The sequence below is a fragment of the Sinohyriopsis cumingii genome, unplaced genomic scaffold, assembly GCF_028554795.1.
Source record: "Sinohyriopsis cumingii isolate HCF-2022 unplaced genomic scaffold, ASM2855479v2 utg003077l, whole genome shotgun sequence".
Taxonomy (NCBI): domain Eukaryota; kingdom Metazoa; phylum Mollusca; class Bivalvia; order Unionida; family Unionidae; genus Sinohyriopsis; species Sinohyriopsis cumingii.
In genome coordinates, this window is record NW_028316389.1 from 32,356 (window position 1) to 104,444 (window position 72,089).

At 37.3% G+C, this 72,089-nt stretch overlaps 1 protein-coding gene across 1 annotated transcript; it reads left to right on the plus strand.

Moving 5' to 3' along the window:
* Nucleotides 1-43,885: 43,885 nt before the first annotated feature.
* On the plus strand, nucleotides 43,886-58,538 carry LOC149769889 (uncharacterized; the record flags this gene model as incomplete). Its single annotated transcript, XM_089949695.1, has 3 exons — nucleotides 43,886-44,133; nucleotides 56,465-56,995; nucleotides 58,432-58,538. Coding segments are annotated over exons 1-3 (876 nt in total), but the record flags the coding sequence as incomplete, so codon positions are not given.
* Between the last annotated feature and the right edge of the window lie 13,551 nt (nucleotides 58,539-72,089).

Consider the following 72,089-nt stretch of genomic DNA (forward strand, 5'->3'; position numbering starts at 1 on the left):
AAAACTCCACAAAGAGCAAACTTGTAACATCTAAAATTAAACAAACTAGATATTTTTATAACTGAAACGGAAAAGCCAAAGTTACAGGAATACAGACACAACTACGCTTGGGACTGCATTATCAGACAGAGCTGAATAACTGAAATGGTAAAAAGAAAACTTACAGGAATGCAGACACAACTATGCTTGGGACTGCATCCTGGCAGCCCCTTAGACAGACTCACAACTATACTTTGGACTGCATCCACCCTAAGGGCCCCTTTGACAGATTTGGCAGTCCTGATATGCCAAAATTTGCCAGTGGGCATACAGAAGGGTGCCGCAGTTACTACCATTTTTATAAGTTTTTGATATGACTCAGCCGCGTTTCGAACCCGCGACCTTCCACATCCGAGGCGAATGCTCTAACCACTAAACTGACCAGAGCTGTCCATAGATCGCTTGGCCGAGAGAGAGAGAGAGAGAGAGAGAGAGAGAGAGAGAGAGAGAGAGAGAGAGAGAAAGAGAGAGAGAGAGGGGAGAGATTTGTATGTTAACAGGTGTTATCTGTCCCTAACTGACATAGGAAAAAAGGTAAAGGCAGTTAATTATTTCAGAGATGTTTCGCACTGCAGACAACATTATTATTATTTGGTGACTTCTAACCCCCTTACCATATGGATATGACATGTCCGTTTATGTGGTCACGTGAGGTATGACCTTGGAGTTTCTAGTAAAGCGGTCACTCTTGATAAACCATACCTTATGTGTGTAACTTCAGCTTATGGGTTTATTTCGCTGTTACCTGTTAGAATCTTCATAAAACATATCTTTCTGTGCATGATTTCACCCTTTGAGTCGGTACATTACCTTAACAATGCACACAATTAGTCACTGCTGCAATACTGCGGTTTTAAACAGGGCAGCAGTTGTCTCTGCAGTGACTGGTGGGTGTGCATATAGCAACATGACGTTCCCCGGTTATGAATGTCCAGACGAATAAACAAAATATTCAGGAATCTGACATTTTGAGGGATTATAGAGATTTTGTAAGTAGCAATCTTCTTTATATGATATAACACTACAAATTCGTATAACCTATCTTCATAATTATTTGAAATAATACCTAGTCAATGTATTTTGCAGGCATAAGTCTAACAACGCAAATAGTATTCGAGCAAGCTGTTCACCGCCATTTTGTTTAACTGACATGACTGGCGGCAGTAACAGTCCAAAAAAGGGGGGAGAAATTAGAGTAATCTGTTGGTCTAGGTTGAGTTCAAACTTAGCACATACCCTGAAGTTGCTGATCTTTTTAGTAGTGACAAGTGTAGACAGTATTGATCAAAGAGTTCTACTGAACACATTTGTTGGATTGCCATTTTGTTAAGGGCCTAGCCCTTTGGAAATATAAGTAAGGTGTTTAGGTTTGCGTGTTTCTAATACAGATCGTTTATCTCAGAATCGCGGATTATATCCGTGTGTGCATGACATTTTTGTTTCTCGAAATGTATGGTAAATGTACTTAACACGTTTTTCGAATGAATGATGTAAACACCATATATAGCGTAACCAAACTCGATCAATAAATGCTGAAAACGAATACCGATAAGGTCATTTCGTGTTGTCAGAGATTCATCGTACTTTATTGATACAACGTCAGACTCCTGTGGCTTAACACGTAAACTGATATATTGGTCCTGGGATGTGGAAGTCTTGATTTCTGATAGTTGAGGGATTACAGGAGCCGTTGCTTGCCATATTTAAACAAACAATTAAAACAATTCGAATTAAATAGTTTACTTTTTTGCAATCAAATTTGTTGAATTTTTACTTAACATCGCTTTATGATTTGATTAGTCTAATACGTAATACAAACCATATTTCGGCTAGCCATACATACATGCTTGCATCCATACATTCATATATACATACATGCATACATACATGCATACATACATACATACATACATACATACATACATACTCCTGTGATGAGATGCAAGGGAGGAGGCAGATCAGACCATGTGGTAGGTCATCATGTCCATTAAGCGTACCACCCACCCACCGGCCCAATCAAAAACTCCGTTGTTTGTGTTAGGTGTCTGCTGAATAAATAGCACGTATTTTAGCTTTTCATATGCGGCATACAATATATATGAATGTGTTACTTAAGGCAGACTACAATGTACATTCAAGAGAATGACATATCGGAAACAATATCTTAACTTGCAACAAGCACTGACAAAGCCCCAAAATGATGTCCATTCATCTGGCCTATAGACAGCTTTTTTTTCAGTATGAAAGACTGAGCCACTGGTTCCCCAAATTGTCAGCTTAAATACATGTATGCATGAATGTATGTATGTATGTATGTAAAAGTAAGATGTGTATGGATATTAGATATGTCATACTATCTTAATTTCGGTAGAGATACTAGAGAGAGAGATGCTATTCTGAGAGACTCTTTAGTTATACTAGAGAAAGAGAATTAGAAGTCACAAACAATTACCATTTTTTCTTAGTTAACTCGTATGAGTTGTTGATCTTTCAAACTAATGTATGTTCAACATTCACAACGAGGTGAAGATCGAACTCTTGATTGATTGTTTGATTGATTATCAAGTAATTCAGATTCATGTATTATTTCCATTAAAGGCACTAACTAGTGTATGTTGTAAAATAAATGGTATTCAACATACACGACGAATTTAGACTAGGTTGATAAGATAGCTAATTAATTCAAGGTATCTGCAAGATGTAGTCCCCGTCTCACCTTACTTTTTCTGCAAGATTTAGTTCCCGTCTCACCTTACCCTCACGATGCAATCATTGCTAAAACAAAAGGGCACATAGAAAGGTTTTTCAAACGGTCCGTCTAATAACATATCAACAAAGTAGTCCTACAAAGTTAGGTTTAAAAGGCAGTCAAATAATATGTTCACAATGTAGTCGTAAAAGCATAAGTTTAAAAGGACAGTCGAATAACATGTCCAGAAATTATTCGTACTAAGATAAATTTAAAACGATTAAGATAGTTCATAATAATCTCACAATAATAAAATGGTGAATATTTGTAATGCATAATGCCTTAATATCTACATTTATACTAAGTCGCCATTTTTCCAAATAGCTGGAATATGTTGTAAAAGAAAGCTGGAGTAGGTAATAATGACCTATGGATAATTAAAAAAAAATTCTTTTTAATTATTTATTTCATTCACCATGAAAAATTAATTTTGTACGGTCTCACGTGGGATATCTGTTTTCCATATCACCTATTGGTTTCTCTGGCTTGTTTGGAAAAAAGAAAGGATAACACCGTTCCTCACATGTATGCAGAAAATATTGGCAAATATATATTTCCATTGGCAAATATATATTTCCATTAAAAGAAGCTGAGCGGCACCGTTTAAAATACAAACTTCTCATATATTCTAATAAAAAGTCAACTTTATTTCATGTGTGTAATGAAAAGACTCCAAATTCCAATGTAAGCTACATGTATACATAATGTACGTGTCGAACGAAGAGACTCCAATTTGCACTATAAACTACATGTATGGAATATGTACGTGTGTTTTGTGCGAGTAACTGCACTATTCAGCACATGATTGGCTTTACATGGCAGCCATTATATTTGGTGGAGGAAGAGCCTCGGGGAAAACAAAGGAGAGAAACACCGATCCACGAGAAACTAACAGCAATATTCTTCACATACTTAAGTTAGCCCATATGATGCTTGAGTACACGCGGACAGTGGCGAGACGTCATTGATCCATAACGGTTAGAGCCTTACACCACTCAGCTACTCGGACCCCATGCATGACAGATACCCCAAATTCCAATATAAGCTACGGCATACAACATGTATGTGTGTGACAAAGAGACTCCAAATTACAGTATAAACCATTTTTCGTTTTCATGAAGGCAGCCATCTTGTTTAGATGTGTGCTTAGGCCATGCACGATTTTCATAACTACAACATGTAGGGAAATTCCAGCCATGCTACATGAAAGTAGTGTCAAGGTTTGCCAGCATTCTCTCCATTATGCATTTTGCAATGCGAAAACTTCACCTTACAACTTTTACTCCGTCAGAAATACGAAATATCCACGGAGCACCTCCACAACCTTATTTGGTGTTGCAAGAGCTTTGAGAACCAACCAACCAACACAACTTACAATAATCGCTTCCAGGGTTTTGAACCAACCAAGCAGCTTAACACAAAATCTACTAATCACTTTAAACGGCTTTTAATGAAAGAACCAGAACAACTCATACTAATCACGTTCAACGGCTTTGAACCAATTTAACCAACCAGCACAACTTATTCTAACCACTTTCGACGGCTTTGGTCCAATCAAGTTATTTTTATGTCAAAAGGGACTTTTTATGCGGTTGATCATATAATGTTCAATTCATAAAACAGTAGCGCTTCCTACAATTCTAAAAACATATGAGCTTCTGTTATTTTTTTTTTTCAAGTTCACCTTTTGAGCCCCCCCCACCGGTCATATATACATTTATATATTGAACAATTCTGTATTCTCAAGAGGGCTGATCTACATCCATATATTTCCATGCACTTTGGTCTCAAATATCCTTTGAATGAACTTGCAAGGTAATTCTCTTCTCAAGTTAATCAGGCCAGCGGAAAGCATGTAAGAGCTTGGTCTACCTTTGATTTGACATTTTATTTTTAGTATGAAATTGTTGCAGTGAAGACCATGTCATAGGATCAATTGATGGATGGATCAATTGATGTACAGGTGCGTTGCCAGGCAGATGAATGTATCCATTTGTTGTTTTTGATACAGTAAAACAGACAGTATAAAAGTATTCTCCATACCATATTCGGATAACTAATGGCAAGGAGATTCACTAAGAGTTTGATCTTTAACCTGGCTGTGGAGTCCTTTACTGCAAATCTATGAACTACAGAGAAAATGTGCACCTTCCAAGTTTTAATAATCTTAATCCTGTTATTGCTTTCACGATTTTCAGAAAGAAAAAAATATTAGGAGGAAATTACAGCTATGTAGTCTGTTATGTAATGTTCCATAGTGACATTGACAACGTACATAAGGGTCCCATGCAGTCTGTTTTAAGTGTGCCATTGTGATATTGCAATCGTACCTAACGATACGTGGTAGTCTGTTTGAAGTGTTCCATACTGAAAGATAGATTGAACATACGGATTCTGTGTAGTCTATTTGAAGTGTGTCTAGATGATATTGAAATCATAGGGTCCAGTGTAGTCTCTTTGAAGTGTGGCGCAATGACATTGAAATCGAGTGTCATGTGTTGCCTATTTGAAGCGTGCCATAGTGACATTGAAATCGTAGGGTCACGTGTAGTCTATTTGAAGAGCATCACAGTGACATCGAAATCGAAGGATCATGTGTAGTCTGTTTGAAGTGTGTCATATTAACATTAAAATCGTAGGGTCCAGTGTAGTCGCTTTAAAGTTGTTGATTATAGGCATTCATATCGTATGCAAGGATCCAATGTAGTCTGCTTGAAGTGTAAATTAGTGACACTGAGATCATACGTAAAGTTCCTATGTCGGCTGCTTTAAGTGTACTAAAGTGACACTAGCATCGTACATAAGGGTCCATTGCATACAGACCCTTGCATCAACTTATTTATTTCAACAAAGAACCAGAAAATATAACGCGTTACACAAGTATTGCTTGTTACTTAAATAATAACAAATGTCACCTTTTACTCGGAGAGAACCTTGCTCCATATAAGTATATTATTACTGCATTTATTATTTCTACAAACTGCTTAGGCATATCCTGGTTAAGACCGACAAAATCATGACTAACAATATCAGTATGTTCGCGTAATGAGGCTATTCCCTTCTATGCCATTGAGTGGATTGCGTGTGACAATCGACATGACTAATAAGATCATCTTCAAGGAAGAACTAGCGACAGTTTCTGATCTAAGCAGCATTTGAAATGCGTTTTGATCTTGACTGGACAGATTCTCATCTAAACTTCCACGGGACGTGTCGGCGCTACACGAACATATTCATCATGTCAATGATGATTTTGCCTCTGACGATGCAATCCATGTTTTTACAACGTGGCAGACCTTAGCAGCCAGATGCACAATCATAACCCGACCAAGATATCGTGCCTCATCTTAAAAACCCTGGTCACGATATAGTCGATGACAAACATATGAACAATATACATGCATGAGGTAAGATTTCGTCATGTGAACACCAATTTCATGAAAATTCTATAAATATCAAAATAAAAAATGGTATCATTGAACTTATTGGCACCCAACTTTATATTTCCGGTAAAACACACAGATTATATTGTAGTGGTATTTACCCCGCGATCAGTGATGTCACCAAAAACAGTCCAGTGTTGGTTTGGATATTTTGTCACGATTCTCTTCCGGACAACGTCGACCAGTTTGTTCTACCGTTTGGCAAATGTTATCGAGATCAGCAGCTACACGAGCAAATGCGTACCGAACCACGTAAATATTTATGTGATATCGGTACTATCGTCCATGAATAAATTTGTGCCAATAGTACCCGATATTGATTTTACTGGATTAACAACTTTGAATTTTCCACAAACCCCCATCCGGTGAGTCAGTTGCACATTTAAGATATGTCACTGCGGTAAATCAGATGGCCTTGAATCGTATACAATGTGAACTAACGCTTGAAATGTGTATACTCACCTATGTTGTCTAACACCACGGATACTCGAGAACCGACTTTTGTCATACATCAGTCGGCGCTACCCATCTCGGCCCGTGCTATCATCACTGGCAAAACGTAGTTGTTATTCAATTTAGTCAGAGTCAGAGCGGGTTTCCCGTTTGAATCTTGACGAAGAATCGCGCGGTAATTGCTTCCCCCAGTATGAATCAGAGTTCAATACATCAGTGCAGTATTAAAGAAGCAGGCCAACTTCGCATGGTCAGCTTTGCCAACACGGTCATATTTTCCACAGATGAGGATGATCTACGTAAAATACGGCGGAAGTGATGCGCAGATGTTCACGTCGACCCGGTCAACGACGTTGTCTCGTTTTTGTTCCAAGAAAACCGCGCAGGCACATTTATATTTCATTCAAGAACTGTCTGACGTCGATCTGTTTGAATCTTTCATGGGGTCGGTGATTGCAGGAAAAAAAACTTCAGCGGACTTTAACAATGAGGTCACTGGATTTAGCAAGTGACTGTACACTGAGTGTGCACTGACTCATTCGTGCATTAATCCATCGATAAGGTTTGTAGCGACAAGTGACGATTAATTAATAACGATAATTGTAAAAAGAGTAGACGTAGAAATTTACACAAGACTCGACCATATTATTTTGAATACAACACAGAGAAAAAAGTCGGAATGGTATAAATACAATTAAGGCCAATCGTCTTATTGTTTAAAGAATTGATCCGAAATTGTCCCGATTGTGAAACAACCTAGCAGAAAGGCTATCGATGTTGTCAAGGAAAATGCACTGGCAACTGTCTGAGATCTGGTAGGAAAATAATTGAGATCAATCCGAAATAGGTTTGTGAAGCTTGTTTCGTCGTAATTAATATCTCCACGAACGCATCCACCTCCACATAAACCAGTTCCGCTCTTCAGCATGTCCACGAGTATCAGATAAATAATAAACGAAGTAGCTGATTCCCAGCTAACCAGTTAACTTGAGAGTTAATGTCAGCAGCAATACTACCCGTCGATTTATACTGCAGCGTGCGAAACAAGTGACGCGCCTTTACAGGCACAATCCATAGACAACATAACTGCAAATTGTGTCGCTGGTTGTGGTTAAAACCCGAGTTAGACAAACGAGCGCACAAGTACGAAAGAAAGGTTAAAACGTGTATCCGATCCCGCAAATGACATGGACGCGCCTGTGTTTAAAGATGAGACCAAGCGCGATTGTCAATATTATTCTTATGACGCATGTTTGGGTAAATAGAACTGCAAGTTCAAGACACTAGCAAATGAATTCTTACGCGGTACTTTTCATTAATCTCGATTGTTCACTCTTGGAAAACAGACTGAAATGGATATACGACCTCTGAAAGAAGGGGAATTCTTACAAATGGTGTGACGGCAAACTGCAGCGTGCGATAAATCAGTAACTGGAAAGAAGTCAAGGTGTGCCTGTACAATGTTGACGTCTCAACAACAATCCGTTGGAATACCAAACTACAGTGATGATTATTCTTGCAGTGTAGGTCCATTAATGATGTTCGCTATAGATACAAACTATATGCTAATAATCGTCAGTATCATCGTAGGATTCTTAAAAATGTTACTGATCATGGAACTACCCCGGTTCATCGACGCCAACGTGGAATTCAACTTGAAGTGTTGATTCACTGACAAGCAACATATTTACCATTACCGCGAAACGAACGTGAAATAGCGGGATCAACTGAATAGAGCTCCAACCAATTAAGCCACTAAGTACTTAAACGCTAAAAGCTATATGCAACGCTAACCACACTGGTTTCCACACACATACACCTCTTCCGTGTGCTATCATAAAGAAAGATCCATATTATTACTGGCACGCTCGCCTCTAATAAGATTTATTTTCATGCTGGCAGTATTAAATTTCTCTGTGGTCGAAATAGAGACTACGCATAACTGCGCCCATGGGCACCAACTTAGTTGCATTATATAATTTATTATCAGCACGCGTTTCTTATTTTTTTTCCCTACCAGATACGCCCGCGTGCCCGTGTAAATATTCCTGTACATCACAGCTGTGACCAAACTGCATTTTTGGCTAATATATTTTTGCGTGCGTTTGATTTATCTGGTGTGATTTTTTCTCACGCTGTGTCATTTTTTGTGTGCCCGTGTGTGATTTTTTCTCGCGAGTGGTCAAACATTTATTCTATCCGTGTATAATTATTTTTGTGCTATTATTTCCCGCATGGTTTGCATTTCTTTTCAGGTTTTATAACACATACATAGAGCCATGTTGACGACAACCCTAGATTGGCGTAAATACCAATTTTTGGAAGGTCCGCCCACTCCCCCTCCCATAGCTGATTGTATACAACTGTTGAAATGCCATTCATTTTGACAGGTTTAATATCTCAGAGACATATAGGAATAACATGGTGTGGAATAGACGTTTTATGTTTCCGCTAGTTTCAAATCACTTTACCACGACATAAAAGAGCGAAGATGCTTGTCTATATACCTCGAACTGGTTAATAAGAAAATTACGTTCGATAACAAATACATAAATAAATTTAAATCTTTTTATCCAGTTACATTTACTACTTTATAAACACAATAATTAGAAATTCTGAGGAACGACATTTCATCGGTAGCAACGTGGTACAGTCTCTAGTGACTATCATGTACGACTAATGGTATCTGGATGCAGATGAATACATACGATGCATTGCTTTCATTATTCGTAGAATTGGTGCCACGGATCTTTGATAAAATTGCGAGTGACAGTGTGAATACAACCGAACCACTTGCAGGTTGACTTGTCATTTATACATTTAGCACAAGTTTTCACTGACGGCTCTAACCTTCTGTTAGATCCAGAAGTTGCCCTTATTACATACATTTAGTACAAGTTACATCTGACCGTTCTCACCCCATGTTAAACCCTGATTTTGGAAAGTTACCATGGTTAACTCACATCATAACTCTACACAATAGTATTATCCAGCACGGAATAGGAGATGTCAGAGGAATTCAAGCATGGGGTAGAAAATGACATAAGAATTCCTGCGTGGGATAGGATACGTCTGAGGAACTCACACTACAAATTTCTAGTTGAAATCAACTACCTAATGTTTGCGGAAGCATAAGAAAATTTAATTAACATAATTGAAGCACAAGTGGACTAAAGTTTATGTTGTCAGCATAAGGAAACCTTAATTAAAATAACTGAAGCACAAGTGACATTTTGCGTAGATGCTTTTTGGTTGCAGTAAACATCAAGGATTCATAGATTTCAGACTAGGATATTAAACCCGCTCTGACAGAATTTGATTTGTATCTCCAAAGTGTTAGTTTCTAACGCGTGTATATGACATCTATTGCACTACAATTATTTTAAGAAAAGATTATATACTTCTAACACATTTAAATTATATTTGATAAAGTTAGAAGCATATCTTGTTCGACGCATTTTCTAAAGCGTTGTTTGTAAATATCAGACTAATTAAAATTAGTTTAACACTCTTTCCAACATGACCGGATGTTGATGGATAACAGTGACGTCAAAGGTAGTTGTTTGTTCGTTGATCGATAAGAATATGATTAACTGGGACTTCATGTTGATAATACCCGAACACCAACTCAATGTTTGCTCTCACCTACATATCAAAAAATTACCATGTACTTGTTTTTGTCATGTGATGTAAAGAAGGTAAAGAATTACATCGAAATCCACTATTGCTTATAATGTTTGGTTTTAAATGAATCTATTGTCCATTGAATTTTAATTATAAAAGTATAAATGTACCATATATAGGGTTTGAATATGGAACAGATATTCCCAGTAGAGGTAATCATGCAATAGGTTGTGTTGTGATATTCCCAGTAGGGACAATCGTGCAGTAGGTTTTCTTGTAAAATTCCCAGTAGGGGCAGTCATGCAGTAGGCTGTGTTGTGATATTCCCAGTATGGGTAATTATGCAGTAGGTTGTGTTGTGATATTGCCAGTTGTTGTTGTTGTTGTAGTGTTTAACTAAAAAGATTTTTCAGCACACGATAGGCTATACATGGCTGCCAGCATTAATGGTGGAGGAAGAACCCTGGAAAACCCCAGAAAGAACCACCAACCCACGAGAAGCTACTGGCAAGCTTTCTCACATACCCACATTGGCTGAATCCGAGACTCGAACCCACGCAGACAGAGGTGAGATGGCAATGATCCATAACGGTGAGCGCTTTAGACCACTCGGCCACTCGGAGCCCCGATATTACCGGTAGGGGAAATCATGCAGTAAGTTAAAAAAGCTCTTGTATGTATTCGGTACAAAAAATTTTTATGTTAGTGTGCGCCGTCAGGTTTGTTAATCAGTAAAACAAGAAACACAGGTTGTTAAATAGAAATCAGTTATAGGATACGTGAGGATCACGTGATCAGTAATTACATTCTATACACACAAATACGTTTAGATGCATCATTTACAGCAAACACCGTAATTGTGCAACATCGAAATAAATCAGTGATCATATTTTGTATGTACATATTCAATTAATGAAAGCTGGCATCAGCGTCACAATTTCTTGGCGTCTGGATTAGCAACATTAAGTATTTTTGAAATATCCGAAGTAGTCAGTGTTTACATTCTAAACACGCATATATGTTCCTCTAGGATTCAACTTTTTATGGAAATCTTACATCTTCACACACACACACACACACACACACACACACACACATTTTCCATTTAGGATACATTTCCGTCAAGGATTCAACTATTTAAGGAAAGCTTGCAGCCTTATACATACACACATTTCCGTCTAGGATTCAGCTATTTAAGGAAAGCTTACAGTCGTATACATACATACATTTTCCGTCTAGGATTCAACGTCAAGGAAAGCTTCAAGTCTACAGCATGAACAATTATACAGTGTCTTAGTGTTCGGGATGAAATGTAACTTTATATGAAATACAGTGAGAGAGTATCGATCTTTCAGAATTTGCGTCACTGTAGTAATCATTTTCGCCTTGTCTACATTCACCATGAACCTCATTTGCATTGTGTATGAGTTTAGTGTTAAAATGTTTCAGGTATATTTATAAAAATGAAAATGTTGGAAAATTAGGTTCCAATAAATAAATAAATAAATATATATATATATATATATATATATATATATATATATATATATATATATATATATATATATATATATATATATATATAGCATGCATAATCTTCGCAAATATTGTTATTGTGTGTTATCTAAATGCAAATCGCCCTTAAATCAATGTTTTTAACAATTTTGACATAATTTACAACATTGCGGCCTTGGTAACAATTAGATAAAGATCTTGTTTCAAGTGACAACACTCACAAAATGCAACACATAAATTGGTTAGCAGTTGTCACATTGACAGCATCATATAATAATGGGAGACAAAAACAATAGAGGATGGAAAAAATTAAGTTCAGTAAAGAAAATTATATCCAGATTATTTCTGAGATTAAACATATGATGAAAGTGCAATTTTTGTAGGAAGAGAAATTGCAGAATAACGTTCATTTTCAGGAAATAAGTTGTTTGCATGAGTTATAAGACTGGAATATGTTGACATGCCTATTCATTCCACAGTCGTAGTAGGTTTTTCCGTTGTGCTGCTGATATCATGCGTTACATTCTTGTTCACTGAATGGGTGGGTGCGATAACAATGGTGATGAACATGTTCTATCCTTATCAGTATTCCCTTTGTAAATAAAGGTGTCAAAACTATTATCAACATATGACGATTTTCCTAAACCGTGTCAAACTGCAGTGATAAAAGTTCAACCGCTTCTTTGTGGCTCATATTTCGATTCCGCAGACAGAAATATGATACCAGTCAGTCGGTGACTCATATTTCGATTCCGCAGAGAGAAATACAAGTCACTCTGTGACTCATGTGTCGATTCCGCAGACAGAAATGCAATTCACTATGTAACTCATATGTCGATTTCGCAGGCATAAATACAAGTCACTCTGTGATTCATATGTCGATTCCGTAGACAGAAATTAAAGTCACTTTGTGACTCATGCTACTAAAGTTAAATTCCACAATATATGTAAAAATCACTCAGTTTGAATAATAATGTGACTCAGGCAGACAATTACTTTTAACCGATACCTTTGTAAAAAGTCTCATCCTAATCAGTCATTGGTTTTGTTTATGTTGACCTTGTGTAAAGGCAACAGATCAATTACTTCTGAAAGATGTAACTAAGAAGAATACTTACCGTTACGTTTGCCGCCCTAAATATTATGTTTCATACACTTTGCATCAAGTAGTGGGCTGTTGTTCAATTTCTAAAACACAGTAGCAAGTACCTATTATGTGAATTCTAGATGGATGACAACGAATTGATTTATACAGACGATACGATCCAGATGCATACATATCAGTGCCAACTTTGCAACGGACAAAGCCCTCATACATGGTAATTGGCGAAGTGTAATTGTGAATAAATTGTGTCTAACGGACAGGTCATTTGTGTTGGGCTATGCTTTCATGCTGATTTCAAAATATTAGTTAGCAGTAGATTGTGCGCTCCATTTACACAGACAGTACAAGATAGCGGAGTATTAATACCTTTAATATTGTCGTCATTGTCATAATTATCGCCATTATTATTATCACCACGCATCACTTCTACCACTACCGTTAGTAAAGGTATAAATCGAAAACATTGATATGGCAAGTTAACAAATGCACCTTCACATTAATAGTGCTGATAGAATTGTATGATGATATGATGAGAGATGATTGTATTGCAGTTGTAGCAACAGCAGCAGTTGTATAAGTTGTTGTGGTAGTGGTAGTGGTAGCAGGCTTAGGAGGAGAATGAGAAGGAAGAAGAAAGGGAGAGCGAGGATTTCAACCCATATTAGTTGTTTTTGTTAGAGAGAGAGAGAGAGACAGACAAACCGAGAGAGAGAGAGAGAAAATAGGGGCAATTAGTCAGGTCATTGAAGTCAAAACATAATTTAAATACATGTGTGAAAACTTCGGTGCTTTGTATTGAAACTGGACCTTTATTCATTCTTGATTCATGCACTTCCTTGAACAAACGACAAGAATGAGGTTTACATATCGCAACAGAAGTCATTCAATTCCTGAAAAATAGATAAGTAATTTTTGGCAAAAACATATATCACCCAGGTACGGTAAATTATTCTTGACAAATCTGGCTTGACCTCGATGTATGATAACCTATCCATAACCTAGCTTGTCGCTATATGCTAAATAAATTCTCTTCGGTATTCGACTGGTTTGTTTATAGTAACAGGATTTTGTCCAGCGAGCGAAGAAGATATACGTTGTTTTAATTCAAGAAGATTAGATTTTAAAGGATTTATTTAAAATTGTGTAAGTATCAGTCTTCTTTATATGATTATAAAATTGCACGAATACACGTTCATTGTACATGTGTTCACAACTGGAGTGGGTGGGGAACTAGTACGTAGCAAGTATCAGTCTTCACATGCACATTCATATCAGCTGTTTCCACAATTACGGGAATTTGTATCTAGTCTGTGTATTATGTTATTGGAATGGCATAACTGTCGAAGGTATTTATTGCTCAGTAATTGCACAGATGCATAGGAAGGTTGAGCTCAGACTTGATACAGACTTATAGAATTGTCGACTTTAGACTGGGCAACCATTGATAACATAGTTTAGTTCAGACTTCACGCAGATGCATACACACGCATAATTATTTTCGTGGGCAAACATGTAGTGTCAAGCTGATCTCTTTACAATAATTGCTAAATTAAAAAGTAGTTATGTACATGGACTTTGGCTGGAAGTTTTTTTATTCTTCTATCTTTTGCAGCCCACGCCTAAAATCTAAACTGTGCTAGTTTCACGGTTCACTTCAGCTAGCGTCAATACGTGTCAGTCTACAGTCAATTAAAAAGGCATGATGGCTACAGCAATGACACATGAATCTAGATGCAGTCTGGTCGAGGATGGTACTCTGGAACTAGAAACGGAAGGTACGTGATAGATAAATTGAACGAAACACACACACACACACACACACACACACACACACACACACACATATATATATATATATATATATATATATATATATATATATATATATATATATATATATATATATATATATATATATATATATCACAAATTATACGTAACGTGTACCGACTATGTGATAAGTAGTATTCTTATAAGCTCATCTTCGTCTCCGTTAACATTACATGGTCAGAATCGTGCAGTACTTTACGATATAGAATATATTCATATTGCACTCATGTGCACTACACGTGTGCCCAATAGTAGTATAGTATGTTAGGGACTACCTTGTAAACAGATCATGAACACTCATGTAGTAAGCACTTTAGTTTTTGGTTGATTAAATATTTTTTCTGAATAAGCTAAAGCAGCTGTCTCTTGGACTGCCATACATCAGCTGCTTTGCAATATTCCGCGTTATATTTTTGATACAATGTGTCTGATGTAGGCTAGCGATAGACGTTATACAGGTCAAAATATTACTGGAGTCCCGTATAAAGCACACAAGTAACAATGCAAAAAATGTGTCTTTTGTAGCGGGTAATAAGAATGGCAAAACATTTACTTAGTTCTGCAAATCCGAATTACATGAGCTATATCATGGGTCCTAAAACTTGATTACAATCTGCAAAATTGTAATTCTGACTACATTTCAACTGCAATACAATTTTTCTTACTGCAATCAAAATGAAACAAAACATGATAATCCATAGTGTCTTTTGATAATTACAATTGAAAAAATTCATATTTATTCCTGATCATGATTCCAAGCATTCAATGACAGAACGGAAACACACTTGCAGATGAGTCAAGATTCGTACCTCCCTGCTCAAAACGACAATTTGTTTTTAAAACTGAGGTCGAGCGCGCGACTAAATTCAGAGGTCGCTGGGTGGTGCTATGTACGCATTAATATTGTTATTTTGTATTGAAGAATCTACTGTTGTGTATTTTCCTTTTGGAATTCAGCATAAATTAAATTACTTTGTTTCTTGTAGAAAATGTTTCAAATTAAGCTTTAGGTAGAATAAGAAAATAAGTATATGATAAAAAATGTTACTGCATATGTATGGGAAAGTATGAACTCTTTTTCTCGGACCAATACTGGCGCTCCCAAGGTCATGCAATATTAATCAGAAAATCAATCGTTCTTTTTTTCTCATGCAAATGCAGTAACCTATAAATACCTCTATGATATCATAAATTAATTTAGGACAATATATAGGGGCCCCGAGTGGTCGAGTGGTCTAAAGCGCTATCCGTTACGGATCACTGCCATCTCACCTCTGTCTGCGTGGCTTCGAGACTCGGATTCGGCCAATGTGGGTATGTGAGTAGCTTCTCGTGGGTCGGTGGTTCTTTCTGGGGTTTTCCCAGGTTCTTCCTCCACCATTAATACTGGCCGCCATGTATAGCCTATCGTGTGCCTTTAAATGGCGTTGAACCCAACAACAACGTCAATATATATTATTATTAATAATATATATTCAAATTTGTGGTGTCAAAATTGTTTTCAGTGTGCGACATCACAAATTCAAATGCATGATATACATTCGGTTTATAATGTCGTAAAATAATACATCATAAATTCGATTAAATGGTATAATCAAACAAAAAAGGAAAATTAAACCAAATGACCGTACCAGCTAAAATGGACAAATTAAATTTTAACTGACCAGTCTATATAACAAAAATACAAAAATAATGAGCATGATATTATTTTAATCATCAGGTGAAAAATTAGAAACATGAAAATCTTTTTTTATTTATTTATTTATACTTAACATATATCATTCTTTCGTGGCCTCAAGTATTGACACGGATGCAAAAGTAACTAAATACAAGTCTCATATATATGATATCGGTGGTAAATTAAAATATAATGTAAAGAAGTTGTAACTAGCACAAGGAAATAACTAGATGAACGAAATTCCTATATATATATATATATTTATGTCACTGAGCGGTGAGAAAATAACCCTCCGCACTCACCCACCACTCCAAAAATAAGGAAATACGTGTATATGTAAAATATGACAAATTCTAATGTTTTGTTTAAAAAAATAAAACAAAAATAAGGAAAGAAAGAAAATTTACATTTGCATTCTGTTGAAAATGTTTTTAAAAGATGAGTAGGAGAGGGAAAAATTACTCATCAGCAAATGCGTAAGTTATGAAAACTTCTTGTATGGAGTATCCAATTGTTGTCCTCTACGATCCATTACGTTATGTAGCCACATACATAATGCCATCATTCCCCCATTTCATACACCACTCCGGTGGCCTAATCGTTAGGGCGTCCGCTTCGGGCTGGAGGTCGTTGATTCGATCCCGGGCCGAGTCATGCCAAAGACTTACATAAATGATACTAACAGCTACTTCGCATGGCACTCAGCATTAAGAGGCTAGTGTTAGGACTGGTCGGCCTGGTTTCAGGATAATGTGACTGGATGGGACAGCATCCTACATGTCTGCGGCATGATGCCCCAGTGCTAGACATCACTATAAGCTGCCACAATGCAGACATCGTAGCGATATGACTGAAATATTGTTAAAGCTACGTTAAAAATTCAAACACACACACACAATTTCAATTACTCAATGTCATGACTGTTCATTTACAATTACACCATACTGGTGATTTTCAATTTTAATTACAATTTCATATAAAGTCTAATCGTAATTAATTACTCAGTTGCACCATTTATGATGTAATTGAATGCAAGTCTGAATCGCACAGTAGACTAAGTAAATTCATGTATCTTATCTAAAACGTATCTGTATTGTTTATTCTATATTAATCCGTATACTATTAGCCTGACACCTGACAGGTAAAATAAGTATACATTCTTTTTTAATTTGAACAATTTGTTTGGAATTAAAAAAGCCAAATATCTTTGCTTCTGTAACTGACTTATAATTGAGCAATTCCACAAATATAGACCTTCAATTACAATTATAATTATACCATATCGGTGATGCTCAATAAGAATTACAAAATAGTGTAATTTTAAGTAATTACTCAATTACATTGTAATTGAACCCAGGTCTACTGTACAAATTGTAATGTCATGACAACCTATTCAGGTCATAGTATACATTCTGGTTGTATCCCATAATAGACTGTTGATTAACAAACACAGTATTTGTTTAATATAAAATATTTCTACCTGCTCAGTATATCTAAATATCTGATCTGGACTGGCTTGGCTAAATATTTTATGTTTTTCTGTTTTTGTTGATATCTCACTTAAAATTAAATGCAAATTGTAATTTTGAACAAAACTGCTATGAATAGAAATATTAGAAAGTCAAAACGTATACAGACCTATAAAATAACCACAAAAAATAAATAATAAATACCATATACGGTAAAACTTCTATATTGATGGATGAATAGTTTGTATTTTATAATTAGGTAATAAAAGATATAGTAAGATTAGTTCTATAATATTCCAAATAGCCTTCTAGAGTGTTAACTGCTAACCTGAAAAAATAATAATAAGACTGCTGTACTACTTAGTGACATTATACGTTTATATTATGGAGATAAAATACATTAGCAACAAAATGCATATGCACGATTCCTCATTGTTGAACTATCCAAATTAGCAAAAGGTTATCTCCCTTTGATAGGCATAATAAGTATTCATAACAAGCATGTTATATGTTTACTAGAAGGAAAGGATGTTGATGATAAATTATAGTATGTTCAATGAACTTCTGTGATTGGACTGGGGGCCATTGGTGGAAACATTATATCCAAGAAGACGAAACAGAAAAGACCTATGCAAATAGCATGTCCTATATTTGATTATGGTTGGCAATGGTATTCTGTTTATAACATTTTATCTGGAACTGTAAGTTAATTTTAAAACAGTATGGTCTGGAGATTCGGGAGGGTGAGATTCTTGAAGTTTTTAAATATTTTTTGCCAAACTATCTAGAAATGTTGTCCCATGGAGAAAATAAAACAAGAGATACAAACGCTTACATTTTCTTCAGGGAGATGGGGGTTTACCGATAGTTTTCATTATACGATAGACTGTACATGTTGGCCATTATAACTGGTAGAGCAAGAACAAGGGAAAACTGCGATAAGAACCACCAACCCACAGGAAGCTAATGGCATGCTGTCTCAAATACCCACAATGGTTGAACCCGAGATTGAAACCCACATGGACAGATAGGACATAGCAATGATTCAAAATGAAGTACATTCTTGACCACTCAGCCACCTGGGGGCCATCGCTTGGTACAACAGCTTAGGTTAGAATACTTGCTTCACAAAAAGGATGTTTTGAAATTAGGATACAAAATGGTTATGATGCTGTAAACCTACATGTTGTGCTGTTCACCTTCAAACGCTGAAGGCAATTCATAATACTGTTAATACAATAAATAATGAGAAACATTTTTCACAGATGAACAGTCAGATATAATGAGCTTCAGTTAATTTATATTTTCTGATTACAACACATATAATGGATACAAAGTATAAAATGTAAGAATGGAGTTATTAATATAATTTAGGGTGTTACAGACACATACTTTGCTATCACACATTATCATTCTGTGTATGAAATTCGACAAAATACAAGAAATAGACTTTCTTCAATAAATATTCATATAACTGTGTTGAATCCACATTTGAAAACCAAAAGATATTTTAAAAAAATAATGGATGAGTGGGACTTGCATTACCTAATGATGATACTGCCTGCTTGCACAAACCAAGTAAGTGTTCATAGCATGCATGCACATTATGACAAATAAAAGCAGTTTTACTGAGTATTGTTAGGCGTGACTGGATTGAATACGAAACATGATGATCTCAAAGTTCCCATTGGTCATATGGAGAATTTTTTAAATATGATGTCATGTCCACTCACAAACATTAAGTAAAGGCCAATGGAATAGGTGTGAAGAAAGCCGATGCTTTGGCTTTCTTAACAAGTAATTGGTCATGCATATGTTGAACACATGTAACTTGAAGACATTGTAGAATGTGAATTTAATTCACAGGACAGTTCAAGTGGATGTCGGTAATCGGTGATAATGTGCTGCCCATTCGCAGGTCGTGATTGAAACTTATAAATAAGCGCCTTAAAATTCAGTAAATATGAAAATACTTGAATTGATTTAATTCGGACAACACTGAATAGCTTCTCTGGAATAAAAAACACAACGAATTCACAGTATACTATAGGCAAGGGCTGTATAAGGTACCATTTAGCCACGTTTTGAGCTCCTTTATTTATCAGAACTATAGCTCTTGTTTTTAAGATATTGCCATCTTTGCATTCAGCCTAGTCACTAAATTGCCAGAAACATTTAGAACAGGCAAATACGTCCAAAGCAATTGCTCTAAGAAACTAATCCTGTCTACCCAGTAAGGAAATTTGAAATAGACGATAAATGAAGCCTCGTTCACATAAACTGCTGATCACTTTATACTCAATGTGCAACTAGAGCAGTCTATGCATAAAACAATGCGGAGGTTTTATAATCATAATTTAAAGGGAAATAATGGGCAAGCTAAATTTATTTATGTTGAAACTCTATCAACAAACCTGTACTTGGAACGTACCAATTACAACCATATTGTTATGGTACTCTTCCTTACATATTCAAGTTACAGAAGAGTGGAAATATACTAAAAAGCAGTCTGCGCCATTTTTAAAAACAAATAGTGTAGGTAGGTACATATACTGTTCTCCTATCGTACTTTATACATAAAATGGTCGGTAGCTAAATACAGAATGGGAACCAGACTAAGGCGTAAACTAGTCGGGTTATTGGTTATTTATCTAATTCAATTGATGGGCCGGAGGTTCCAGTGAACCTGGTATAGTATTAATGTGCCTAGAGCGGGAGCTGTCTGGAATTTTTAGCAGAATTTTGCAGCAGACGACAGACAGGAATGGAGAATGCGGAAGTTTACATGCAAACATGACTTTTGTTGAAGTAGTCAGGGTAATACATACTTGTAATGTTGATCACCATTTGCAAAAATTGCAGGAAGAGAGTCTATCTCTTTGAAATGTATCTCTTTAAATATTCTTTTTGATACTTTGGGTACTGATAGGGCTTCTTGTTTCCGTCAGTAAAAACGAAAACTATGGGCAACACCCACTCTCATTTTACGAGTTTTTAGAAATTGAGCGGGTATTTTTAATTGTTACTTTTTACTGATATAAACGAATGCCTATACTGAGCGATGATTGTTTCTCTCTTGCTTTGTATAGCCACTGTTTTAATTCGTCTCAGAATATGAACGTTAAATGCTTCGTATTTCACTGGAAAGGCTTATCACTTTTTTCTCTCTCTCTTTACGTAGAATTAATTCTTCATTCGCCAGGCGTTCTATCCTCTATGTAAGTGTTCACTGGTTTTTAAAATAGAAATTAAATTTACTGTCATTCTTTGTGCATTATTTGATAATTTTACGCATACTATTCCGTTTGTTTTTATCACTTACCGATTTTAAAAACGAAATGTATCAAGGCTATGCAAAATATAAAAAATGTTGTCATTTCATTCATCAATTTTAGTCATTTATTTCATCATTTCGTTCATCTATTTTAGTCATTTCATTCGTCAATTTTAGTCATTTCGTTAATGAATTTTAGTCATTTCGTTCATCAATTTTAGTCATTTCGTTCATCTATTTTAGTCATTTCTTTCATCAATTTCAGTCCTTTCATTCGTCAATTTTTATATCCTTGATGACGTATGTTTTCAAAAATCCATATTGGGCTACACACAAATACTATGACAACAATCAACATCTTGAATTATGTTGATGTTAAACATCTGGGTGGTAACTAAATACGGTCTGGGAACCAGGCTAACCCGACAACTATTCGGATTATTGGTTATTTATCAAATACACTAGATAGGCCGGAAGTTCAAATGAACCTGGTAGTGTATTAATGCGCATAGAGCGCGAGCTATCTGGAATTTGTAGCAGTATTTTGTAACAGACAACAGACAGGAATGGACAATGCAGAAGTTACATACAACAGGAGTTTTCTTTGAAGTAGTCAGGGTAATATATATTTGTAATAATCATCATTGGCAAATATTACAGGAACACGTAGTCTATCTCTTTAACTTTATTTTTTAAATATTGTTTTAAGTGCTGTGGGTACTGATAGGGTATCTTGTTTCCATCACTAAAAAATAAAAATATGGCCAACACCCACTCCCATTGTACTAGTTTATAGAATGTGAATGGGTGTTTTCAATAACTGTTATCTTTTTGCTGACATAAACAATTATCTGTACTGATTGTTTATCTCTAGTTAGCATCGCCACTCTAATGTGGATTTTATTTCGTCTAAAAATATGGACGTTAAACGCTTTATATTTCAAAGGAAAAGCATACAATTCTTTTTGTCTTTCTACGTAGAATTAATTGTTCAATCGCAGGCATTCTATTTATATCCTCCATGTAATTTTCATTGGTTTTTAAAATAGAAAATATAATTTAAATGTATTCTCATTCTTTGTGCACGATTTGATCATTTTACGTATACTCTTAAGTTTGTTTGTACTCCTTACCGATTTTAAAAGCAAAAAGCATTAAGAATATACAAAATAAAAAGCGCAGTCATTTCGTTCATCAATTTTAGTCATTTCTTTCATCAAATTTACATCCTTGATGACGTTTATTTTCATTAATCCGTATGGGGCTACACACAAACGTGAAATTATGTGAATACTATAACAGCAATCAACTGCTTGAATTATATGTATGTTACACATTTATATATCCATGTCTTCCTGTTTCGTCTGAAAATCTTAAGTTTGAGCCTAATTTATGTCAATCCTCGATCCTATTGATAACGACTGCCTTAGAGGTAAATATCAAATGTTTATGTGCATTTGTCTTTTTTTATCCAACGAATATGTCAGTTGTACATATTTATAAGGTGAAGACCTTGGTAACTTCCGAGCAGTGACCTATGGGCTAAATCTACTGAGATAAGTGCTATTTCGCTTGCATATAGTAATTTGTCTCTCTATGCACAGTAGGTGTATATATGGTTTTATGGTGCTAATCTCAATAGTTTCCAAGTTATTATGCAGGGAAAACAAAGTCCATTCGAGTAGGAGTGGGATGAGTTTCTTTTTCTTTAGGGTGAGGATAGACTCTGGGATACAGCCTCATGTAGTTTGAGTTGATACTTGGCCATAGATCACGTATGGCAATGATCAGGTGTTACTTGAACTCCACGTAAAATCACCGCTACCTATTTAGTCCTACTTTATTCTGAGCAGGGTAATATTTACCAATGTAGGCTCAAACGCATTGTTTGTAGTTAGTTCCACATATAAAAGCATATGTTCCTATCTGTAAATCGGTAAATGTTGAGGTCAATGTAACTAAAAGTACCTAAGTATTTTTAAATACTTCGTGTGACATTAATTAGGTTGTTATTGTTGTTGTTGTTGCTGCTGTAGGGTGTAACGCCATTTTTCAGCACACGATAGGCTTTATATGGCGGTCAGTATTAATGGCGGAGGAAGAATTCAGGAAATCCCCGGAACGAAACATCGACCGTCGAGAAGCTACTGGCAAGCTTTCTCACATACCAACATTGGCCGAATCCGAGACTCGAACCCACGCTGACAGAGTTGAGATGGCAGTGATCCGTAACGGAGAGCGCTTTAGACCACTCGGCCACTCGGGGCCTACATGAATTAGGTACTTTATGGAATGATCTATATAGTTATAATAAAACAAATAATACGACAATTACAATAATGATGGTGGTGGCTAAATTTGCGACTGTAGACTATTGTTTTAGGTGAGAAATAGATTTATCTATCATTGTTTACTAAATGTGTATATGTCTGTATATTGTGTATTCCGTATCCTGATGGATGCCACTTTTTCTGCACAGCTGGTCGTACAAACTTCTACAATGGCTTTGTGCTGAGTGAAGACACCTTGCTGGTCATAGACGAGAATGAGCAGCAGAGGGGGCGAATCGGACATTTTGTCCAATCGTTATTTTGCTTAATTATTACTTTCTGCACTCAACGATCTAGTGTCGTCAGCGCCTGGTAAAAAAAAAACGACGACGTCGTTGGGGGATCGTCGCGTCGTCATTTGGTTTAATTAACACCTTCTGCGCGCCGATCCCCAGCGTCGTCAGCGTCCGGTAAGCACATCGACGACCGCGTCGATGTCATTGCCCCCTCTGCTGCTAAGAGGTTATTTACAATGAAAATTATTTACAACTAACCGAATATTTGGTCAAGTCCGATACGATATCGTGTCCGAGGATCATGTAAATTTATCGTTATGAATCCATGTGGGGTCGACTGAGCATGACTAAAAAAGTTTCGAAAAACATTAAAGTCCATGTCACCGCCGCACCATGTCTGCCAAATATTTCGTAGCGTGTGTGTATCAACGCCGTTGAATACAGCAAGAATATTGCAGTTATCTCTGATTACTTTTGGAATCTGAGTGTATCGTTGAGTGACATATATCACGTCAGTGTTTTTATGCCTGCCTCTGGAAAATATCCTAGCTGGGTTCTTTTGATTGTCTAACATAACATCATCGTACACGACTAGATTGTTAACGTCGCCATCAATATCATCAATACCCGGTGCATCATTGATATCCGTAATAAACTCAATAACATTCTTTTTAGCGATCGCTGATGCATTCTCGTTGAAATCTTTCAACACCTCGTAGCATCGTTGATCATCTACGCTAGGAGCAACCAAATACAACTTATCCCACTTCATCCATCTCATTATTAAATTGAGTAACAATTGCGTCTTGCCGGATCCAGATGGTCCGATGATAATCATCCGGATCGAGTTTGGTAACGCTGCAACATGCTTAACTGGTTCTCTTGTTTTAGTCGCCGAAAAATCAATTATATTCATATCTCTATACATAAATTATGGATCTATATTGTGTGAAGTGTAGAGTGCGTACTGGCACAAATGATATGACAACCGTTACGACAAGAAATAACAGATCGGCGCTTACTGGTAAGTGTGTACAATGCGGTACAAAGAAATTTAGATTTATTTCTATTAGAGATGTTTTAAAAAAAAGCGAGGAGGTGACATCGCAGCCAAATTGGCAAAACTCCCCGGAACACCGTGGGCAAAGTATCCAGGAGAAAAACACCTCCCAGGATATAACTACTGTGGCCCCGGAACACGATTAGATATTAGACTCGATGATCAAAATCAGCCCAAACCCGGTGAGTATCCAATAAACGCTATCGATAAGGCGTGTCATGCTCATGATGTTGCTTACAAAAGTAGCGATCTGCAACAGCGTCATATCGCGGATGTAAAATTAATTCACGCGCTAAATGCTATTCCTGATAAATCCGTCAAAGAAAAATTGGCCTCATGGTTGGTAAAATCGGCTATGAAAGGTAAATTAATGATTGGCGCTGGTAATTAATAACAATCATCCAAGAAAAACGATGGATTCCATCTATTATTCTCCGAGAGGATACTGGAAGGGGAAGGCCGCAATTGGTAAGCTTGCAAGCGCTGCAAAGGTAACAAAGACCACTGCGGCTAATTGGTTATCCAAACAGGCTATATGGCAAATCTATCTACCACCGCCTAAACAAATCAACTTCTCGCGCTTTGATGTCAGCGTACCTAATGAAGTTCATCAGGCTGATATACTATTTCTGCCGCATGACAACGGTTACAAATACGCGCTAACCGTAGTTGATGTTGCGAGTCGATACAAACAAGCGGAACCGTTGAAAACAAAGTCAGCAACTGAAGTAGCCGATGCGTTTGAGCGGATTTATCGAAGAGGTCCTCTGCGCTGGCCAAATCTATTACAAGTTGATCCTGGTAGTGAATTTCGCGGCGCTGTTTTATCAACGCTGAAACATCATAGCGTCGCGATACGACGAGGTCATACTGAGCTACATCGCGATCAGGCAATTGTTGAACGATTCAATCGGACTCTCGCTGAACGGTTATTTGGATATCAATACGCGAAGGAATTCATCCAAGAAAAACGATCTCGTGAATGGGTTAAAAGGTTGCCAGGTGTAATTGCAGCGTTAAATAACGAGATTACCCGAGTAATCAACATGAAGCCCAGCGACGCGATTAAATACGAGTATATACCCGGAAAATTAAAAATAAATAGCGTTTCTAAGCCGATTCTTGGCGATGTCACTGTTAGATATCTATATGAACCAGGAGAGCTTGAAGGCGGTAAAAAAAGGGCTACCGATCCTATTTGGAGTGTTACCACACATAACATATCAACGATAACACGATCAACTGGTAGACCACCGATCTATAGACTGGATTCAACTGCTCCTCAGCGCGGATTTACACGCGAGCAACTACAAGTGATACCTAACGATACTCAATTACCCCCGCGTGGTCTTAACTAGCGCCGTTGCGTCTATTACACTCAAGACAGGTCAACCTCACATTGTTTTTGACATGACCGAGACTGTTATCGATCCTATCCACGGTAAATTGGCGAGTGTCTTTATCCGAATAACGCCAACTCATTATACAATTGCAACTCGCGCAGTGATTATTCTGTTGTTGTCGTAGCGAGATTATTAATTCGGCATCAATATCAAAACGCCGCTGTTTTTTTTTATCCTGTTGGCGGTAACCCGAGAGTTTTCTATCAATGACGCTTGCATCGATGGTGACTTTGTCGCCGGCTTCGTCGGTGGCTTCGTCAATAACAATTCTTCGAAGCTGATTTATCCTTCGTACTCTGGACACTGCAAGATAGACTAGATTCGACCATTCGATGAGATTATCAACTATCCAAACAATTGTGTCCGTGATGGTTAGTCCCTGCGAGGAATGTATTGTTGTTGCGTATCCTAGCGTCCACGGGGATTTATCAGCACGTAGCGCGTCCTCGACGACGCTGATATCAACGAGCACGATATCATTCAGCACGAGAATTTGTTTTTCTGTCCGACCTGGAATTTCAACTTCAATGTTCTGCCGCCGTGTGTCCGCGGGTCTATAACATAACGGCACTGGACGCGTTGGAAACTTTTCCTTATGCAACGTAAACAACTTCCGCTGAAGTGTGTCTCTGACTATCTTTCTACTCGCTACAATCAAATCGTTTGGTCTCCATGTTTCCCAGAATTCATTTAACGGCGTTTCCGGAATCACCTCGCGAATTATTTCACATTGAATTCTATCCGGCTGTAATCTGATTAATTTCTTAACCTCGCGCAGTTGTTCATCAAGTGCTCGGTAATCAGTATCGGTTTCTTCATAATAGTCCACAAAACCCCTTAACCAATCATGTGGACCCTCGCCGACAAATGGTGGTGGTTGGCCATGGTCCCCACACATGATTACCGCTGTATTCGCGCGCAGCAACCACTCAAGAAACATTTGTAAAGTATCTAACGAAACAGTACATATCTCATCCCAGATGATAATGTCGGGAATAAATTTTTCACCCATTCGATCAGGAGTCCACTCACCGCCGCTGTATCGAAAGAAGCTGTGATAAGTAACGGCGTCAACATTTCGTTGTTTTATCTCTCGCGCTAGTCTATGAGTCGGTGTAAGCACGATTATACTTGCCCGCGTTCGAAATAATTCAATTGCCCGAGTCGTCTTTCCTGACCCGCCACAGCCGCTTAAATAAACCGTCTTGTGTCTACAAATTGGATCAGAACACGATGGTGCATTAGACCATTCTGACAATTTATCACCGCGTAAGTAGTTGTTCTCAACGGTGACATCTGCTGACGGGGAATAATCGCGTCGTATTTCATTTTTAATTCTCCATGTACCCCAACTCTCGTCCGGACTAGTAAACTCGGCTACGTTTCCCTTATACGCTACGTCAACATAAAACGAATCAACGGCTACTCTAACCGCGGTATCGGGGAATCTATTTATCATCGAGAATAAATTGATAGCGGCATATCCCAGCATAGACGCCCTCAAATGTGGATACGCCGGGCTGTCTCCATCGCTGTAGGTAACAACTGTACCCAACCTCGTTCCATTGGACAAGAAAGCTGTTTTGCAGTTCACGTATCTATTTTTTGCCACTGTGTCCTTGATTACGAAATCATATTCTGCGTCATCTATAATCAGCCGTGAGCAATATCGTTTGTAGTCGTGGTTTTTTCCACCTTGTGTGAACTTACCAATTATTCTTCTACCGAGATCTTTTGCCTCGCGGTTTCGTTGGTTAAATATCCTCCTGGACCATTCGATGATATATTCCTCGTCGGCATCAATGTTTTTTCTGGACTCGTCAATTATGCTATCTAGACGCTCCGGTTCTGGTAACCAGACTTCAGTCTGTGCCCGGTATGATATAATCGCGTCACTGACAATCAACGAAACTAGCATGCTACAATCAATCATATACCGTAGCAGCGCTATTGGCAGCCATCTCTTTTCAGCCATGTGTCTACCGATCCAAATATAGCAACAGCGATGGAGTCCTGCCGCGAATTCAAATGATACTATGCGAGCGAATCCGGTTAAATCAAAATCAGGCAGTGGTCCATTAATAGCAACACGAGTCATTTCATGACTGGGGTGTCCAAATCGTCTAAAGTACTCAGCGGCGGATCCATACCCGAGAAAACTCGCTGGATAACAGGCAACCATATCAACCGAGATCATAGCGTCGCGGTTGTATTCAGTGTTCCATAGTCCACCGTGATAGTATTCCAAACAACTGGATTGTACATCCGGTAGAAATTCCCTGCGCGTTGGTCTCCACGCATTTTTCCTTGCTGCAACATGAGCTACAACCGATGGAATCGTAAAACAATTTGTTAGCAGTTGTTCATCATGCTCCTCAAATTCTATGGCGGTTTTTTTCATCCTGTTGTGAAATGCTTCAGTGCGATATAATTCACCGTTTGGTCTTACAAACTGATCAAAGGTATCCGCATCGTTTTCAGCGCTGCGAAGTAACCACATTGATACAGGGTCGTTTTTACACAAGTAGGCAATAGCATCAAATAGTTTCCTCTCCGCGAGAAAACCGTCCTTGGAGAATTGTTCTCCCAGGAATTCTTCGGGGATATACTTTACTGTTCTATCCCGTGGAAATATTGTGATCACGGGCGTCCATGCGTGTTCGTTATGATCAATAATTTTGATTGGGGCTCCCTTCGATTTATACTTCGATTCGTATAATACTTCACCGGTTATCGTTGTAACGGTTATTGGAAATCTCAGCGATGTTTCTAATCTCGCTATGTCGCTGATGGTTGCTCCACGCTCTTTTACGGTTAGTTCCCACTGGTTGATTTTGCTACGTCGTAAATCAGTCAATTTGTTTCCTCGACATGCATTTGTAAAATGCTCTATTATTCGTTCTGCTACACAATTTATCCCAGTTGACTGTTTCATCGGTTTCAGTTTTCCGATATCAGGTTTCTTATTTAACGGGTATATTCCATAAACAACTGCTGTTTCAGGATACGCTCGTTCATAGTATGGTTTGTCAATTCCGGTTAACAACCCCGGCTTGGAGTCGCGGCTGACAGTGACTGTTTTCTTGTCGCTGAGAACTGGTTCAAATTTATCACGCATGATCCAATCGCCTGATTCCACCCGGACAATGAATTTTACTCTGAAGAAATACCTTTTACCGTCAAGTTGTGATATTATCATTGCTGCGCGGTTGTCGTTCATGGTAGCATTAACAATGCCATCAATTCGAAATGTTGACCAACTGTGAGATGCGCCATCACGCTTGAATTCATTGATACAATCGCGTATTTTACTCAACAGGGTTTTATCGTTTATTAACGCTTTTGGTGTGTCCTTGAGGACTCTATCGAGATTAAACCTAATATTTTTCCGGGGTTTAATTGCTGCCAATCTCTCGAACTCATCCATATAATTAAAACAAGTATTTAAATGAAAGAATATAGTATAATGAATCACTGCAAATGGTTGATGATTGGGTCGACAACCCCGTGCAATAAATCATGTAGAGGTGAATTCTGCGGGTATCATTTACAAAGCGTTCGTAATGGTTCTCTTGGCCCCCTCCCGTGCTTGGTTTGCCACGTCGGTGTAAGAGGAAAATCACAGTTGTGTATCAGTTGTGACGGAAAGCGATACAGGGAACTAAAACGCTATTATGACAAGCGAATTAAAAACGCCGTCATCAACCCCACCGCCGACTTCGTCATCAAAACCCCCCAAGACTACGTTGAAAGATTCATAATTAAACCAAATAATAAATTAGACAAGTAGTATTATTATACAAATGGACCAAGAATTTCAGCCGCATCCCCTGCTCGTCAATTACGAGGCATCTCGCGACGGTATTGTTAGAAATCGTAGACTGAAGAAGCCGGTTGGATGGAAAAACAATCACGGGTATTTAATGTTTACTGCTGGAGGGAAAAAATATCTCTGTCACAGAATCATCTATGAATGTTTCCACGGATTGATCAAAGATAGTCTCGTTATTGATCACATTGATTCTAATTATCAAAATAATAGACTGTGTAATCTGCAAGCCATCTCTCAGAGTGAAAATAGTAAAAAAGGCCAAACTGGTAAATACTCAAAGAAAGCAAAACCCGTAAAGTCATTTGATACAACAACTCACGAGGAAAAAATATTTCAGTCGATGAATGAGGCAGGAAAATATTTTGACATTTGTATCGCCTCAATACAATTTGTTGCAGAACGAATATATCAAACAGCGATCTCAAAAAAGACGGGTCATAGAATTCGATTTTCATATATAACATCAAAGGGAGATAACTCGTTTTGTGATAGCGTCGCATGACAAGAGTTATGTCCCTTGAAGTCCAATTAATGTTGCGATTAATTAATCATTTTACGATGAAAACTAATGAAATACACGCTATTATCTAACAGCTGTATTCTTTTTTTTAATGTTTTATTCAAATATTTGGTTTCATTTAAATGCCGTGAAACACCATTAATAAGTATTTAAGGGTTTAACGATTCAAGGGAATTCAAATTAACACACACCTTGTGACTGACGCCGCTGTATTAGTCACTTTATATACAAGATGACTCGTTATAAGCCTGGGGCTTTCGAAAGCCAATTCAACTAATCAAAACTAATCCACGCTCTTGACCCGGGCGTGTGGTTGTCTTTTGTTCACAATCATGCAACCGGGTTAATTTAATTGGGTTGCTTTTGATTGGTTGAATTGGCCGTAGAGTTCCGCCCCGCCGTTTTATGTTTGTGCTGTCTTGTGCCGTCCCATCATCCATCAATCATTTCATTATAAATATATTCATCCTTAATTAAGTACATGTAGTGATGTCCCCCAAGCATATCTTCTGGGCGGTCTACGATGACGTTTGTCACCCTAGGCCTCCCTCCCGGAGATGTATGCTTTGGGGTTCCAAGATGTGAATGTCCTTAATTAAGTATATGTATATGCCTGCAATCTGCCACAACACTCGAGTGGAGATCTACGGCATTGTACTGTCCATGTATGCCTGCAATCTGCCACAACACTCGAGTGGAGATCTACGGCATTGTACTGTCCATACAAAAAACGGGGTCAAAAATGGCCCCAATAATTTTATTAAAATTTTTGATATTAGAAATAAGATGTTTTATAAGAATAATGAATATCGAAGACATCAATAATATATTAACTGAGATTTCAAAATTAAAAAATCAAGGAATTGAATTATCTGATGGTCTCGACAGTGAAAAAATATTATCCGATTATGAGATTATTAACGAACAGTCGAAACGGGGGCGTTTTACCCTGGCCCGCGAGTATTTTTTTATAAAACGATTACAACATAAGATCAATGAAAACTTGTACCACAATGACGCAAATGCATTCATTGGACTATTCACTGCCGTTGAAATAATACGAAAAAAACTCGGACGTGTTTATGAACGACGCCGGGAGATTTCTAGTAAGATCAAAAACATTAGAAGGATTATAGACGAAAACTCCGTGGAGCCCCCGATGGTACACTCGGCGGAAAATTAGAAAATTGCGGATCAATTTACAATAATGGTAGGTGAATCACTTACTACTCGGCTAGCCAGAGAGCGGCTAGCAGCGCTTAAAAAGTTTATACCGTTACGAGACAGGGTGAGAGAGAAACTTCAAACGCGACAACAAATGCAAACCGATTTTACTGTTGGAAGCGAACAACTCTTTGCCCCGGTAACTAAAGCGACTAAGGATGTTACAGCGGCAACTGTACCCGTTCTTGGTGCGCTTGAAAAGATAGCGGCAGAGACAAAACAAACAAAAAGGTCTTTAGAAACACTCCCTGCAAAAATAGCGGCTGCTACAACACGGAGGCCACCACCACTCGCTATAACCGAACCACAAGAACCTTATGTTACAATGGCCGACGAGGAAGAATTAGGTGCTACTGCGAAAGAACCAGAAGAAGAAATACCCGAAGAAACACCCGAAGAAACATCGAAAGAAAAAAAGAAAGAGGGAAATATACCCCGTAATGTTCTTAAAAAGTCCGCAATAGATCAAATTAGAGACATCGACGACGATGAAGAATTAGTTAATTTTGTTGCTACAACATCAACTAAGAGCATTCGAGATGAGTATATCAATGAAGGTTACAAGAAAAAAATAACCTCGACGGAGAACTGGGCAAGAATAGTGTATTTAGCGAGTAAACATAGAGAAGCATTACCACATCGTGGTGATCCCGATTACGATAAATTCCTCGAGAAAGTTAAGAGTAGAACACCAAAAAAAGGAAAAGGATACCCTGTTGGTAAAGAATCCTACGGCGTTACCTGCCCTAATAGTGTTCTCAGTGATATATCACGGCTGGAAGTACTAATTGGAGGAAAACGAGCCGGAAATAACTCTACGGAAATAATCAATGAGGCCGCTGATATTTGCAAGCGGTTATTTGCAGGCGGTATTATGGACATTAATGCATATCGAACGCTCATAGACGAACTCGTGGATGATTAATTGGAAAACTGGTGTTTTTAATAAGGATGATCATACACTACAACCATGATAAACCAGTACTCGTCTACGTGGTAAACTCGCGATTGCCTGTTTACCGCGCGTACTATGGAGATGGTCTCGGTAGCACCATTGCGGGGTTATTTACAAGAATGGCTCCAAAAGTAGCGCCGTTAGCCAAACAATTAGGAATGAAGGCTATTGATGTTATTCGTGATAAGGGAATCGGCGCTATTGGAGATGTTGCCGGAAGGGCGTTTTCTGCCGCACGAGACAAACTAATGTCATTGGTGAAATCCAGGAGAAAAAAACAGAAACCACCGGTAATGCCATCAACGACAGTGATGCCTGCAAATGTCAGTAAAGTAATAAATAACGCCGTGGAAGAAAAATTAGAGTCGTTGGCGACTTCGCCATTAGCCGATGCGGCAACCAACGCGCTCATGAACGCGATAGCGGGGAGTGGTTTAAATTCAAAGAATTTACGACGAAAAAATCGCAATTGAAAACATCAACATGATAAATAATAAAATGTTTGCGCGTACCGCTGATCCCGCGTTTGATATGGATGCCCCAGTGCGCAGGGATGATTCTGTCCGTGATTATCAATATTATTCTTATTATGCAGCGCAACCCGACCTACGATCGCGAATTGAACTTCAGGTCCAAGATACCAGTAAATACTTTCTGCCGTGTGAAGCGTTTATCGAAATTGAGGGAGAACTCGTGACAAATGCCGCCGATAATACACCATACGCAGATGACCATCGTGTTCGAGTTGGCTTCGTCAACAACGGTATCATGGCGTTATTTGAGAGCGCCAGATATCTTATTGACGGGCGAGAAATTGAATCAATAGAACGCGAGGTTGATGTTGCAACGACGATAATTGGGTTGGCGAGATACTCGGATGATTATACAAGATCGGCGGGCCCATCTATGATGTTTGCGAAGGACACCACCAATAACGCTGACCATATTCAGTACATCAACGTGCTGGCGGAAAGAGATACCGCAACTGACCCACAGGCTGAAGCAGCCAATCCAGACCGCAGAGCAAGACCAGGTGCTAATTTTAATATTATAAAAAGCACCAACAATGATTACAATCTAGGATTCGCAGCACGAGTAGGAATGTTGCAAGGACCACGCCGACAGTTTTCATGCGCGATTCCACTCCATCACATATTCGGATTCTGCAGAAATGTTAGAAAAGTTGTCTATGGGGCTAAGCATACAATCGCGCTGACGCGAAGGGGCGATGATAACAATGCAATATGGCATGCTGCTGGCGTCGCTGCCGGTAAAGTCATTTTAACTAAAATGGCATTGTGGATGCCGGTGCTGACTCCATCAGTTACCACGGAAGCACGATTGTTAGCATTTATGGAACAGGGGGGAAAATCGTTGTTGAGTTGGCTAGCGGTAACAACTGATGCTAAAGAGGATAACGTCGCCGATACGTTTACATGGCACCTGGCATCAAAACAAGGTGTTTCAGCCCCGCGTCATATATTCATAGCGCTACAGAATAGGGAACGATTGGGCAGTCAAGAACGCAGCCATATGATATTTGATCAATTAGGAGTCAGGGATGTTTCGCTGAGAATAAACGGACAACAGGAACCATCCGAGGATATACAGCTTAATTACGGCGACAACCATATCGCACGTGTGTACCATCGATTGCTGTCGTATATGGGTCGTGATCAAAACGTCGACACTGGTTTGCAAATATCACAACTTGATTTTAAAAACCTGTATCCGATTTATTACTTTTCGTTGGAACATCTTGATTTAACGAGACAATCCGTCGTTGATATACACTTCAGAGCTCGTATAGCCCCGGGTGGTGTTAATTACAGAGCGGTTGCTGTCATTCTCAGCGATAAATCAATGCTGCTAGAAGGTGTTGGTGGACGAATGAGAATCGTTGATGCGCCAGTGGAAAACATGTAATTGAAAGCACAAAACGCGTTTACAATAAAATGTCGTATAGTGTCGTCAGTGTAGAGTTGACTGATGGTCAAGTCAAGAAATTACGATCAAAGTCGGCTAAACAATGCGGAACCACAATAACGCTGAAGCCGTCACAGATGGCAGGTGGTAATCATAAGATATCGTTGACGGCGCGTCAAATAAAACATTTCAATGATGCGATGAAGAATAAAAAGGGTGTTCAAATAGATTTTTCGGCCGCAGCGATTAAAAACATGGAAAAGACCGGTGGAATATTTCCGCTGTTAGCTGCGATTCCAGCGTTGATTGCCGCGGCCGCACCAGCAGTGGCTAAGGCGGCGGCGTTAGGAGCCGTTGGTACCGCGGCGGGGATGGCATTGAAGAAGGCAACCGGGAAAGGCTACAAAAAAAAACGACCCGTGGCCGGAAAGGGTCTAAGACTACCGGGAACCCCGTATTCATGGTACTCGGGAAAGGGTCTAAGACTACCGGGAACCGTTTATTGACTCGGGAGTTAATGACTCCAATGTCTAATTTTGATTTAATAGACGCCGCAAACGCGTTAGCGATAAAAAACTTCAGAGGTGTTTTTATGAGGGATCAATTACCGGCGGCCCCAAGGAATACTGAAACCGGCATAATTAACCTCGATGGGTCCTCCGGAGCGGGAACTCATTGGGTTGCATACGCGATTGATCCGCGTGCGATCGTCTATTTTGATTCATACGGGTTAGCCCCGCCGAAAGAGTTCATGCGGTATATCCGGGCGTGTTCAGCCCGGGTTTTTTATTCCACGCTGCCAACACAGCAATTAAGTGACCCACCGATATGTGGCCGCGAGGTATTGAACGTACTTGCGGCGATTTCATCATCGCGAAAACCACCTCATATGGTTGTAAACGAATACACTAGTGGGGTCGTAGAAGCTCAACGGATTTTAGAGAATAACATTTACAATAATAATGATTGATATCTGGGGGCGACCGGTTTCGGCGCTGAAAGAATCCACGGAAACGGCCGCCGCCGACATAAAAAAACTAATTGAGGATGAAATCGCTGATATGTTGAATCTAACAAGTGTTGACCCGGGCGAAATAGTTGTATTTCAAGACCGCCAGGGTAAATTGAAATCCGGTAATGTGTCACTGAATGACGTTTTAATACGACATCCTAATGTCGCCAATGGCACTATCGCGTTGTATACCGGCGACGGACGACTCAAACCGGGTAAACATATATCGGAGGTGACGAATGAGATAACATCCGTTCGAGACAGACTTACATCGTTGAATATATCTATGATCGAATTCGACGCGCGGGTGAAAAAATCTGTCACCGATATACAACTCACTACCGCTAGTTTTTTTGGGACCCCGACGGTAACCGAACCGAATCTTGCAACAATAAAAAATACTATTTTGGAGTTTACGACGCTGTCGGGCCAATTTACCTCGTTACGAAAAAATGTTAACAGAATCGATGACAACTTTGATAAATTCTTTGGTAAAAAAAATACCAAGCCGGATGAGATCACAATAACTATAAATGATATCACTGCGTATAGACAGGAAATAGAAACAATCAAAACTGATGTTGCAACGAACAAAAAGAGTGTAGACTCGCATGAACGGGAAATAGAAATAATCGGCGCTAATGTTGCAACGATCATAAATAATGTAGACTCGCATGGACGGAAAATAGAAACAATCAAAACTGATGTTACAACGATCATAAATAATATGGACACGCATACACAAGAAATAGGAACAATGAAAACTGATATTGAAGCGAGCAAAAAGAGTGTGGACGCGCATACACAGGAAATAGGAACAATCAAAACTGATGTTGAAGCGAACAAAAAAAATGTAGACGCGTATTGGCGGGGAATAGGATTAATCAAAACTGATGTTGCAGCGAACAAAAAAGGTATAGACGTGCATACATATGAAATAGAAACAATCAAACTTGATGTTGCGGCGAACAAAAAAAGTATGACCGAGAATACACGGGAAATAGAAACAATCAAAACTAATGTTGTAACGATCATAAATAATGTAGACGCGCATGGACAGAGAATAGAAACAATTAACACTAATGCTATAGCGAGCAAAAAAAGTATAGACGTGCATGAAGGGGAAATAGAAGTACTCAAAATTAATGTTATAGCGAACAAAAAAAGTATAGACACGCATATACAGGAAATAAATACACTCATTACTAGGGTTGCAACGAACAAAAAAGATGTGGACACGCATATACAGGAAATAGGAACGATTAAAACTGATGTTGAAGCGATTAAAGACGGACTACCGAGAGTAGCAGAGCAATTCGAAAAAATAAAAATCCCTCATGAGAACATCATCAACACAGTATACACAATTCGGCATGGATCATTCGATTGGACTCCTACACAGAATACAGTAAATATTACCGCAACTGTTAAGGGTATTTATCGATTGACACTGGTTTCAATGATGCAGTTTAATATATTATCGTCGAGTTCATCCGGGTTTAACAATACAATATCAACAATTATAGACAGGAACGCAACTGAACAGTTTACAATTTATGCCGTTGATAGAAATCTAACCCGGGCAAACATTACATGGTATGTGGAATTTGCAGCGAATCTAAGTAATTAAAAACACTAGTTCTTTTAAAATAAAAATGACCACCAAGGAAGTTGAATCAGAGGTATCACCGACGTCACATCAATATCGATTCGATACCGCAAAAGAATTTTCCGCGAACTTGAAAACGCTTTCCGAACAATACCGTGTAAAAATAAAAAAATACCGTCGTAAAATAACCGCCATCGACGCGGTCGTGTACTCGGTGTCGGGTATAGTAGCTGGCGCCGGTGTTATTTTATCCACGGTGACCACGATAACCCCGATCGCTGTTCCAATCGCTGTCTCCGCAATGACAACAGTTGCTGGAGTTGCCAACGCAATCACTAGGAAGATATCATCGTGTTTTCAGAAAAAACTCAACGAGTATACAGTAAAACATCAAATAGTATCCGACGCATACTCGAAATTATCCGGGTTGATCTCGTTATCGATTGATAATTTGTTCGTATCCGATGTTGAATTCTCCACGATGGTCCAGTTGTATAGCTCCGCGATGTCAAAAATCGAGGATTTTCAACTGGAAGCCGGAACCACCTGGTTGTTGAAATTAGACACTAAAGACAACGAATAATAATAATGTCGCTGAACCCCGAAGGGTTTCAATTACTTCAGCGGATCGCGGAGAACACCACTCCGGTACAAACAAATATGATATCAATAACGTCAACGAAACCCGAATTCAGTGTGAACTTCCCGTCGCCGGTTCCAGTGAAGGAAATAGCGCTGGCAAAATTGCGAGTATATCACAGTTGGCCTAATATCCGAGCGGATGCATTTAACGGACAACAACCTAATAACTCGCTGGTTTTTGCACGGACAAATAAACCCGATGGGACCCCAGACTGGGAGGAGGTTACAATACCAACTGGGTCATACCAAATAGAACAAATCAATAAAGAATTTCAACGCAGGATAAAATCGATCACAGGAAAGGAATCAAAAATCGCTATTACGGTTCATGAACCGACGTTATCGTCGACGATTGAAATAAGCACACCGGGGTATATGGTTGATATCTATAACAGTTCAATAAGAACCATACTAGGATGGCCTAAGAATCCACCTCATGAAATCCCCGCGGACTTGAACACAAATGCGCAATCGTATCATGAGGTGGATCCCAGTTATCGAGATGTTTTGTTCGTTATGAAAAACGTGTCATCCCCCGACTGGTTTTCATTTCAAGACAGGAATACCATGCAATGGTATTTTCAGTACGAAGAAATTCCTAAATCGCGCATCAATGCCGAACTTAATTTAAATAATATCAATAGTTATTTTGCCGAGATTAATCGTATTTACCAATCACAACTAGAACAACTACGGGAAACAAAAGCACGAAAACACGTTGAGGTATTAAATCAACTTATATCAGACATGGAATATATCAATGAACGAATCGTCGAGGTAATATCCACTGACAGAACTGGTAATAAACAAAAATTCCTAACCGAGTATAATATCACAGAAGCCGATTTACCTGATTTCAAGTTTCCAGGATACAACGCGCCAGAACTAAGAAAGTCTCTTAATGATTTTCTCGGTCCATCAAATATCCTCAGACACGATAACGGAGATGATGGTAGGCATATTGCTCCATACAACGTAAATATTGCATCGGTGATAGCAATCAATCTAGTGTGTGATGCTATCGAAGGGAGTTACCAGGTGGATACCAAGCAATCAAATCAGGCTCAACAGGGGTACATCCTTTATTCATTTTCACCAACAGCCCCTCCGGGATTTTTAATCGTTGAGAGTCCGATTAATCCGGTCTATATGCGATGCCATGATCGGTTTTTAACGAGAATTAATTTTAGACTTACCGATCAGTCAAATAACCTAATTGATCTGCAAGAGGAGGAGTTAGTGATCACTCTGTTTGTAAGATCATAAAGACTTTCATTGTAAGCAGCAGAGGGGGCGATGACATCGACGCGGTCGTCGATGTGCTTACCGGACGCTGACGACGCTGGGGATCGGCGCGCAGAAGGTGTTAATTAAACCAAATGACGACGCGACGATCCCCCAACGACGTCGTCGTTTTTTTTTTACCAGGCGCTGACGACACTAGATCGTTGAGTGCAGAAAGTAATAATTAAGCAAAATAACGATTGGACAAAATGTCCGATTCGCCCCCTCTGCTGCTGAATGTGTGGAACCTCCAGCTTTACAGTCGTCGTGACGGCAAACTTCTTTCTACCCCACACAGCCTGGGGACCATTCCCATGGATATATGTCTTATTAGCAAGACTGAAGTCGCTGTGTGTCTGTGGAACAGTAAGATTGTAAGCCTGTCATTTAAATCTATAGATGACGTTAAACGGGTCAAGACATTAGATGTAAGGACAGGATTTAATTTATGTCATTCAGTGGGAAAACTGAATTCAGAGAAACTCGTTGTCAGCGGTAAGAAAGACGACAACGACAGGACGTTGTACTGGTGTGTTGTAAACCTTATCGATGGACGTGTAGACGCAACTCACAAGATTTGTAAAGGGGGCATTAGTAGTAGTAGTCACTTGTCCATAAAAGACAACACTGTTTACATCTCGTGTTGGACTTCTGACTCTACTACTAATGGTGTGTATGCATATGATATTTTAAATCCACACACACACAAGTTTCTGTATCAACACCAGGAATTAAAAACACCCGGGTCAATAATTGTTGATAGGAGGAATTTAATTTTCGTGAGTGACAGGGACTCTTACAGAATTCATCAGCTGACAGACAGCGGTCTACTAGTGACCATACACACAGTGTTATCAAGGCTCCGTGATGTATTCTATGATGACCAGCATGGAGTTATGTACACCACAAGTGGCTATGGAAGTAATGTGATAACTGTATACAGACTGGATTACTTACATCAAACAGGTAATTCTAGTATATTTTACATCAACGTTTACATCACACGACAACGAAAACTACATATTTGTTTACATTATTTAGATTCACCCCTGGACACCAAAATAAGTTATAAATGTTACATTTATGACCTTATTATGAAGCCATACAAGTTTTAATGATGACAAATAAAAGCAAATACCTAAATACAATACAACCATAAAGGAAGAAATAATTAACTACCTGTTTATTTATTTAGAATTCTCAAGGATTTAGATTTACCTTTGCAAAGAAAATTAAGTTATAAATATTTAAATTAAATATTTATTATCAAGACAAATGTTTTAAAAATGTCAAATGAAATCAAAATATATAAAAAAATAAAACTCAAGTAGAACAAATAATTACAGTTTCATTCCTATGTCAACGTCGTCGTGTATTGATTTTAAATATTATTTGTTATTTCAAGATTTCATTCTCATGTATTTTAAATTTTCATACTAATGTAGTTTTACCTAAGTCAATTCATTATTGATATTTAAGTGATTTACATCTTAGTTGTCAGCAGAAAACTTTGACACGAAATTTATAATTTGCTCTGGATTTCGACAATGGCGGCTGGGTAGGAAACTTGAGTTAGTGTAAGGTAATACACGTTTTACATTAGGCGAGGCTTTCAATGTGACGTCATAGCACGCGACATTCCTCTATCCGGTTTACTCCAAATCACATCACTTAGTTCGTAGCGGCTAAATCTGTCAGGGAATTTTTAATACTGATTTTGTAGAGGGGTCTTGCATCACACCTTGATTGGCAGCATCTTGAAATGTTCACGTTATTTATTATTTCGTAGTGTTGTACTGTGATGATCTTGCAAGTGATATTTATCTACGACCAAACAAAATAAATTAAATAATAATGAATGTACAACGGATATTTATCAACGACCAAACAAATTAAATTAAATAATCTCCATATAAAGGTATGTGTAGTCAAATTAAAAACCCATTCAAAATGATGTAGTAAGTAAAACGTTGGATAGGTATACAAAGTCAAGTGCCTGAAAGAGACATCGGTACAAGTTTTATTTAAAGAATTATTTAGGATAGTCTTACTATTGAAACCAGCCGAAGCTTCTGTGGATACAATCAATGGAAGCAGAAAGTAATGATTTATTCGATGCCTTTTATGGTTACATCAGAACGAATTTCGTTTCATTGGTTGGAGTATAGGGCTTCCCCGACGAATCTTTTGTTTTGAACCAACCATCAGACTCCTTGAAACCATTATCAGTGACGTTGATGAATTTACCCGGGGAATTCATCTGGTTGGATAGTTTTCTTATAAAGCGTGGGTCGAATGATGAAAGGGTTGAATGAAATGTCACCAAAAACTGGCTAAAACTCAATATGAATTTGACCGGGAATGCGATAACCCAAGAAAACGTCTTTTCAAAGATTCTTAGCTACAAGAGAGTCTTTGGCTTACGGCGAACGAAATAGAATAATCGCATCTTGTAAGTCCCAAATACCGTCGAAAATTTTATCATATCTCATCTGTAACTCAGTAACTTTGCAGGTCAGTAAATTTAAATCTGTCAACAAGTATCGAATTTGTGTCACACGAAGTATTTAAAATGAATTAAATGATTTTGGCTATATTTAATAAAACTGATTTGAGTATATTAGCTAAAATTTGATAATGCAAACGCTAAATCTGATTGGAAATAACTTGTGAATAATTTAGGCTAGACGATGATTAATAAAAACAATGTGAGCCAAATATTTAGTCGCTTAGTGCAGTATGCAGTCAGGCAGAAATAAACGATGAGCACCTGCAACGGTTGCCAGTGACATATGAAAGGTTTGAAATTGAATGTTAATAAATAAGTTGAGAGGGTAAAACCAATCATTTATTTAGTATGTCTGGAGGGCATGAATGTCCAGATAAAGTTATACTATGGAAGTATGCACTTGCCTGACCTTTCTTTTAAAAAATAGGAGAAAAACACTTGCCCTTGAGTAGCAACTTGGAGAATATAGGTTGGTCAACTTTTGAAAATGAATATTCCCGGATGTCGAGCTTGATGATTTGCATGTCAAGATATCAGAGCAGCCATCTTAGTGACAGGATTGAACTATAATTACAGGATGAAATTAAACTAATGAAAGAATATGAATCTTTGAGAGCCTAGTTGAAGAATATAGGAAAAATGTACCGAAAAGTAAACTATTTAGCTGACCATGAACGACTTGAGTTTGACAAAATGTCTGCACCCATGATACACATATGTATATATACAGGGTTAGCACCGTCATTAAAGGTCATTGAAAGTCATTGAGAAATGAACACCTCAATCCAAAGCCTTGAAAGTCATTGATATGTTACGTAGGTCTTTAAAGTTGAAGCTTAGAGACTCAGCTTATACAACTTAAACAAGTGATTGAATATTTTACTTCTGAGTCATTTACTTTACATAGTGTGAGTGAAGTACGGTTTTCTGTCTTATGCTAGCAATTCCACAATGTTTCTATGATCAAAAAGGAGTAATCGGATAACATGCATAGCGCCCCTTTCACATGATGTTATTAACACTCTGTCACTTCATTAAGTTTAATAGTCACAGTTGGTCTTGGACAAAACATTCTGTCGTAGTTTGTATCATGCGTTGAGGAACTTTTAGAAATGCGTGTTTAAAATACCCGCTACCAAGACAATCCAAAAGGGCCGAATCCCAGTGCGGTACATCGTAGATGATTCAGTTGTCAAATAAAAGCTGATGATAGCGATGGCAATCTATTTTCGAAGCTATGAATTACAATTACATCAGGTTATTGGAGCATGAAAAGTGCTAAAAGTCAGTATTTTAGCTGATGGGACTTGATATAATATGCATAATAACCATTAGGAACAATTTCCAAACGTGTTCCAGCTGCATAACTAGCTATGTATATGCCCCATCAGCATGGACGTCTCAGTACAGACCAATATTCATACACAGGCGAGGTACATATTAAGCTCAAAAAAATCTACAGAGGCAACATCTTTTAAAGTTTTTGATTTCAATAACTCAGTCAGAGTGTAGCTGGAATAAAGATATATGGATATAGAAATGATAGGTAATTAGTAAAGTATGGCCATTTTCTCCTCTCCTTTTTGTTCTACATCCCCTCCCCTTGTTTTCGTAACAAGTGGGAGCTCCCTGATTCGATAAAATATCGGCAGCAGTTCTGTCTGTAGTGAAAGCACTGGAGCTGCAGCTGGAGAAGAAAGTATAGAAGCTGAAAGACAATAGTTAACATCTGAGTCCAGTTACAGTGAGTTTATTTTTAAATATCATTTGCCTTTCATATTACATTTATTTATTTCTGTATTGCTTTTGTATTTGTTTTTGTATTTAAAATAGTAACTGAAGCAGAATACTTGATTCCGTGAGTAGTGATTGAAAACTAAAAACTCTTCGTTGAAACGTCATTGACTTTCAGCTTTCTTAACTAAAAATCCTGTATATATGTTTGTGTGTTCTGAGAATAATGTAATGTGATCATATGGTTTCAATGAATACCTAGTGATTCTGGTTTAAGCAGAGACTGGAAACAAATTCGAGTCCTTTGCTAAGTTCCTGATAAAATAATGTTTCAGAATATTTTGTCAATTTACATTTTTAGACTGTTAATACATTGTCGTCATCAAAACTGGCATTATCATGTGATTTCAGATTCAGTCATCCCTGCAGAGGTCCTAAAAATGGATACAAGATCCCTTCAGATGTACAAGGAGGCTCTTGATGAGGGAAAGGAAAAGGTTTACAACATCAGGGTGATGGTTGTAGGGCAATATGGGGTGGGGAAAACAACATTGACCCAGCGTCTTTTGGGAAAAAATGTAAACTTATCTGAGAGACAAAGCACTGAAGGAATAGATGTTCATGTAGAATGCTCTAAAGTTTCCTTGCCAGATGGAGAGTGGACAACACAAGACAAAAGTAGGTCACATTTTTTTGTCTGATGATTATTGTTCTCATTCACACATTTTTAAATACCATTCGTCAATCTACTTATTCATTCTTTTTTCTGAAGAGCCTGCTTCTTTAGGCAGTTGGCGGACAGGGAATATAATGCATCTAATAGGAATCAACCATTTAAATTGGAAGGGGAGTGGGCCCTGGAGTTTATTTGATAAAAAAGTTTTTCCATTCCCCAAACAGTTTGAAAAAATAATATTGTACTTGTTTGTACAACTACACTTTTTCGATTTATTTACAAAACGTCTGTAAACGATTTCAGCCACACTAGTCAGATGTCTTCTTGGTATAAAGGCTTTTCAAGTTTGTAGAATGATGCAGATCCAAATTCAGCATAAATTAGATACAATGCATTTAGAGCCAATAAATATATTTCATTTTGTTGTAAATTAATGGGGTTTGAGTATAGTATTTACAAGTTGTGTTTGTTAAATAAAAAAATGTTGCAGTAATTTTTGTGACAAAAATAGAAAGTTATGGGTCAATATATAAGTTTTACTCAACAAAACTATTTCACATATGACAGATACAGGTAGATCTTTTTGAGAAAATCCAAAAATAATTTCACCAGTATTTGTTAAGTCCTGTAATTTCTTTGTGAACTTCTATATTTAATAAATTCCAAACCTCTGAAGAAACAAATATATGATAAAGATAGTTTTTTTTTTTTAAATTGAAGCTATGGTTACTATTAAATATGCAATGTGAATTCTTGTTTCTTGTGTGTGTCTTTTAGCTTTTCAGATTTTTATCTATGTATTTTGCATTGTTTACATGTACTTTTATTCGTGTTTCTTTACCTCATAGCTCTAATGCTGAAACAAGTGTTTTCTTTGGAAAGCACATTGAGCATGTTTATGTTTTATTTTAATCTCTCAAAATTTGTCCTACCAGATGCTTTTTTATTATTTATTTCAAACATATTGTGTATATGCTTTATTAATACAACTTTGATGAAATTTATCTTCTTAAGTATCTGCAATTCAGTTTGACAGTTTTCAATTTATTTGTTTATTGGACATCATATAACCACTATTGTGCTAATGTACCATAAAATCCTACATAAGTACACACACACACACAAACACACACACACACACACATACATATATCCATACTCCTCGCCACCTTGAAGAAACAGTGGCTCATTGGTTAGTATGCCAGGCTCATGACCTAAAAGAGCGCCTCTTTGAACACTATCAGACAAGCCTGGGTCAGCTCCTGTGGTGTGTACCTGGGCAAGCACTTTACTCAAATTGCCTCAGCAATAAATAACCTGCTTGTGTTGTTCTGTCATAAAACACCAAATCAAACCAAATCCTCACCATCTCATGGTTTTGTTTTTGTTTTTTTGATTCACTCGAAGATTCTGAACCACATTGCATGCATAAATCATTTATCATATATCCTTTTTTGACGCTATATAGCCTTTCAGTGATCATAAAATCACATACATACATACATTCGTACATACATACATGCATACATACATACATACATACATACATACATACTAGGATGTTGCTAGCTAACATGTACTGTCGTTGTCAACTATGACCATTCTGGTCTGGGCCATGGTTTAGTAAGGGCCGGTCCAGGCAACAGATTAGCCAACAACAATGGGGTTACTTATGAAAAGTCATTTGATGCATAAAGTTAGTCAACTAACTGTGTGTCTTGCACATGACTAGTGAAATAACTTAATTTTAGTCTACAAAGGCGATATCACACGTGGAGTTAGTCAAACAAGGCCATACCAGGCACAAAGTTTGTTTAAAAAAATGTTGATTAAGTTAGGTGAAGGAGTTCATTCTGTATTAGTCAACTAATGTAGTGGAAGGCCAGTGCTCACAGATTAATTTTAGACATAGGCCCAAATCCCACAATCTGGCTCAAATTCCACTTTTCACTTTATTTTATTAATGTTTGTCACAAAACATTGCAATTGCAGTACTTGAAATATAAAAAGATGAAGCAAAATCAATCTTGACTCAAACCGAATCATGCCTATGTTAAAACCAATTGATCATTAATTATAGGTGACAAAAGCAATGTGTTCCCATTACATCGGTCACGTGCTTTGCTTTGTAAACAAAGTTTACAGGTTTGATAGAAGTATGATACGTAGACAATCTTCATACATGGTGAGAAATATTAATAATTTACTAGTCTTTACACGTGCTGAAAATAAATTTCCTGATTTCATCAGCATGATCGAAGGTTTCTCATTGAATCATATTTTTAAACAACCCTAAAGGGCATTTCACCTTGGTTTCTTTAGCAATGAAGACATAGGGTTAGTGAAATTTTTTGTTGTCAAAGGCTTAGTACCCTATTTCAGCACATGATACGCTATACATATTTGCCAGTATAACTGATGGAAGAAGAGCGTTAGTATACCCTGGCAAGAACCACCGGTCCACGGGAAAATACTGGCAAGCTTTCTCACATACTAAGATGTTTTCAAATTCTGAGCCTCGAACCATTTGGACATAAGTGAGATGGCAGTGATTGGTAAAGGTGAATTGTTTAGACCACTCGGCGAAGTTAAGTAAACATGTGCTGGGCACTGATGTTTGAGGGGTGTCAGTTTTGAGCTGTGCCAGGCATGTGAATTAGTTAAAACAGTGTTAATTAATTATCTCCACTAAAAATGCTTATTAAAATAAAAATAAAGTTCTTAGAATTTAGACCAACATTTTATTATTTAATATTTAATAGAAAATAATAGAATTTTGTTGACTGTCATGTGCCAAAAAAATACAATATATAATTAATGTACAATGTACTGATACATACAAAAATATATGAAGGTATAATAACAACAAAAAACTGCACATGAATCATCTGAGAGAGAGAGAGAGAGAGAGAGAGAGAGAGAGCGAGAGAGACAGAGAACTAGGCAGCAAGATAAGATAGTTTTAAGTTATGTTCTGGTAATTATGAATTTTGGTACAAAGATTTTTGTTTCCAACTGTATAGTATAACTATTTTGATCTTATGTTGGCTTTCTTGTATTTACCATGAAAATAACTATAGTAAATAACATAAAGGTCATGTAATCACATTTGCTTTAATTAAATCAAAGTTTAATTTTTTTGCTAAACTTCAATACACTAAAATAGTTTGATCAAAGCATATTCAGTCCCAGAATGTTAAATGGTCTGTGCCTTAAATGTGATAAAATGTTTCCAGAGAACAACTATTGATTGACATGGACTTTTACAAATATAGCCAGTAACTACAAGCAGTCAAGAAAAGAGAATGCCAGGTCTATCATAATAAAAAGTTATGGTGGTATGAATTTATTTTTAATGAATGCTGCATTCATTCTGACACCACTGTAAATAAGATTTAATCTGGTTTGTGCTGGATCATACCGTAAGATGAATCTCCTCCAAAACTTAATGCACAATTTAGCATAGATATTTTCGTCAGAATTTCTCCAGGTATTTACAAGTAAATAAGGATCTTCCACGGGAATATGGATGTAAGCGGGTCTGAATAAAGTGAATAATTTTCATGTAAAGATATGTGTAATACAAAAACAAAAAAACAGATGAAACCCAGGACCGAAATAGTCGGTTCGGAATGCCTATATGACTTGTATGACTTACTATAGTTAGTCAGATCTTTTACTTTCACTCTAACCGCTGTCCAACATCAAAAGGGAATAGCAAATATTATATGAATGGTTGTTCGCTTTTTAACCTACCTACGCAATGTAAATATTTTGTGTAACTGCCCTGTATGTCCATTTATCTTGATTTTAACTGTTTCTTAAACTTCTCATTATTCACATTTGCATTTAACAATTAAGCCTCAGCTTATCTTCAAGCAGAAAATTCTCTTTGTATGTATAATAAAGTGAAACACCTCAAAAACGTAATTGTTTGGGACCAGTTTTGATCTTTGGTTTCAGCTGTTTTCCATTATTAGTGACTTTTGCAGAGGCGAAAGAGGTATCTTTTGACAAGTGCTTATATGTTAAGAGAGAAAAGAGGGAGCGATGGGGCACATTTCGTTATGAGAGAATATTGTGTGTATATGTACAAGAGTGCACAAATTAAGAAAGCTGTTTGTTAGTTGTATTGTTTAAGAAAAAATAGCCCAGTCGAATAAAATATGATCCTTCAAAAACAAATCTGGTCAAAAACATTTAAGGAAGGAAATACTTGTATCTTTACTGTCAAGTCCATTGGAATGATAGACAATACTCCATAATGTTTAAATACTCGGTATAATGTATAATGTTCTGGAGACCCATTTGTCTCCACCATTCATCAACATAGGCCGAGTGGTCTAAAGCGCTCGCCGTTACGGATCACTGCCATCTCACCTCTGTCTGCGTGAGTTCGAGTCTCAGGCTCGGCTAACGGTGGTACGTGAGAAAGCCTGCCAGTAACTTCTCGTGGGTCGGTGGTTCTTCCCCGGGTTTGTCAGGGTTCTTCCTCCACCAATTATAATGGCCGCCATATATAGTCTATCTTGTGCTGAAAAATGGCGTCAAACCCTAAAACAACAAGAACTACAACATCATCAACATAGGCTTTGGCCAAGATTCATAATCTTTCATAAATCTAATTCTATCCTTGAATGACTACTCAATCAGTTCACTAAACTGGTTGTTCTGACATTTTTACATAGAACTGAAGCCACAAGACAGCCATACAAAATCATCAAACTCGACTTCTAGGAATATGTATTTTCAAAAGTTGTTCAATTTAAATGTTTCAATTAGCTTGTTGGGGATAAGTACTTTCTATTCTATTTTACACAATTCAGACAAAAGCTTATGTTGATACCAAAGCCACTTTATCTACCTATATATGGCCATCTAAACCCGCCAGACAAACTGAATGATTGATTTTACCCTGTGAATGTATTTATTAACATCCAGTATCACATATTTCGGTTGTAATTGACAACTGTTGGATGTGCTCATAATGTATTTCTGCTTGACTGCAAACTGCCCTAAGCAAACAAATAAAAACTTGTAAAACGAAGGCAAATATATATGATTAATTAGGAGAGTTTTAAATGGCTTCATTGTATTGTGTTTACTCAAACCAGATCCTTATGAATGATACCCTTTGAATTTTATCGGAATCAATACATTTAAATCAGTGTAAAGCACTTTATCGACACCAGCATAAGTTACGTTATGAACTGATTAAATGGTAGTGAGGAGTCTATTCAATTTTAATTGATTATACAGTGGATTAACTTCTATACCTGATATTGAAGCGAAACAATTAGTGAATTACACTACTAAAGGATCTGTCTCTCCGTTTAAAGGACATATACGTTATGATCAACTGAGTTTTAGTTGTAAATAGCATCACAATTTCATACTATGCGGATGCAAACAAAATTTTTCTTAAACGGCTCATGTACAAGCTTTCAGTTATTATTAATTTACCTTAAAGTTAGTTTTTACTTATGGTGCAAATATTTTGGAATTAGCCTAATGCTGGAAGAGTTATGTGTAGGCACACTTATCAGTTATTGTTTTATGCCCTTAGGATGTCTTCTCACTGATAAGCCTGATCAAATGAGTTTTAGTTCTCAATATCATCACAATTGGATAATATTCAGACACAAATACATTTTTCTTAAATGGCTCATCTACACACAGTCGTGACTCTCCAACGAACAAGAGATCACGGACATTAAGATGTTCTGCTGTCTTGATGGCGTAGCGTTTATGGAATGGACAAGACCTACAAATTCAATGATTTTCATATAAATCCGACAGTTTTCAAAAATGTGTCCGTTAAGAGGCGATCCACAGATGACCGTTCGATTGTGTTCGGCCCAACGTTTGACCGTACCACCTCCAGCACCAAGGCATGTTCTGCATTCATGGATGACATCGCTGACAACTTGACAGGTAACCAGCTCGAGTTACTGAAAATTGGTACAGATGAGTAATTGGCATTTTAAACCGCTATAAATCTATATTTGCCTGGTAGCACACACGTTATTTGTACTTGCCATATAAAACAGCGCAAACAGACAAATGGAATATATAGTTAGGTTTCCGTTAAAAGATCGCAAGGACGTTCTTGATTTAGTGTTTGGCTCAAATGGTCTGGTACAAAAAAACAGACGTTGACACCCACCAAGAAAGACAAAACCAATTAAGTTTCGTCATCGATAACAAAGACTCGCATGCCTGCGAAAGAAAGTGCCATACCTACTTTGATACAAGATTGTATCCAGTGCTCAAAGAACACGTGACAGATTCGGTCAACAACGGCACAATTACAAGCACATGGACGAACAACAAGTCCTAGAGTGCAAATTACATCCTAAAATCGGCTACAAAATATGAGCTAGCTACTGACTGTGGTAAAGACAATTCAAATAAGAAGTACTCAATAGATGGCAGAAGAACTGCAACCAGAACCCCTTCTGCAGGTCGGAAGCCGAACCAAATTCGAAGAAAGTAGGCAGAAAGGTCTAGAACACTATCAAATAAGCCAAGTGTGAAACACAAACTCTACAGTGCAGTCAAAAGAAAGCAGTTATAATGCCACACCAGGTGCCGACTGTCGGCACATGATACTTGGATGAATTTTAGCTAATGTTCGGACAAAATATCAGCAGAATGGGGTGCATGGACGCTCGTGTAAAACAGCAAAATTAAAACATCACTTCCATTTATAACAACATCCCAAATTTTTAAAATTCAAACCGAAACAAGAATAAAAAACGACAAACGAGAGACAATATTTTACATAAATGCGCATGCATAAATTTAAAATATGTATGCCTTTTTTTGAAAGAAATCTACAAAAAAGAGATTTAGAAGCACTTTGCGCACCCGTTTTAACTTTATTGTCTGAAGCCAAAATCAAGTTTTTTATAGCAGTTTCGAAAAATATATTTGACAGATGCAAACGAAAAGAACGTAAACCTTTGATATTACTTATTTGTTTTAATTAACAAATGTCGCGAAAATGACTTTTATTGTAACTTTGAGCGACCAAAATTTGGATTTCGGTTACGATATTATCCTCGTAGCAGTTGTGGAAACAAAGTGTATTCTGAAACATTATCAAATAAAGGAAATATTTTGTATGGCTAACAGCTAATGTGTTTTTTAGATATAGTATAGGTTTTGGGAATAAATAAGCTTAATAATAAGTCCAAGACAACTTTTCTTGTCTTAGCTTACATTATTTTTTGTATTATTGTCCCAACGTTTTTATACATTTTAGTAAGTTTTTGCAATTTTTCACAACTTGTTGTAATTTTCGTAACTTTTCGCACTTTAGTCATACCCGTCTACCTCAGTAATACCGTATGACAAGGGAAGACAGCATGTGTTCGGACAAAGAGAAAGAAAGAAGCAAAAATCAAGACTTAAATACAATTACTTATAAAAAGTAAACATTGGGGACTATAAATACATTGAGTATGTAGCATACAGTATGATATGGTTAACTGAAAATATACATTAGTCAAATTATAACGGATGCCAGCCGCCATCATTGGTACTCTCAATATTCGTTAACTCAAAGTTGGATGTAGACCAGTGGTTCCCAAACTTTTTCGGGTTGTTTATCTTCAGCATTAGCTACCCCCTCCTCGGTAATCCCACCGTCCCCAGGGGCTGCTACAGGCCAGTTTGGGAATCACTGATGTAGACTATAAGTTATCTGCTAACAACTATTTGAAGAAGTAAACAAAATATGGAATCACAGAAAATATTAATGTCAACTGGTTCGAGCAATTCTCGCTAGTAATGCACTGATTAAAAAATGGAGACCGAATTGGGTAGCTTGGAATAATAATTATTACTGTATACATACATGTATATTTCACTCCAATATTGTCTCCCACAATAATGATCACGATATATAATAAACAGGGCTGGTATATGCGAAAGGTTTGATACATTCATTGACCATGTTTTCAACGAAATTCAGGTGGATAACCATTCTAGCGGAGACTTATTTCCTGATAAATTGAAAAAGAAATCCCAAGTTATCTTATTTACATGTATCACATGGTCCACTTAATGTATGGAAAACCAACATTTTAGAGATGGTAAGCTCAGAAATTTTGAAGCCACACATCTGATCATGCTTAAAATATATACTAAAACAGAACTTAAACGTTGAATACTAAATATTTTTTATCTTTGTCAGTTTTCAATAGTAAATGCCCTTTTTCATTGAAACTTGATTGTCAGGATTTTATAAATTTCCTTTTTGAGACCACATGAAACAGTGTTAAGGAGTTATGCATACTTATTGAGTTTTCCTGATTCTTTGTTTGCGCAGCCTGTATTAGTAAATATAAATCTAAAAATGTGAATAAATACCATGTGCAAACTCAAACTCCCTCTTTTTGACACACAATCGGATCCAAATGAAGGTCAAAGGGTAAACTGTTTGCTTATTCATCTAACACTACAATATGGCAGAAAGCGAATTTTCTTTGTCATCTTTTATTTCTTAATTTCATTACAAAATGAATGAAAATAAACATTTTTTCTATATATTGCTTTCATTTAATGCAACACGTTTAAGACTTCTAATTTCCCATAATTAAGGTCAACAATACTGTTACGTTCTTTTGTGTCGTCAGTATATGTGACTGTCAACATTGTGGATGTTCGTAATTATCTATAACCATATTGTTTACAAACGAATGTGGATATGTGCATACATATCAAAATTAATTAAATAACCAAACGCTGATTTTAAGTTCCTAGTTGAAACCAGTTGAAATAAATAAAACGATGGAATTATAATAAAAGATTCAGATCCTAAACTTTCATATCGGCCATTTACATTGATTTCAACCATTGCTATATGAAAATGAAAGCTGCATGTTTATAATAGTAAAGAAATATTCTATATGTAACGAGTTTACTGATTATGTTACATATCCACCATCTTTTATATGTGATGGAGCGATATGCAAACAATTGCTCTCCCTTCTCTGGAAACATGCTCAGCAGGTATTGACACGCCCACTTTGCAGCCCGTATTGGTGCTTTTATACGAATTAAAGCTATAACATTTTAGTTCCACTTTACTTATTCCGATGTCTTATATCATAATACTTTAAAATGCCCGCAAAAGCAAATGGACATGTTTTCAAGTCCTGCTGGCCTACATTTCAGTTGGCTGGAATACGATGGAAGATGGGAATACCGAAATCAATTAAAAGGATGATAGGAACCTTGAACAAAATGAAGCTATCTAAACACTTTCTTCACCTTTGATATATTGTTTGTTCATTTCGTTAATTAATGAAACATACTTCAATTCAATCCGATTTCGGCATTAAATTTGCTTGTGCTAGAATTAGAATTTATTAGAAATAAAATATCATAGCAGGTAAACTCTAACTAAAACATTATGACCTTAATTTGTAGAAAAGCATATATATGGGCTACCTAGTATGTAAGATATTCCTGAAAATTTGACTTTTCGTTATGATATTAGTCAACATCATAACACTATACACATTGCCGTTATTTAGACAGTAAGACATTGACACATAAAACATAAATATTATAGTCAATGGCTTACATTGTAGGACTAACACAAGCCCATACCCCAAACCCAGGATGAAAAGTGATCTATTTTAAAATGCACATATCATTTTCTCAACATGGCAACCAATGATATGTTTAAAGACATGAAAATGAAACTTCGCACAACTATTCCCCGGATGTCACAGTTTGAGAAGGGATGGTGGAACAGAGCAGTTTTTGTACCAAAGGTCAGAGTGTAAAATCTGCTTATTCTTTTAAGACTTGAATATGATAGAAAGCGAATTCACTTTGTCATCAATTATTTCTTCATGTTATTACAAATGAAAGAAAAGAAACATTTTTATAACATTTTCCGCTTAAAGTCCCAATGTCACCTTTGTCCATAGATTTCACCGTTTTTCCAATATATGTATGAAAGGAAATGATTTGTTAATAGAACCTACCTGATATTAACCGTTCTTTGATGTAAACAATACGTTAGGTTTTAAACGACATTCAGATATTCAGTTTAAACATAAGAGGCGCCACCTCATAATTTACTAGCTGAAGTTGCTCGTAATTCAATTCTTTGTCAGGACCAAGTCTATAACATATTTAAAGGGTTTGAGATTATTTTGATGTAAAGCCCAAATTTATTTAATGTTTGATGAATAAACAGAAACCTTTACAGATTCTCTGTCTCATATTAGGGACTTATTCTCAAAAAGCTAGACTTTATTTTGGCTTGTATGGTCATAGTCTCTTGTCCACTGTATGTCATCTGTTCTCCATCCATTCCTTTGTTTACTGTTAGCACACGCTTATTATAACTACAGCTAATACGATATTTGGAGGATTGCCTTGAAACATTAATACTTTTATCCCATAACCTGGTTGGTCCTACATGGTAATTATTCAGCTTTTACAACCAATGTGGCCACCACAGGGGCTCTGTTATACGTCTTGTGATGTCTAGTTTCTCCTAAATAAAATTGGTGCCATTCTGAAATCAGTATGGCCACTATATCATCAACATGGAAAATCTTGTTGTCCTTACAACTGGTGAAAAGACAGTTATATCAGCATGAGGTTTTCAACAAAACACCTAGACGTCTTGTGATGTTTAGTTGATTCTAAAAGACAATGGTTTCAATCTGATAATAAAATGGCCGCTGTAGCGGAATTCTTGAAAAGCACATTATTACTACTACTTGTTCTGAATAGATGGTAATATTAACATGAAGTTTCTCTAAATACCTTTTATGTTATCTAGTTGTTCCTTAATGAGAAGGGTGCCGTATTGACAATCACTATAAATAGATTGCTATATCAGCATATTGTTATCATACCGTTTAATTGTAAATAAAAATGGCTGCAGTGATGGCTATCTTGAAAATGTTGTTACTACCTCCCCTGAATGGAAGATCATTATCACGGGATTTCACTAAGTCCTGAATGGAAGTGGTGCCAGTTGTACATAATGTATGGTTGTCGTGACAACTTACTTAAAAATGTTGTCATTACTTCCCTGAGTGAATGATCATTATTACAGGGTATTTACCAAATGACTTCAATGATGCATACTTCCACCTAAATGAAAAGAGTGCAAAGCTGATATTCAATATTTGTACCACAGCAGCTAATCCCATTATTAATTATATAGCCAAGTTTTGTTTACACTGTGAACAAACTCTTCTGATATTAATGTCTTAACCTGTGGAAAAAATGGACATGGAAAAAGAACTGCAACAATAAGAGTGATGAAGGAGATTAGAGACAATGCATGAAGTATATTTCTTTAAATATCCATTTTTCATAACCTATACTATTTGTTATGTAAAATACGTGATTTAATCTTCATTCAGAGAGTATTTTCCCCCATTTTCTAGTTATAATAATCAGTTCCTCAGGTCGTAGTAATATCAAGCTGGTACTGAATGAAACCTGTATATCTGACCCTTAACATGGCACCAGAATACCCATCTCGGAAATCTTTCTACCGCTAATTATTTTGCATGAATGTTGGCGTTATTGTTGTGTTTTCACTAAAACACATTTGCAGTATTTAATTAGTTTTAAATGAAAATATTACATATCTAATCACACCATATGCACTATTTTGTGAATGAGTTTATTTGCAAGAACTTTGGGGTGAATTTAAAAGACACCAATTACATATTGTACTTCAATGGACTAACGATCACAGTGACAGGCAGATCATGATGCGACTTGACATTTAGTTGCAGGCTGATGAACTGTTTGATAGCCAGTTCTCTGATACTGACTTTATTCCCAAATGTCTAGGCTCGCGTTTTGTAGTTGTATTGGCTTGTGAACATATCAACACAAACAAGTCTGAATGGATTTTATTACAGCACTTTTCGAATATACCGGAAGGATGCCTCAGATGATGCCACTTAAATGACTTCTCTCTTCGTTTACCCCCCCCCCAAAAAAAAAATTAAGTATAGATTAAACTTAGCATGTATGTATAGTTTCACATAGAGACAAATAAAATGATTTTATATCCATCACAACAGTACCAGGGTCAGTGACAATGGGAAAGAACAATTTACTGAGATTAAGTAGTCTTATGCAGATTTTAATGTAGACCAATACGAAAATATGTTTGTTACCAGATTTGGTGTGTTGGGTTATCTCAAAAGTATAAATTATAGTTCTAATACCCAGCCATAAAAAATAATGAAAGCATGGAATTTTTTCAGTCACTGAAGCACCAGCCCTTTGAAAGAACTCTTATTAGTTTTGTGTAATTTATTCTTTTCCTTTCAGATGTAGAGAATTACTCTAGACTTCAGCGCCTTGTAAAACTTCTAAATGAGCATGTTCAGAAGCAAACTTCAGAGGGTAAACAGGAGAGGCAGGTTGAGATTGTTGACGTAGTCACCAGCAAAGAACATGATAATAGACATCCCCAACATGATCATCTTGTCAGTGCAGAACGAGACATCAGTCTAGAAGTCAAGCCACCACCTTCCCAAGGAGAACAATCACCCAGTGCAAGAGTGGTCCCAGAATCAAACAGTGAGATAGTGTCCAAGAAAAATGAGAAGGATATAGTTATGGACATCCTCCAATTGGTCAATGAAAACTCAGGCAAGCTAGAGAAGAGTATGGTGGAATATGCAACATTAGCGTTGTGGGACTTTGCAGGACAATATGTGTTCTACACTACTCACCAGACATTCCTGACCAGTCGTGCGATTTATCTCTTGGTCATAGATCTCAGTCAACAAGTCACAGAGCCCATTAAAGATGAGTGTTTCCTTGATACGGAGGGGATACAACCGTGTAAAGTTCATGGTAAGGGAAGCATGTTTAAGTGTAAAGGTGAAAGTTGGATTTGTCAGGCAAAAATGTATGTACGTAGAAAGTTAGAAAGTCAAAACATTTGAAGTTCATGCTTAAAAAAGAAAGAAAGTACCATTATCTAAAATGCGTTATCCGGCTTACTTCAGAAATTACATACTGGTTTTAATTTTTTAAAAAACCATGACATGTTGAAAAGAGGCTTATATCATAAAACTGCTAGACAAGTAAATAATTACCAAAAAATAGTATATCTTGCTGGCAAACATGTTTACAGTTTCATTCAAGAATTAGTTTTTGCTGGCAAAGAAGTTTATGTTATCATAAAAATATTACTTCTAGCTAGAAATAAAGTGTACATTATCATTAAAGCATGACTTCTTGGTAGAAGTCAAGTTTACATTATCATAAAAACATTACTTCTTGGTAGAAGCCAAGTTTACAAATGATGAACATGCAGGAAAACGTTTAACTAAACTTGAGCGTGAAGCATGCTACGTGTTATACTAGTAATGAAGGCCTAGATCACACCACTTATTTTGAAGTTCTGAGTCGATCCAGCTTGGATAAAACTTGAAAGATATGCGTATTTCATCGATATCTTGGATAGTTTTGGTAGAGAACGAGAGACACACTGGTTATTAATGTGATTTTTTCCATTCTGAAACGTGTTTATCTTATCGTCTGATTTTCATCAAACTTAAAATGTGGAGTTGTAACATCAAGATCTTGGGTAGGTTTGATGAATGAGTTTCATTGATTAATGAGGCAGTCTTTCATCTGATTGGCAGAGGTTACCACTTTCAAGGCCATAGTTCTGATACTGTTTTGATTAAACTTGCTCTGTTGCGTTTGTGAGTTCAACACCATTGTTCAGAGCATGATAAGGCATTAATGGTAGCCAATATAACTGGCAGAAGAAGAACCAGGGAAAACATCAGGATCAACCAGCAGCACAATGGAAGCTACTGTCGAGCTTTGCTCACATATCCACATTGGCCGAGTCAAGATTCAAACCCAGTTGGACAGAGGTGGGATGGCAGTGATCTGTTAAGGTGAGTACTTTGTACATCTATGTGACTCAGGGCCCCAAATCAAACGTGGAAAATATGCTATCTTACAAAACTTTGGATAATTTAAGTAACAAGCGAGATCGAGCAAGACCGCAGACCTTGTCCAAATGTTTGTGTTATTGAGACTTATTGTCAGTAACATATGTCACTGAGACTCCTTTGTCAGGGAACCCTACTAATGTCTGCATGGAGCAGTTTAAAACAGTGGCTTAGTGTATAATGTGCACATGTTAGCTAATTATTGTAATTTCAATACAGGTAAAGAGAAATTATTATTATTATTATTATTATTATTATTATTATTATTATTATTATTATTATTATTTTATATAAAGTATGTCTCTGTTCTGTCTTCAGACATGCTTGAGATCTGGCTTAACTCCATACATTCCTGTGCACCATCCTCTCAACCTAGCATCCCTCCTGTGATTTTGGTGGGAACACACGTTGATAAGATTCCAGAGGTATGTGTAGATAGTTCACAATGTGTCTTTAATGTATAGCAAATTCACTGGTTTGATATAAAACAAATTAATTACTTGTAAAGAACGAAAGATTCTTGAGTTTTTGTACAGTTTAATGCACCTACTGTGACCACAATACAATTGAAGTCATTTCAAGAACTTGTTTACTGAGGTCCTCAAGTTAAAGAACTGTTAGGCTCATGTGGTGTACCTAATACAAAATAAATAGCTAAATGTTTTCAAAATCCCAATGGTTTAATTGCCAATTTATGAACAAATACAGAATCCTCAGGTAGTACCATCAATAATTACTTCTTCATGCTTTGAAGGTGGGGAACCATACAGAGCCCTTTGCAAAAATTAATAATAATAATAATAATAATAATAATAATAATAATAATAATAATAATGATAATAGTGATAATAATAATAATAATAATGACTTACTACAGTACTTAATCCAGAGAGAGAGAGAGAGAGAGAGAGAGAGAGAGAGAGATAGAGAGAGAAGATTAATAAAAGCACTGTGAAATTACAAACAAAATGCAAATGCATGCTGTAAATAATTATGGTAATATTGTAAACTATTCAAACATTTCTTGCAGTTGAAATACGTGCATTTTAAGAGAACTATTGAATGAGATCACACCGTCTTTTGTTGCTGTTGTGGACATTGTGACATATTTCATCACTTGATAATATATAGATGGTGGCCAATATAGTTTTGTACCCTTAGCATGTACAAAACTTTTTAAACTGAGATATGTTCATATCACCGGAGCACCACGTCTGATGCATATTTCGCAGGATATGTATATCAACACCTTTAAAGATAACCAAAATAATACAGTTATCTCTGATTATTTTGGGGATATGAAGGTAACGTAAATGACGTGTTGTTATGCCGGCCTCGTGAAAATAGTCGGGCTGGAGATGCTTGTTTGTCAAGCATGACATCATCATAAGCCATATGAATGTTAACACTACCATCAAGATCTTCGGTGGACGGAGCATCATTGATGTCAGGAATAAATTCAACATCTATCATTGAATTCCTTGATCACATTATAACATATCTGGTCACCAGCGGGCGGCGCTAATAAATACAGTTTGCCCCATTGAAGGCATCATATTATTATGTTGAGGTGCAACTGAGTTTTGTCAGACCCAGACGGGCCAATGATAATGGTGAAAGCAGAATTTGGTACCTGGATGATGCTTAACGGGTGCTTGTTCTTTTGTGGATGAAAAGTCAAGCAAGTTCATTTTGTAGGAACATATTATTCATAATCATGAGTCTATATTGTGTTCTATACAAGATGGTCACTGATACCATTGGTTTGAAAGTGACGATAAAGATTCATGGGTGAGCAGTTACAGGTGATGCATGTAAAATGCGGTGCATAAATATAATTATGCGTCTTCTGGGATTGCTGTTGGTGATATCGCTCTGGCACTCAGATAATTACAGAAACCAGTGCTGGGTAACAAAGTAACAATCAGGTAATTATATGAAATTGGTGAACTGATAGGCGATAAAAGAAAGCAACCAATACTATATGGAGTGCGATCACACGTGTGGTATGATCTACGGCTAAACCTGCAATCCGTGGACTAGATTTGTCGGCTCCTCAGCGTGGATTTCTCCGTGAACAATTACAGGTAATTCCTGACAATACACAATTACCAACATCATGGATACTGTGTTAAAATAGCAGCACCAGGGTGCTAGCTCCTCGAAATCAGTTATATTGAAGATATGTTAGGATTAAAGTTTTGCATGTATGACCCCGACTACTAACAGTTGGGTCTATGGTAAAATGCCGTGGTTTATTAGTTAAATATTGTCATAATATTATTGGGTTACCCTGAGCGTAGTGACTATTGTGTTGTCTCAACTTATGATGAATACAGGATCAAGATCAAACTCGTGCTTAAGTTGTTTGTTTGTCTCCTCTTTGATATTTTGTATCCTTTATAGCGGAGACATTTTTGTAACTTTTAATACTACTAAATATGCTACATTTTACCATTCAACGTAGGCATCAACAATCCACAAATTGGTATCTGAGATAAGTTAATCACTGCACTGAATGAATTCTTATTGCATATCCTGGAGACCAGCTTGATGAGAGTTGCATGGAATGACATGATGGCCACTTCAATGATGTCTCTAGCAACATTAAATCATTAAATGTTTAAGAACAAGTGTTTGTTGCCTTTTTGTTTGCACCTAGAATTTTCAACTGGAATATTCTGAAGACACAAGCTTTTACTTTAAATGATAACATAGTGGAACTGTGAACTCATGATTTTTTTCCTTATGTAGCCTGACTTATTCAGATTGGAGTGAATTGTATTATATTTTCCTGGATGCAAATAAAGGATCATTAGGATGCAATAACTTCCAAATATTGTCAGTCACTGCTGCAGTAAAAACACTGCAAATTATTGCACATTAAATCCAGTCAGATCAAACGCCTTTTAACCCTTCAGTGAGTTATCTATATCTCTATGATTTACCAACATCTCTTCGTAATAATCAATTTGAAATGTTACGAAACCCAATTATGTGCTTATTTTCCTGTGAATCGACGTGTTTGCTCCAATCTCCATACATGATAATAGCAGTTTGTTTAATTTCTAACCAATCAAGAAACCGTTTCAACTTTTCTTTGGAAATGGTACGAAATGTCATCCCAAATGATGATTTCGGGGATTTATTTCTCATTTGTTCCGGAGTACATTTTTCCCCTTTCCATCTAAAGAAACTGGTAAGTATAAAAATTAACTTCCTCTCGTTCATCTCTCTAGCAAGCATCTGAGTATGCGTTAAAGCAACCATATCAGAACGGGTTTCAGTGAAACCATTGAATAATTGTGTAGCCGTCATTGTATTACCAGAACCATCAGGGTCATTCGAATTAAGTTTCATCTTGTGAGATAAGATGATATATTGATGGTGCCGTTGACTGTTTTGACAAATCACAACCAGTTTAATAGCCAGAGGAAGTGGCTTATAACTGGCTGATTCAGAGTAACTATGCATTAACTTAATTTGTACACTCCATTGACCACATGGAGCTAACAAATCGTTTATTCGCTAATGTAAAATAAAAATGGTAACTCTAATCAAGCCATAGGGAAAAGTTGATCATTGATAAGGCATTTATTGATGCATATGCAAGCACTGATGCATGAATATGAGTAAACTGTTTGGGAATTGCCAGCGTAGTAGCTGACAATATGACTTATTGGTTCCATCTGGCAATCTTGCATTGTTCCTGGTAGCCTTCGCTCAGTATCGTTGATTATATAAGCTAACTCTGCCTCATCCATGATTGACCTTGTACTATGGCGCTTGTTTTCATATGAGCCTCCAAATGTAAATTTACCAATAAGATTTTGGCCCATATCCTGTGCAAATGATATATTGCAGTCAGCATCTGGCTGTGTCAGGCAAACACTTTTTTAGGGCCAATATAGAATTATTGCTTTATTTACAGTCAGTGACTCTAATGTTATCTTATTGTGCATGAATCTCAGTATCGGGCCCATCCAAGATTATGTTTCTGGCATTCATCTAATGAATTTATCATAGGATATGGTTTATTAAAAGCCTCCCAAAGCATGCAGGAATAAATGGATGAATGTTTCCTGAAAACGCAAAAGCGATTCTATCTCGGCGAAGTCTCTAATGTCCACGGGACTTTCATGGACGTCAACTAGTAATTGTCCATTTATCGCTATTCGATTCAATGCATGCAGTGGATGTCCAAATCGCTTAAAATACAGCTTACATTCACCCATTCCAAGAAAACTGGCTGGATAACAAGCTACCATTATCTACTGAAATAACGCCCTTCCAGTTATAATTATAAAAGCCACATTGTCCAAATTCAATACACAAGTGTTGAACATCCTCAAGAAAGGGTTTTCGTGACTGCTGACATGAATTCTTCTGCAGTAAAAGTGACCAACAATAGATGATACCGTAAAACAATTATTCAGTAATTCATCTACAATATCCATGTTGTCAGTGTATTCTAATGCTACTCACGTCATCTGCTCAAGAAGAGCTACAGGGGCGATACCATCTAGGTAGCATATACTGATCAAATGATGACTTTGTGACATTGTCAAATAACCAAACCGACACTTGATCTTTCCTGACAATTTAAAAATTTTGTGATAAATGTCGCAGCAATATAATATGATATATTTTTTTTTTAAATTGGTTATGTTTAGTCCTTGCATGAGCATTATGATCAACTATTATTATTTGGGAACCCTTTGATCTATCATCATCATCATCAGTCTCATGGCCTAGTGTGATCGTTGAGGCACTGTGCTCCTGAACATCTGACCAGTTCCCTTCACTTGTCATGATCATGTGCCAATGCCTGTATCTCCCCAAAACTTTTCCCGGTCCATTCTGTGATGTTGTCAGTCCACTTTCTTCTCTGTCTACCTCTCCTTCTGTCACCCTGGACGCTGCCCTGCAGGACTGTGGATAGACTGTTGGATCTAGTGACATGGCCATATCATTTCAGTTTTCTCTTTTTGACGGTGGTGAGGAGGTCCTCATATTGGCCTACTTCGCGCCTGAAGTGATGTGGTCCATGTAAAAGATGCCAAGGATGGTTCTGTAGCATCTCATTTCAAATGACTGGATTTCCCGTTGTAATTCTGCTGTCAGGGTCCATGCCTCGCATGAGTACAAAAAGACTGAGTTGACTAGAGTTCGCAATAGTCTGATTTTAGTTTTCAGACAGATATTCTTGTCTCTCCAGATGGGTTTCAGCTTTGACATAGCTGCCATTGTTTGTGCTGCTCTTGACAAAATTTCTGCTCTTGACCCCTCTTTAGGGTTTATGGAACCAAGATATTTGAACTGGCTCACTGTTTCCAGTTCATGTCCTCTGGCTTTAATCTTGGCTGAGATTTGTTTGCCACTATTTGTCATCAGTTTTGTCTTCTCAGTGCTTATCTCCTTGTCAAATCTGGAAGATGTTTCATCCAGGTTATTCACTAAGGTGGTTAGCTCGTCCTCACCGCCTGCAAGCCCATCAATGTCGTCTGCAAAGCGGAGGTTGGTGATGTTACGCCCTCCAATGCTGACTGTCCCACATTGGTTTTCCAGGGCTTCGCTCATGATGCACGCTAAGTAGATCTTGAAAAGCGTGGGTGACAGGAGATAGTCTTGACGCACTCCCACTGTTGTCTGGAACCAGTCCCCCACAGCACCTTGGGCAATTGCTGCACTGGTAGCCTTGGCGTACATCTGCTTGATGGTACTGGTTAACATTAGACCCATGTTATACTTCTTCATTGTGGCCCACAATGCCTCATGCCACACTCTGTTAAAGGTCATTTGAAATCTATGAACACATGATAGATGTCTTGTTGGTGTTGCGAGTACTTTTTGCACAGAACCCTGAGATTGAATATGTGTTCTGTTGTGCTTCTTCCACTCAAGAACCAGGCCTGTTCTTCAGCGATTATTTCTTATGCTTTTGTTTTTAGTCTCTTCAATATAATCTTCAGCATTACTTTACTAGGATGGCTGATCAAACTGATAGTTCTGAAATGTTGGCACAGCTGGGGAGTGCCTTTTATGGGAAGTCTTATAATCAGTGACTGAGTATATTGTGTAGGCGATTCACCTGTGTGCCACATCTTATTCCAGATTTTTTTAAGCAGCTCTTTCACTAATTCTCCCCCATTCTTGATAAGTTCAGCTGGGATGTTGTCTACTCCAGCTGCCTTCCCATTCTTCAGTGCTCTTATTTCTGACTCCACCTCTTCTTTGAGAATGGGAAGTCATCATCATTTGAGGAGTTTGGAACTTCAAGCACCTATGGGTCTCCTGTGGACTGATGTTTGTAGAGTTCTTTGCAATACTCAGTCCATCTTTCTGCAATGTCACTCGCTTCTGTGAGGCATTTTCCATTTTTGTCCTGAATGGTACTGTTTCTTGATTGTTTCTGTCTGGTGAGGTCTTTTACAATTTGGATTGCCTTTTTGCTGTTATTCTTTATCAGACTGTTCTACATTTCTGTGCACTTTTGTCCAATCCAATTTTCTTTTCCTTTGCTAAAGTTTTTTCTCATATTCTTGTTTATTTCTCGGTACTTCAATGCCCCTGTTGTGTGTCTGGTGTCTTTTAGTTCTCTTCGGGCATCACACAACATCAGAATATCTTCTGTAACCCAGGGGTTTTTCTTCGGGCGATGGAGGCCAATGATGTCTTTGGCAGCTGCTGTCATGGCTGTCATGGCTGTGTTGAAGGTGTCTGTCATCTCACTGACATCACCATCCATCACAAGGAGTGGAGCAAATTTTCCTCAAATTGTGATTTCGAATGACTTGCAGATGTTAGGGTCCTTCCGTTGTTCAAGGTTGAATTTGAGCCTGATGTTCTTTGGCTTGTTAATTTTCTTCAGCCTCACTCGGAAGTTCATAATCACGACGTCGTGATCACTCCCAACATCAGCACCTGGGAATGTCCTTGTTTTTGTTCTATTGATGCCTGATCGCTAACGGTTTTGAAACATTATGTAGTCGATCTGGTTATGATGGGTTCCATTTGGTGAGTGCCATGTCCAGCATCGTGAAGCTTTATGCTATCCCAGGGTGTTGGCTAGTACCAAGTTGTTGTAGCTTGCGAACTCGAGCAGCCGTCTCCCTCTTTCATTGGTAAGCTCATTGCAAGAAGGTCCACAATGTACTTCCCAGTCTTTTAGACCATCTTTGCCAACTTTGATATTCCAGTCTCATTGAACGATAAGGATATCTTTCTTACTGACCATGTTTAGAATACCCTGTAGTTTATTGTAAAACTCCTCTATGTCTTCATCATCGTGATCGGTATTTGGAGCATAGACTTGGATAATTGTGGTGCTAAAGGGAGATGCTTTTGATCTATAGCCACCGGAATCATATAAACGCTCGTTACTGTTTGTACCGTTATTGGGAATATTTATTTTTTTCGCGCCGTAATTTTGTTAATCTGACACACCTACTCCCTGTTCTGCGTTCTTAAAATGTTCTGAGATTCGATGAGCTACGCAGTTAAAGACATTTTATATCCGCATTGACATGAGAGAATTTATGTATGTTCGGATTATTAATTAAATAAATCGCATAAACATCAGCTGTTACTAGATAAGACCTTTCTTAATAAAGTGTATCAATACCAGTCAATGTTCCAGGCTGAGAATGTTTGTACAAAATGATAAAATGCTGGCTACTTTTTCGTGAACAGGTTCGAGTTGATTTTGGAGACCCTTACAGTAAATTTGATCCTACAACAAAACTGATCCGGGCTATCCTGATCAGCCACCGAAAGACAATCAATAACCATGTTGCCTCTCAAGTCATTAATTGTGACATCAGTTACAATATTTTCGTGGGGATTATCAGTCTGGAATGTTGACCAAACATGTGCTGTACTCTCTTGCATAAATTCTTCCTTACCATTGCGTATATATTCGTGTAATTATATATAATTTGGTATGGTGGGGTGTCCTTTCTTATCAGGGCCTAATATTACTTTGTCAAAATCAAACATTGAAGCCGCTTTCCTAATTAAATACTTTCTTATATAATGTCATACTACATAAACAATTGCATGTGGGTGCTGAGTGAAACTCAGAAATTTAATAAGACATGAAAGGTGATTACTACAGATTTGTTATGGCCCCAATGCGACAAGGAGAAACAGGATCAAAGCCTTGTTTAATATGTTATCATTTGTGCTAAGCTCCAATTATGTAATAATTGTGGAGTCCCTAATTATCATGCTATTAAGTGGCATCATAAGAAAAAAGAAGAAACAAAGGAACAAATGCCACCCGTAGAGGAGTATTTATCGACGAGGTGTAACACTAATGGGGACAGTTGTGAATCTAAATAAAGTTTTAATGTAAAAATCTATAATTAAAGAAATATTATAAAATCAACAACCTCATCAATAAGTTAATCTATTTATAAACTTAAATCTAAAATCTATCTGTTGACAGCAATGATCAACACATATAGTATAAGAAAGAAGATTCATCATCATCATCATCATCACTATCATCATCGTCGTGATCATCAATCCCTTAACACAAGAGGTTGCTGTTGCACCACAGTTGACTTTACAACGAATTCTTTCCAGCTTTCCTTGTTCTCTACTGCCCTTTGGGAATTTTCAAACCCATGCCTGTCCACTCTTTAATGTTGTCTTCCCACCTTTTTTTATGTGTGCCTCTTCTTCTGAGCCCTCGCACTGTGCCTTGCAACATTGTTTTTGCCAGTCCAGATGATCTTGAGACATGACCATATCACTCCAGTCTGTGTTTTTGTCACAGTGATCAAGTGGTCATGATAGGGTCCGGTAGCTCGTTGCATCCTGTTCTGGATTTCTTTGTTGGTTTTATGTTCAATATATGTGATGCGCATGATCTTCCATGTTTCACAAACATACAGAAAAATTGATATGACAATCGAACACATCAGCTTTATCTTGGAAGCAAAAGCAATGTTGGTGGCCTTCCATATTGGTCTCAACCATATTATTGCTGCAGTTTTCTAGACAATCCTGCTAAGTAATTCTAGTTTTGAACTCTCACCAGTGATAATTGATCCCATGTACTTGAAACTTGTGATTGTTTCCAGGTTCTGTCCCCTTACCTTTTTTCTGCACTGATGCCATTGGTGTTGTTTGTCATCAGTTTTTATTTTGGTGCTAATCTCTATACTGTGTGCTGTGAAGGCTGTATTTAGGCAATCAACCAAGTCAGCCAGTTCTTTTTCATCTCTTGCTACGCCATCAATATCATCTGCGAAGCAAAGGTTAACGATCATTATCCATCCAAGTCTTACAAGACATCCTCCATGATCCTTTCCAGAAAAATTTAGAAACGTGTAGGTGACTGTATACATCCCCGTCTCACTCCAATTGTTGTTCAGAACCAATCTCCTCTGCTACCAGTGATGAGGACAGCATTGGTGGCTTTGTCATAGAGGATCTCACCAAGCTGCACTAGGTCTGAGCTGATGTTACACTTCCTCATAGTTGCTCCTAATACCTCATGTCATACGATATGAAAAGCATTCTTGGAATCGATACATACATTGTGAAGATTATATTGATGCTGAAAAGGAGTATGATATTGAAAAGTTGTTCTGTGGTGCTCATTCCTGTTTTGAAACCTGCCTCCTCTTCGGCAGTAATTTTCTCTGTTTGAGGCTTAGTTTGTTGAGAATCGTCTTCAGAATGACTTTGCTTAGGTGGCTGATCAGACTGATGGTTCTCTGGTTTCGGTATAACTGTAGCTTTCCGTTCTTGTGGAGCACGATGACCACAGGCTGGGTCCATGGTGTAGGCCATTCGCCTATCTGCCATATTATTTTACATATTGTTGTTAGGATCGTGACTACCTCTTCTCCTCCTTCTTGAATGAGCTCTGCTGTTATGTTGTTCATGCCGCTTACATTCCGTTCTTTAGTGACCTAATTGCAATTTCTATTTCCTCACGAAGTATGGGATTATCATCAATTTCTTATGTCTTATGCTAATGCTGGATTTCCTTGGCTCATATTATTGTATAATTCCAAGCAGTACTCTGTCCATCACTGGAGGATCTCTTGATCTTATTTTTCTTCTGTGAGGCATTTTCCTGAGTTGTCTTGGATAGTAGTAGTTTTCCCTAGTGTATGAGTCGTAGGATCTTTCACCAGTGAAAACGCTGTCTTGCTGTGCAGTCTGTTTTCGATTTCACAGCATTGTCTTTCAACCCATGACTCCTTTATCACTGATATGCTTTTCCTATGTCGTTTCGTTTATCACGCTGGATTTCTAGTTATTTCTCTTTGTTTTCTTTTCCAGTTATCTTCGTTTATCACATAGTTCTGGGACATCTGGTGTGACCCAATGTTTCTTTGTGCGACGATATTTACCAATGATCTTGTTGGCTGAATTGTGTTGAATGTGGTTGTAACATATTCTAGGTAGGCGTCTTGGTTGTCGAAGGTTATCAGATGTGAAAATTTACCAACCTATCATTATAAGGCTTCCGCGACTTTTGGACCTTGACATTTTCAAGGTCAGATCTGATTCTTGGTTAGTTGGGCTTTTTGATCATTTTCATGCAGAGGCGAAATTTTGTCATTAATAAATCATGATCATTTATATTATCTGCTCCTGGAAAATTTCGTGCCAAGGCGATATTTAGTCCTGTGCAGAATCGTCTTTTCACCAATATGTAGCCAATCTGCCTGTGATGTTGTCCTTCTGGACTGTACCTGGATTATCTCTTAAATGCTTTGTGAGGGCGTTGGCCAGCACATGGCTGTTGTGGGCGGCAAATCCAAGAGACTAAGTCCTCTTCATTTGTGCAGTTTGCTGAAATGAATAATGCTAAGATGTAGTTTGACACCTTAGGGATTTTCTGGGGGGGGGAGTGTCTTCTAACAGATTAACACTGATCAGTACAGATTCCTGTTGGCCGTAAAACAATATATTCATCAGCGTAAGGTGGCAATGCTGACATACCACTGATGGGCAAGTTACCCAGGCACAACCATCTCCGTTTGGCGATTCATGAATTGCTTATTTAAATAAATATTTTTGTTATATAATGAGTCAAGAAAATATCAATGTGATTATCTGTGTAATTTAACAATTACATAAGGATGGTCTCGCGTATGGACTTGGTTCTAAAAAAATCCAAGATGATTTTGAAATATTGCAAGAACGTATTACTGCAGCAAGCAATTACAACTTCCCTCGTTAAAGTCAGTGATAACAAATGAATTTAGTTCCTTGCAAAGGTCACATTGACGTAAAAATAACTATACACAGCAATATATGATGACCGGCAGTATCTGGATCATTGTTATATTTGAGAATATTTGATGGTGTTCTTATTTTTCCCCATGCCGCATTGATCATCAGAAAATATTCATCAGTTATGTCATTTAGATCCTTTTGCATTTGATCAGTGTCCAACACAGGCGGTTTAAATGTAGGCCATTGTACTTTGGTGATCAAATCAAATAAATCATAAAATAGCTTTTTGTATTTTATACCACTAGTATCATATGATCAACCCTGTGAGTTACTGTTGCACTGACTAAGTGATTTTTAGTTTAAAATCATCATTTGAATATTCAAGGATAAATTGCTCAAGCAGGTTTCTCCGATCATTTTGTATATATTTTATTTTTCTGCATTATCTTATGGATTAGTAATTTTGCTTGAAAACCCCTGTATGATTCATCCACTTCTGATTCTGTTGATGTCACATCATACTTCCTTACCATAAATAATTAGATCTTTGTGGTTGTGGTGCTCCAACATAAGCCATTGCTACCAGTAGCCATTCCGTCACATCTCTGATCGACGACAGATACATATCAACGCGTAATTGTGCATTGATATTTCAGTGGTGGTGCTCAACATTGGCTAACATGCTGTGATAGTAATCTTTGATTATTTCCCTAGTATTGATTTGATTCTGCACTGAAGTTCATTATTGATATGTTCGATTTGATCAGATTTTTAAACTTCTACCATTGGGCGCTTTTAACGGAGTGGTAAAGCTAATATTGAATAGCTGCTGCGTTGACGCACACTGCTGATATCAATGTGGCATTGTGTTAGGAATGCTCTATACCGGTCATGTAGTTATTTCTGTGGCCATTGCTATATTTATGCAAATCCTAAACGTGATGTGGACACAAATGTGGATGGGCGTACTGACTTACAAGTGCATTTGTTGCAATCGTGTTCATGTAATTTCGTTATTAAGAATACTAGCAATGCTGTCACAAACAGAAATGCTGTTTACTATTGCTGGTAATGTGATGTATGTTGTTGCAAATGTACCCATTAACATTATTCTTCCATTGCCTACAAGAGACACAGCATATACAACATTGTCTATGACAATGACGCGTTTGCTATGTCACTTTGATTTTATCACATTTTTGTCAATTACATCTTTCAGTGATGTCTGTCGTGCACATTCTTGATAATACAGTCAAACCCACTTATATCGACCTCGGTTATCTCCAGAACCTGTTGATGTAGAGCGCTTTGGTCCAATCACGTAACAGTCCTTTGTTATGATAATTGTTCTCGTTTATCTCGACCTGTTGGGTAGCAACACCCTTTTATGTCAGGCACAAGTTTCGGACAAAAGTAACATGTGGATAAAGTTCATCGTATTATCAAGTTTAAACAACCTCAATGGATGAAAACTTACATCGACTTCAACACAAAACAATGTGGTAAAATTACTACAAACTTCGGTAAAAATTTATTCAAACTCATGAACAACAAGGTCTTCAGAAAAAAACATGGAAAACATTACTCGCAGAAAGAAAGTCTCAGTTTATAACCTAGGTCGACTAAGTAAGCTCGTGGACAACGATGTCTTCGTCAATCATGAACATCTTTGAGGAATCGCTCGTTTCGATCGAATGCAAAACTACACATCTCAAGCTGGACAAACCCATCTACGTTCATGCAGCCGCTCCCGACCTCTCCAAAATTATCATGATTGAGTTTCGTTATGACTTCATCAAACGCCACTATGGAGAAGAAGAAACACTGATCATACCGATAACGATTCACTCATCTATTAAATTTGCACCGACGACATATACGCGGATTTCTATCAACATCAAGACCTCTTAAATTTTAGCGATTATCCTGAAACAGGTCCATTCCACTGCAAATATAATAAAAATGAACTTGGAAAGCTTAAAGATGAAACTTGTGGGATACCCATATCAGAATTCACAGGACTGAGGTCCAAAATGTATTGTCACACACTCGATGATGATGCCATCAGGAAAAAAGCAAAAGGTGTCAAAAACATGTCATTGGTCACATCAATACTATCGATGACTACAGACAGTCCCTACAAGGACATCTATACTACTACTCCATGAGAACTTTTCGATCGCAACAATATATATGCCATTCTCATCAACAACAAAGACTGTTATTTGATGATAACAGTTGGTATTCACACACTCACCCACGGACATTATCGCATGCAAAAGTAAACCCCGGACATCAGAACATCTTTATTACGAAAAGAGCCACCACACAGGTGTAAAAAAAAACAACTATTTGTTCCGTGATAGAGTCACCACGAAAACCCCATACCCAGTAGTATATAGATCCATGGGACTCTCTCGACCACTGTTTATAACATAGTGATAATAGTACATCCAGAAACCCTATTTTTATATAATGCTGCTATCTGCCAGGTGAAGAACCCAGCAACATTACTTTGAATACCGTCTTTGGTCATCGTCAACCATGAATATGTTGATTTTGCCGCCTCTATCCATGTATCTTTGATGTAGAAAAATTATATGCATATTTGTATTATGATGTAAATTGATCTTTGTTGACAAATAGTACTTTGTATATATTTATGTTCTGATGTAAATTACACATTGTTGACATAACTTTGCATGCATGTTGTGTTAAGATGCAAACTAATTGATGTATACAAATATAGTTTGATATGCATATCTGTGTTA